General features: G+C 47.9%; 1 long non-coding RNA gene across 1 annotated transcript; it reads left to right on the top strand.

Annotated features, from left to right (window-relative positions):
- The first annotated feature begins 41,547 nt into the window (after window positions 1-41,547).
- Window positions 41,548-50,267, top strand: LOC146870649 (uncharacterized). The gene is made up of 3 exons (XR_014978849.1): window positions 41,548-41,682; window positions 42,138-42,202; window positions 42,353-50,267. It is a non-coding gene; the product is annotated as an uncharacterized LOC146870649 (long non-coding RNA).
- The last annotated feature ends 21,822 nt before the right edge of the window (window positions 50,268-72,089 follow it).

Below are 72,089 nucleotides of genomic sequence, written 5' to 3'. Positions count from 1 at the left end.
AGGTATGCCTCCATGGCTCAAAGTTCTTCCTAAAATTCAATACCAACTGTATTGCTTGCTAATAAAATTGCGTCAAAGCTTAGATCTTACTTGGCAGTAGTTCAAAAAACCATACCTCTTCTTTCATAAGGACATGTTGTGGTTGTCTAAAACAAGAAGTAGACTGCAAAACGTGATAGCTGTAATAAATTTTGGCATGACTGGCGTCTTCAAATATACCTATCCAAAACCAAATAGATGACTACACAAAGAAGGGCAGGGTGAACAAGTTTATTGAGGGTAGGAATGAAAGCTCCTGAATAGTCCTTAAGTTTGAATAATTGGGACTAAGATTAAACAAGTTATGCTACAGGGAATGACTAATATTTCAAATAAAACTATTTATAAAACAGCTGGCTGTCACCATACAAAATGTAATAAAAAAATAAGATGGTATGCTGCAAGGCAAGCAGTGGAAATCAGAGAACTATGAGCCTATCAAAACAGTACTTGACTAAGCAGAAATGAAAAAATATTTGTTAGAAGCCTGGTGGGTATACAAAAGGGCAATCTGTCCTGCTACGGCAACACAGAGAAGAAGTTTGTTAAGAAAAGAGTTTAAGAAGCAAGGAGTCAGGAACTGTAGAAACACAATGATGGATTAATCGGAGGCAAGAAAGACAATGCTAAACATTAGAATAGTACAGTTGCTGGGCTTTTTTAAAACCATGGTTGGTGTTAAGGCTCTGACATTGTTGGTGCTGGGGGGCTGATACAAAGAGGCGCCAATAGAAATCCATGCATGAACAGACTGCTAGAAAAATGGTTGTAAGCTGCTGTCTAACCCATCAAGACAGATATCATTAAAACATCGTTTATGTCTGCTCGCAGAGGTTTAGCACTTTCAATGCAATTTGCGAAAAAGCATTAACACGATTACTGAGCTCTGAAAACCTGTACCAACATGAACATACCCCATTTTTCGGACATGAATTTGCAAAATAAGGTATCTTCTATGTAAGATTTACACATTGCATAGTCTTTGGCCTGTTAATCTAACCACGGAAATTGGAAATGTATCCTATATTTTAGATGGGTTGGATACTAAATTTTAACGATGGTACCCAATTTAGTAATACAAAGGTTTCTTGACAGGAACTTATGGGGTGCTTCGCTATGCATTGACAGCTGCTAGGGAAACAGACTTAAGTTGATGCCTATGCCTTTAAACCGTGTCCCAATGAAAAGTCAATTTAATTGTATTTGTAGAGGTTTAGCACTTTAAGTGTAATCAGGGTAAATGCATAAACACAATCAAGTCAGTTGGTATGCTTATACCAAAGTTACTATACCCCCCAACCCATTTTTTTACAAAAAGGAATTTCAACAATATGCTTTTCACAATGTAAAATATGCTGATTGGATAGCCATTCTTGGCGCCTCATATTAACCTGCCCACTATTCCATTCTTCTATCTATCAATATAACCTCATTTAGGAATGCTTGCAGAGGTTTCACACTTTTAGTGCAATAAGCATAAACGCATGAACACAATAGCATTATCTCGTAAAACTTGTAGCAGTATCTCCGAACACCCTGCACACCCCTCACTTCTCGGCATGAATTTGAATAATAGGCTTTCCTCTATGTAGTATTTGCACGTGGTATATCTTTTCCAGGCCTGTCACCCCAACCTTGCATACTGGCATTTTATTAAAAAAATACTGAATTAACTTTATAGTACATTTTTATGTGCTGCTCAATTAAAAAATAAAAATATCTGTTTAGGATTGGTATGTATTTTTAGATGTGTAGGTACATGACGTATTGTGTATGTCTCTTGCAAGGTATATGTTAAGAATGATTTTTTTTAGGAATTTAAGGATTATTACCGAAACTTTACATAAAGGCTCATTACTAAAAAAAAAAAGGTAAGTTAGTAACATTTTAAATTTGTTTCATAAAGAAGAAATTATATGGTTTGATCATGATGGCCAACAAATATTACAATTTATTTTTAATTTATGTGTTAGGTTATGTATGTCCTTTGCAAACTTTATGTTTTAAATTTACTAAGTATTTCGATACTAAAAGAAATAATAAAGGAAAATTAATCTACTGAGGCAGATGACTGAACAGTTGGTCTTAACTTGATAACTGTACAGCAAACCACCATAAAGAATAGGGGCTAGTAAACTCCCAATATTAGTGTATGTAAAAAATATGGACATAAACTCTCAAAATAACAATGTATTACAACAGTTTATAGAACAAAATAAATCGGAAAAAAAATTGTCTACATCATAATATTTGTCTATGCAAAGCGTAGTAAAAAATTTTAGCTTTTTCAATCATTATTGAAATAACGTGACAAACAGTATAGAGTTGTCAAAATGAAATCAGCCGTAAAAGACTACTTTCTAACTTAAAAGGCAAATGGACAGTCCTGCACATATTTATTCAATGTCAAAACGCACATTCCGCACCCAAAACGGAACCAGTTACAAAGTCTACGAAGAACACCTGAACTCCTCACTCAACTACAGCAGATAGCAATATAGCAGCAAGCAAACTCTACAAATGGATCGCCAAATGTGCCAACACCCTCGCCCCATTCAGAAGACCAAGAGACAACACAAAAAGAAAGCCAAATGGTTCGAAATGGATCTAGGGGAATGTTAGACCTGGCACCATTGGCGTGAGTCTCCCTTCCTTTTTTTCGCTGTGTCTCCTCTGTTTTTGCTGGTTATAGATGCTCTGGGCGCTGTGCCGCTGCCATTCAGTGCCACAGCGCGAATGCTCCCTTTGTAAAGATGACATATGAATTGGTACATCCATGATTGGCTTATTCAGTTTACCTGTTAGTCCCTAGTAGTGTGGCCGGTGTGTGCCCAGGGCTGGTAAACCGAATGCTGCTGGTGGGCCTGCAGCACTGGTTTGTGCCACCTACAGAAGCAGCTTGTAAAGTGTGTCTCAGACCTGCCACTGCAGTGTCTGCGTGCAGTCCAGAACTGCCATCTTGGCTGTGAAGTGCACCCGCTTCCCAGCCCCTAAAACCTTCCCTTGGCATCATGTAAGCCCCCCTTATGATAGGGCGCATTGTATGTGTAAGGTAGGACATGCCCTGTTGTATGTAGCATGTCCTAGTAGTGAATTACACCCAATTTCGTTTTTCACTACTGTAAGGCTACCTGTTCTCCATAGGCCAGAATGGGAGGTCTGGGCTATTACATCCTATAGTCCTAACTGACCCACAGAACATGGTAGAAAAACGAATCTAGTATGCCTGAGCTCAGAATATTAAAATACATCTTTTAGTGAAGGTTATTTTTATATTCTGTGTTTGAAACTACCACTTTTAGAGTATAGGTACTTTCTTGCCTAGGCCTTCCAGTTGCTCTGCTATTATGTGTATTGGCTGTCTGGTTTTGGAGGGACAGGGCAGGCTGAGTCAGACCTGGGTTGAATAGAGCGACCTGCCTAGGTGTGAGGGGAGGGGTAGCTCCTGCACTTGAATAGGGCTGTGCCTGGCAAGGTGAAAGCTGGCTCCACCTCCCACTGTGCGTCTGAGGCAGACCCCCTCTTTCTGAAAGGAAGGATGCAGCCTGATCAACAAAGTGCTCCAGGGCTGGGCAAAACTGGTTCTGGCTGGGTTCAGAGGCTTGGGACCCCTAAGAACAAAGACTTTGGGGGTATAAATATTTGTGCACAAACCCCTACAAGGGGTATTGCTCCTGGATAACAAGAAGAACCTCTGTCCGTGTGGCTACAGGAATCTGCAAGAGAAGGACTGTCCTTGTGCCTTGTGTGCTGTTTCTGGGACTGGCCTGCAGCTGTTACTACTGGACTTCAAGAAGAGGAAAGGAACTTTGATTGGACTTTTATTTCTTTTGCTACAGCAACTACCCAAGGGCTAGGAGAGAGCTAGCCTCCTGCTGGAGTCTCAGGCACATCAGACTCCACCATCAGCCTCCTGTTTCCTCCCAGCGAGGATTACTATCTGCAGGTGAGGCTCCTGTGTGTTCCAGATCCTCTATTTCTACTGTTGAGAAGAGAGCGCTGAAAATCGTCAGCCTCCGTTAGCGAGCCGCTGCAGCTGGTGAGCGTGAGAAAAATCGCCGCTCCGCTGTCGCCGAGCGCTCGCTAACCCCGAAGATCGTCGCAGCACCTGTCTGCGGGCCTGAAAACGCCCGTTATCCGAAGATCGTCGCAGCACCTGTCTGCGGGCCTGAAAACGCCCGCTATCTGAAATCATCGCAACAGGATCATCGCAGCGCGGACGCCGAGCGTTCGCCATGTTCCCCGCATCGAATCCGGATCGTCGCTCCCTCGCGGAGCGCCATCTTTGTCAACGCAGCAAGATCGCACACGCAACAGGCTCGGTGCATCATCCTCCCTTCGCGGTAAGGATTTCATCGCATCACCGGCTTAGCGTGAGGAAGTTTGTCGCTTTGTCCTGCCCGCAACCCAGCGCATCATCCTCCCTCGCGGTAAGGATTCAACGCATCGCTGGTTAGCGTGAGGAAATTTCTCGCTACAGCTCCTTAGCGACATTTTTGTTGCTTTGCTCCAGGAACCAGATACTTTGTGAGTAAAAGGGTCGCAGAGACCCCTGCCTTGAACTAAACATCATTTTGTGCCTCCTGAACTATTTTTCCTTGCAGCATTTCTAAAGTAATTATATTTTTATAGTATTGTGGATTTTTACTGTTATTGGTCTTGTGATTAAGTCTATATAAAAATACCTATTTTTCATAACTACTTGAGTGGTGTCCATTTGTAGTGTTCCTCATTATATTACTGTGTATGGTCATAAATGCTTCACACACTGCCTCTGAGATAAGCCTAGCTGCTCGTGCTACTTTACCACAGGGTTGAGCAGGGGTTGTCAAAGGGTGTAGGCTGCTTACTCTGACTTAGGAAGAAGGGTCCCTACTTGGACAGTGGCCAGCCATTGCCAACTAGAGACCCCCATTTCAAACATTGGTGGTCAGCGGTGAGGATCTGGACTTGCATTTATGATTGCATACAGTAATTATAGTGTACACTACTAGTGAGTGCAGACCATAACATAACCACGTACGTTGTTGAGATTTTTTGATTCTATTTTTGATCGTTATTGCCAGTTATTGCCACAATGGGCAAGCCCAGATCCAATGCCTCTGAGGATCTCTCCTGGGAAGAAGAGAAATTAGACACCTACAATGCCAAGCAGCTCAAATGTTTATGCAAATGCTTCACGGTCCCTATCACAGGTCTCACTAAGAGGGAAGAGTATTACAAGGCGCTGAAGGCCTGGTTAAAAGCCAGGGATGCCCCTAGGAATGAGGAAGGGCCTGTGGAGGGGGGAGAGAATGCAGGAGAGCAGCCGGAAGAAATTGTAGATTTGGTAGGGGATAAAGCAGTTTCCAGCCCGGGCACTAGCGTGTCCTCAAGGGGTCTGTCTCCAGAAGAGATGGAGGACAGGGAGAGAGATAGGCGGCATAATATGGAGATGGCTAAGCTCAAATTGGATGGTCAGAGAGACCTAGAGAATAAGAAGTTAGAAGTTGAGATAATGAAGATGAAATTTGAACATGAGAGAATTTTGGGGGAGTTGGAGATTAAGGCCAAGGGTATTGAGATCTCCCCCTCTGGTGGCAGCATACCAGTAGTGCATACTGAGAGTAGAGTGTATATACCTAAAGAGGTTATTAAGGATTTTCATAAAAGTGAGGATATTGGACAATGGTTTGCCGCTTATGAATTAGCCATGGTGTCCCACCGGGTCCCTGAGAAGGATTGGGGAGCGGGATTGTGGGGACGGTTTGTGAGTGAGGGGAGGGATACCTTGTTGGACCTACCCCCAGAAAGTAGGATGATTTACGCCCACATGAAGGAAGCTTTGATTACCCGCTATGGTTTAACACCTGAAATGTACAGGCAGAGATTTAGAACCTGCAAGAAGATAGAGGGTACCACGTGGGTTGAATATGTGTCTTTTTTTGGCAGAGCAATGGAGCGCTGGGTAAAAGGCAGCAAGTAGAAACTTTTGAGCAACTGTATGACTTGATTGCATGGGAGCATTTTTCTAGTAACTGTTTTCCTGAGGTACGCCAGCATCGGATAGATTGCAAGCTGACTAACCCTAGGAAGCTTGCTGAGGAGGCGGACCGCTGGGTGAGCACCCGGGTGAGCAAGGGTCCAGTGGGAGACTTCGCCAAAGGTGGGCAGGGTCCCCAGCAGAGAGGTGGGGGGGACAGGGGTAAACCAAGGGAGTTCCATCGAGGGCCCCAAGATAATTCCCAAGGGAACCAGGCAGTGGTATCCCAGCCTCCCCCAGATAAGAAGCCAGTGCCTCCAACAGGTAATCCTGTTCCAAGGAGGCCCCCTACTTGTTTTAAGTGTGTCCAGGTGGGCCACAGATACTTTGACCCCCAGTGTCCCCAAAGGGATACTCCTGCACCACCCCGTGCACCGCCCCGCCAGCTTGCTAGTGTAACCCTGGGGGAGGAGGAGATGGGTGCCCAAGGTGGGTGGGACCCTGTAGAATTGACCCTTGTCTCACTAGGAGACTTTGAAATGGTTCCTAAGCCTGCACTGCCTGATAACACTAAAAAATACAGGCAGTGGGTAACCATCAATGGCCATAGAGTGGAGGCTCTGAGGGACACAGGAGCCAGTGTAACTGCTGTCAGCTCCCGGTTGGTGTCCAAAGAGCAGGTTGTACCCCATGCATTCTACCCAGTAGTGTCTGCAGACAACACAGAGAGCCACTGTGAGGTGGCTCAGGTTCCCTTTGAGTGGGGGGGGTCTCAGGAACTCTTCAGGTGGCTGTGAGGCCCGCATGCCTGTGGACTGTCTGTTGGGCAATGATTTGGAGAACTCCCCGTGGGCTACGGTGGAGAAGAGAGCTCACTTGCAAATGTTGGGACTGCCTGAGTGGGCATGTCCTACCACTCAGTCCATGGCAGCCAAAGAGAGTATTGAGAAAGACCTGGAGCCTGAGAATATGGCCCAGGTCCCTGCCTTAGAGGGAGGGGGCAGGGGGCGCGGGAAACCGGCCCCCTTGGTTCCCACGGCCCAGGAGGGAGCAGACCCGGAGGGGGATGCCCTGGAGCCTACCGGGGAGCAGAGTACCGACCTGGGGGACCTGCCTGAGCTGACCCAGTGGCAGCAGGAAGGGGGGCCCACCAGGGAGGAGTTTTGTGAACAGCAGAGAACTTGCCCCTCTCTTGAGGGTATGCGGCAACAGGCTGCAGCCCAGGCAGCAGGTGATGTGTCCGGTTCACATCTGATTTATTGGGAGAAAAGTCTCCTGTATAGCGAGCCTAAGGTTGCTGAACCGGGGTCAGCCCGTGTGCTGGTGGTACCCGAGTGCTTCAGAACCTTCCTACTGGGGTTGGCTCATGACATCCCATTGGCAGGACATCTGGGGCAGACTAAGACCTTTGAAAGGCTGGTCACCCACTTTTATTGGCCCCAGATGCGCAAGAGTTCTGATACGTATTGTAGGACCTGTGAGACTTGCCAGGCAAGTGGGAAGAGTGGGGGGAAGATCAAAGCCCCACTCCAACCCTTCCCAGTTGTTAGCACCCCATTCGAGCGAGTGGGCATCGACATTGTGGGGCCTCTGGACCCCAAGACAGCCATGGGCAACAGGTACATCCTGGTCTTGGTGGACCATGCCACCCGGTACCCTGAAGCCATCCCGCTCAGGACAGTGACGGCCCCCGTGGTGGGACGTGCACTGATGGGGATCTTCTCCCGTGTGGGGTTCCCCAGAGAGGTGGTGAGCGACAGGGGGACCAACTTCATCTCCCAGTATATGAAGTCCCTGTGGAAGGAGTGTGGGGTGACTTACAAGTTCACCACTCCTTACCACCCCCAGGGTAACGGTCTGGTTGAGAGATTCAACCGGACCTTGAAGGGCATGATCATGGGCCTAGAAGAGCCCCTGAGGCGTAAGTGGGACGTCCTCTTGCCATGCCTGTTGTTTGCATACCGTGAAGTGCCACAGAAGTCCTTAGGGTTCAGTCCCTTTGAACTGCTCTATGGCCATCCGGTAAGAGGACCTCTGAGTTTGGTCAAGGAAGGCTGGGAGCAATCTCCCAGGAAACCTCCCCAGGATGTATTTAGCTACATCCTGGCCTTCAGGAACCAAACTCGGCGTTTCAGAAAAATTGCCGAGGCAAATCTGGAAGCCAGCCAGGAGGAGATGAAACGTTGGCACGACCAGAATGCCACTCTGGTCGAATTTCAACCTGGTCAGAAGGTTTGGGTACTGGCCCCAGTGGAGCCTTGTGCGCTCCAAGATAAGTGGACCGGTCCCTTTGAGGTGGTGGAGCGCAAAAGTCAAGTTACCTATTTGGTGGACTTTAAATCTCCCAGGAACCCCCTGCGGGTCCTGCATGTGAATCGCCTGAAGCCCCACTTTGAGAGGTCTGAAGTGGGCATGCTCCTTGCCACAGATGCAGGGATGGAGGAGGAAAGTGAGCCTCTTCCTGACCTCCTGTGTGCAGGAGAAAAGCATGGGTCAGTGGAGGGTGTGGTCCTCTCCACCACACTGACCCCTGAGCAACAGTTAGATTGCCGCCAGCTGTTGGGGCAATTCCCTGATTTATTTTCCCTGGTGCCTGGTGTCACTGACTGGTGCGTCCATGAGGTGGACACCGGGGACAGTCCTCCTGTCAAGCACCAGGCTTACCGAGTGACTGACCGGGTAAGGGCCTACATCAAGGAGAAGGTCTCCAAAATGTTTGCTCTAGGGGTGATTGAGTCCTCTAGCAGCCCCTGGTCCAGCCCCGTGGTCTTGGTACCAAAAGCTGCAGCGCCTGGTGACACTCCAGAACTTAGGTTCTGTGTGGACTATCGAGGTCTCAATTCGGTCACGAGGACAGACGCGCACCCCATCCCCAGAGCTGATGAGCTCATAGATCGGTTAGGGGCTGCCCGGTACATCAGCACGTTTGATCTAACGTCTGGGTACTGGCAAATCGCCTTAACTGATGGGGCAAAGGAGAGGTCAGCATTCTCCACCCCAGACGGGCACTACCAGTTCCGTGTGATGCCCTTTGGAATGAAGAATGCCCCTGCCACCTTCCAGAGGTTGGTCAATCAGGTGTTGGCTGGGCTGGAGGATTTCAGTGCCGCCTACCTGGATGACATTGCAGTATTCAGTTCGTCGTGGGAGGACCACTTACACCACCTCTGGGAAGTGTTGATGGCACTGCGCAGAGCAGGCCTCACAATCAAGGCCAGTAAGTGCCAGATTGGGCAGGGTTCGGTGGTGTACTTAGGATACCAGGTAGGGAGTGGCCAGGTGGCACCTCTACAGCCCAAGATTGAAACTATCCTGGCGTGGGAGCCCCCAAGGACCCAGACCCAGGGGAGGGCCTTCTTAGGACTCACGGGTTATTACAGGAGGTTTGTCAAGGGGTATGGCAGCATCGTTGCCCTCTTGACTGAGCTGACTTCCAAGAAGCAGCCCAAGATTGTGAACTGGACTGACACCTGTCAGAAAGCTTTCGATGCCCTCAAAACTGCCATGTGTACAGCGCCCGTGCTCCTGGCGCCCAACTTTGCTAAGGAATTTATTGTCCAGACAGACGCTTCAGAGCATGGGGTGGGTGCTGTTCTGTCACAGATGAATGAGGAGGGACTAGACCAACCCGTAGCCTTCATCAGTAGGAGGTTACTTCCACGGGAACAGAAGTGGAGTGCAATTGAGCATGAGGCATTTGCTGTGGTCTGGGCACTGAAGAAGCTGAGACCATACCTTTTTGGGACTCACTTCCGGGTTCAGACAGACCACAGGCCCCTCAGATGGTTGATGCAGATGAGGGGTGAGAATCCCAAGTTGTTAAGGTGGTCCATTTCCCTACAGGGTATGGACTTTACGGTGTAACATCGCCCTGGTACAGAACACGCCAATGCTGATGGTCTGTCCAGATTTTTCCGCCTTAGTGAAGAGAACTTCCAAGGGGATGGGTAGTTCTCCCCACATTTCAGCTGGAGGGGACGCGTGTTAGACCTGGCACCATTGGCGTGAGTCTCCCTTCCTTTTTTTCGCTGTGTCTCCTCTGTTTTTGCTGGTTATAGATGCTCTGGGCGCTGTGCCGCTGCCATTCAGTGCCACAGCGCGAATGCTCCCTTTGTAAAGATGACATATGAATTGGTACATCCATGATTGGCTTATTCAGTTTACCTGTTAGTCCCTAGTAGCGTGGCCGGTGTGTGCCCAGGGCTGGTAAACCGAATTCTGCTGGTGGGCCTGCAGCACTGGTTTGTGCCACCCACAGAAGCAGCTTGTAAAGTGTGTCTCAGACCTGCCACTGCAGTGTCTGCGTGCAGTCCAGAACTGCGATCTTGGCTGTGAAGTGCACCCGCTTCCCAGCCCCTAAAACCTTCCCTTGGCATCATGTAAGCCCCCCTTATGATAGGGCGCATTGTATGTGTAAGGTAGGACATGCCCTGTTGTATGTAGCATGTCCTAGTAGTGAATTACACCCAATTTCGTTTTTCACTACTGTAAGGCTACCTGTTCTCCATAGGCCAGAATGGGAGGTCTGGGCTATTACATCCTATAGTCCTAACTGACCCACAGAACATGGTAGAAAAACGAATCTAGTATGCCTGAGCTCAGAATATTAAAATACATCTTTTAGTGAAGGTTATTTTTATATTCTGTGTTTGAAACTACCACTTTTAGAGTATAGGTACTTTCTTGCCTAAGCCTTCCAGTTGCTCTGCTATTATGTGTATTGGCTGTCTGGTTTTGGAGGGACAGGGCAGGCTGAGTCAGACCTGGGTTGAATAGAGCGACCTGCCTAGGTGTGAGGGGAGGGGTAGCTCCTGCACTTGAATAGGGCTGTGCCTGGCAAGGTGAAAGCTGGCTCCACCTCCCACTGTGCGTCTGAGGCAGACCCCCTCTTTCTGAAAGGAAGGATGCAGCCTGATCAACAAAGTGCTCCAGGGCTGGGCAAAACTGGTTCTGGCTGGGTTCAGAGGCTTGGGACCCCTAAGAACAAAGACTTTGGGGGTATAAATATTTGTGCACAAACCCCTACAAGGGGTATTGCTCCTGGATAACAAGAAGAACCTCTGTCCGTGTGGCTACAGGAATCTGCAAGAGAAGGACTGTCCTTGTGCCTTGTGTGCTGTTTCTGGGACTGGCCTGCAGCTGTTACTACTGGACTTCAAGAAGAGGAAAGGAACTTTGATTGGACTTTTATTTCTTTTGCTACAGCAACTACCCAAGGGCTAGGAGAGAGCTAGCCTCCTGCTGGAGTCTCAGGCACATCAGACTCCACCATCAGCCTCCTGTTTCCTCCCAGCGAGGATTACTATCTGCAGGTGAGGCTCCTGTGTGTTCCAGGTCCTCTATTTCTACTGTTGAGAAGAGAGCGCTGAAAATCGTCGCTAACCTCCGTTAGCGAGCCGCTGCAGCTGGTGAGCGTGAGAAAAATCGCCGCTCCGCTGTCGCCGAGCGCTCGCTAACCCTGAAGATCGTCGCAGCACCTGTCTGCGGGCCTGAAAACGCCCGTTATCCGAAGATCGTCGCAGCACCTGTCTGCGGGCCTGAAAACGCCAGCTATCTGAAATCATCGCAACAGGATCATCGCAGCGCGGACGCCGAGCGTTCGCCATTTTCCCCGCATCGAATCCGGATCGTCGCTCCCTCGCGGAGCGCCATCTTTGTCAACGCAGCAAGATCGCACATGCAACAGGCTCGGTGCATCATCCTCCCTTCGCGGCAAGGATTTCATCGCATCACCGGCTTAGCGTGAGGAAGTTTGTCGCTTTGTCCTGCCCGCAACCCAGCGCATCATCCTCCCTCGTGGTAAGGATTCAACGCATCGCTGGTTAGCGTGAGGAAATTTCTCGCTACAGCTCCTTAGCGACATTTTTGTTGCTTTGCTCCAGGAACCAGATACTTTGTGAGTAAAAGGGTCGCAGAGACCCCTGCCTTGAACTAAACATCATTTTGTGCCTCCTGAACTATTTTTCCTTGCAGCATTTCTAAAGTAATTATATTTTTATAGTATTGTGGATTTTTACTGTTATTGGTCTTGTGATTAAGTCTATATAAAATTACCTATTTTTCATAACTACTTGAGTGGTGTCCATTTGTAGTGTTCCTCATTATATTACTGTGTATGGTCATAAATGCTTCACACACTGCCTCTGAGATAAGCCTAGCTGCTCGTGCTACGTTACCACAGGGTTGAGCAGGGGTTGTCAAAGGGTGTAGGCTGCTTACTCTGACTTAGGAAGAAGGGTCCCTACTTGGACAGTGGCCAGCCATTGCCAACTAGAGACCCCCATTTCTAACAGGGAATCTAAGCACTCATGCCGAAGACTGGGGAAGAAGAGAGCAAAACACCAGATTGACACTCCGCATACAAAGCAGCTATCACAGCACACCACTAAGTCAACAATTAACAAATAGACAAAGAAAAACTTCATCCCGGACAGAATCCTCTCCAACGACCAAAACTCCAAGGAAGTCTTCACCATCATACAGGAATTTGCAAAACACAATTGGGAAAAATCTGACGTCCATCACTCCCAAAACCGCTGCAACAAAGTCAGCTCCTTCTTTAAACTCAAGCTCAAAATGCTCTAAGACAACCTTGAGAACCAAGACGACAAAAGCGCCTCAAACCCACACCGCCAATTACGCCATCCACCTGACCCTTCTCACATGGGGACTTCTCACCACAGAAAACACCTTAAAGACATTGAAGAGCATTCAGTCCAGAGCACCTACTGACCCCGGCCAGACGCACACTTTCCACAGAGCCGACACTGCCATCGAACCCAACCTTTGACAAACTATGAACATGCTCCCTTGAGACCGCTACATTCCCTGAGAACTGGAAGAACGCATAAGTCATACCCATACTAAAACAAGCCCGCCGCAGAACCAACAAATTTTAAAAAATGAAGGCCCATGTGTGTGCTCTCTTTCACCGCAAAAATTCATCAAGCATGCCGTCAACACCAAGCTACCACATTTGATAGGGAAAAAAAACATCCTAGACACCTCTCAATCCAGATTACACAACAACAACAGCAACGAGAACAGCCTCATCACTGACACTAATGACATGAGCAGGCTCCTCAACCAAAGCCACACGGCAGACCTCATCCTCCTGGACCTATCAGCAGGCTTCAAAACCATATCGAACCGCTCACTAGTCATCATGCTCCATGACGCCAGCATATAGGAAAAAGCATTCGACTGTATACGATATTTCCTATAAGGAAGAACACAGAGAATACAAATCCTGCCCTTCCTCTCAGAAACAAAAGATATCAGATGCGGAGTACCACAAGAATCCCCACACTCTTCAACGTCTACATAGCCACCATCACGACCATCGTCAGAAACCAAAAACTAAAAATGTTCTTGTACAACAATGACAGCCAGCTCCTCCTCACACTCACCAAGTAAGTTGACATCACCAGGAGCAATTTCAAAGAAGGGATGAAAGCCATCGCAACCTGGATGAGCAACAGTTGGCTGAGACTCAACGCGGAGAATACAGAAGTCATAATATTATGCTGCACCCCCTGCGCATGGGACAACACCTGGTGGCCACCGGCCTTTAGAAAACCACCCACACCAAAAGAACACACACGCAACTTCGGCATCATACTCGACTCTTCACGCACAATGAATTGCCAGATCAACACTGTATCCTCTGAATGGTTCAAAAACCTAGGCATACTGTGCAAAACATTCAAGTGGACCCCACTGACTCCTGAAAAAACCTAACACATGCACTCATCACAAGCAGAATGGACTACGGCAACACTCTGAGCAGGTAATCAAGAAAAAACTCCTCTGCTAACTACAGACTGTCTAGAACGCACAGGCAGACTCATACTAAAAATTTCAAAACACAACCACATTAACAAAAACCTCCATGACATCCACTGGCTCTCCATAGAAAGAAGAATAACCTTCAAGGTGCTCACACATGCCTCCAAAGCCCTCCATAACAACGGACCACAATAGCTGAATGACCAAACCTCCTTCCACCCACACCCCCACAGAAACCTCCGTTCAACTGATCTCGAAATAGCCACCGTCCCTAGTTTCCACAGGACCAGAGCAAATAGAAGATCCTTCTCCTACCTCGTAGACAAGACTTGGAATGAACTCCAAATCCACCATAGTAAAAAACAACACAAATTCAAAAAGGACCTCAAGACCTTGCACTTCGAATAATCACAAAGAAGCTGCTCACAGCCCACCCCCCCCAAAAAAAACAACAACCTCAACGCCTTGAGACTCTAACGGGGGGAGTAGTGCGCTGTACAAAACCCTGATTGAATGAAAGTTAAAAAATAACTTGTGTATTATTAATATCAATTTCATCAAGGCATGAGGAGGCGTAAAACAACCTTGGTCGCAGAAAGACATCAATGTAACGCATGAGTATGCATGGCTGTTTTGCACAAACTGTGCAACACCCTTAGCTCATGCAGAGAAACTATGTTTGAAGCCTCTTTGATACTCACACACGTCAAGAAACTTATAAATTTGAGTAAAACATGTTCAGCACCATAAACACCATGTAGTATGCAAAGATGTATGGACTACAAAAACAAATAAGAACTCTGTGTGAACTCTTAAAGAGTAGGAAGCATTTATCAATGCTAAAAAAAATATACAGTACAATAAGCGACAGCATTGTTGATATTGAGAAATTAATATTTCCAGTTTTTACGTATAACGAGAAAAAATAATTTAGGTGGCACTGTAAAACATAGGTGCTCCTACTTCCTCACGTTCTTTCAATTTAGATGGCCACCGAATTATTTAAAAAATTACATGGAGAAGGGAAGTTGCCATCTTCAATTGCTGTAACATTAACAGTTACACAGCACCAATTGTTTGTATACCGACAAAGTATAAGCAATTAGCCCTGGCAACAGAAAAGCTAAAACGTTTCACAATGAAAAACAGTTGAGTAATCAAAACACAACACTTTATTTAAGTATTGTCTAAAAATGAAACATGAAATTGAGTATTAGAAATTTAGGCAACAAAAGAGTAAAATTGTGCACATTAAGAAAGTAAAAACAAATAGAAACTCACCTTGCAATTGAAGTAAAAAAAATATATCATTCTTTTTACTGAGTGTGGAAATCTGCGCGAGGGTGTGACTGCTGTATCGAGAAGTTAAGTTTCGAGAGGGGTGGGAGGGTAGCGCGGAGGAAGAGAAATAGATGTTAATACATCTGACTGGTAGCGGTAGCCGTCAAGGATCATTTATGGCTCTTTCACCCAGAGGCGTAGCTAGAGCTTGTGGCGCCCGGGGCTATCCCTCAGATTGCCGCCCCCCGGGGGGTTTGCTGGGGAAAAAGGGTGACAAGCACTTGAAAGAGGACCGAGAGACACGTAGTATCGCCGCTAATAGTTATCTCGATCATGCAAGTTACATGCACATACATGACACGGACCAAGGCTACACAGTTGAATACACCGGTGACTTGCAGTACAAAAGAGAACACACAGACTGCATGATCTATCTGGGGACTCAGAAAAACCGCATGTGACATCCATCAGAGAGCTGCGTGAACAATTACCTGGTAATCCCCTCAGCACAATGCAAACATGCACATACATGACACTGTTCAGGGATCCATCATCTACAGCTGACATTAAATGACCATTCATCATGGTCCCCCCATTAAAGCAGTGCACTTTGTAATCTTCACGGTACATGTTCTTAGCAGCAGGTAAATTAACCCTCCGTGCTATCCTTTTCAGGAGTCAACACTTCCACTAGACAAAACTCGGATCTCTCTCTAGGAAGAACATTAATCACCGAAGTTATCATGACATTTTTATTGTTTCTGAAAATTGCTGGAGGCCAGGAAGAAGGCAGCAAGTTTTTTTAACCATAATATACTTGCAAACACAACGCACCCACCCGAAATAGGTACCCAGTGTGGTCACACCGTTCGCACTGCCCTAACCAGCTCAAGGTTCATGTGACCTCAGTGACTGGATCACTGTTGCTCTAGGGTGTGCTGCTTCGTAGGCCTGCCCGCAAGACTGGAGATGAACTTCAGTATGGATTGCGGTGGACAGGCCTTCAAGGTTGACTCACAATTGACACCACTCGGGTACACCTGCTTGTGCTAAGACATCACGCCTTCTAAGGTCTTGTGGGGCCTTCGAAGGTCTAGCATGGGAATATGCTCCCTCAGTCGAGTGGTCTGGTGGACTGGTCATTAAGGCTAAACCCAGTTCCCCAGTTCCAAATTCGACAGCTCTGGCCATAGTGTCACATCCTCTCCCCCACTGAACACCATACTGCCCCACTGAGAGAAACTCGCACTGCCTTCAACTACAACCTAATTGTGCCCGCTATAAAAACTTGGATGTGGCTCAATTCAAATTATGCACTTGATAAGAGTGATATGCTGCCTAAAAAAAAATAAGAAAAAGCAAACACTCATAGGGAATGCAAGATTAAGCAAAGCATGTGAAATGTAAGCAGAAACAACATGGTTACCTTAACGATCTCTCACTCACTATTTAGAAATCAGCGAGTGGTTTTACCAGAAATGTTAAGGACATGACTACAGGGCCCTGAAGGGAACCGTTTCAATGTCCATTGCTTATATCCTTACAAAACGTAAGCAGTATGGTTTAAAAAGACCACATCCATAAACACAGAGCCATGGTACACATTTTGTTTTCCAATCCACCCATCAACCAGGTATTGCAGTCCCTCCAGTAATGGTACACTTTCCCACCTGGGGACAACAATTCTGTTCAAAGAAAGACTAGAAAACAAAAGTAGCGCTTCATTGGCAAACTCTGTAAAGTGAGGCTGATGTATTTGGATGTGAATAAAACCAATCTGGCCTCTTTGCGACCACTCTGTCTTGCTTTATTTAGTTATGTATTTATTTTTCATATTTAAAACCTTCTATTTCTCTCCATCCCGCTGCACTTTGGAATAGAAAAATGTCAGAAAAAGGGCATTTCCCGCAAGAGTGTTTTTCTTTTTTGGATCCATTTCACAGGGAAGCAACTAAATGAAAGAAGGAAAGAGAGATTGTGAACCGTTTCTTCAAGTTACCGTTTTCAGTAAGTGAGTGTAGTGTAGCGTTCTAGTCTTCGCGTGTGCGCGATGACGTAGGACGCGGCGGCCATCTTAGATTTCGGCAGAGAGCGCGGAGCCACGGTGCGGATCGGACGTCTCCCGGCGCTCTCCTTCATGTGTCAGAGCAAGTGTAAATAAATACAGTATATTCACACAATTACTTGTGCTGGAGTCATTACCACCTGGTGGGGCCCTGTAACATTACAACTGGCGACGAGACTGGGACCTGGAGCACAGAACGATAACCAGGCTGAGACAAGAACCCACGTGGGCAGCAAACCAGTAACCGAGGAAGCACAAACCACCAAGCAGGCACAAACAGTAAGGAGAGCGTGGCAGAGGGGAAGGCAGGAATAAAAAAGCACAAAGCACAGTGCACAAGGAAGAAGGGATACAACAGATAGCACGCTGACTAGGACGGAAGGACAGTGGACACACACCCACATCCCAAGCTAGGGATAACGAATAGAGCTTCGGCGCAGGAAGGGCAAAGCCCACAAGGAAAAACTGGAGGCCAAGATAGCGACAGGGTAGCGCAGAGGCCTGCGCCCCTGCTCGACGAAAGCAGACGGACAGCCGAAGGCCCTGGCGGAGCAAGTAGGACATAGACAAGGAGGTGGAGCAGAGGGGCAACAGAGTCCCCCACGCACAATAAGGCAAAGTGCGCCAGGTAGCCCAAGGGGTGAAGAAGGGTCACCGGGAAGAAGAGCAGACATGTGTGCCCAACCGTCCTCACTCACAACACCCATCCCATTCCTGCCAAAACCAGGAGACCCGTCGATGAGTGAGAAGATTGGAGAGAATACTTTATGAACTAGCTGGGAGCCCTAGAAGACGAAAATGGAGAAGCTTTTCCAAGTAAGAGAAAGAAGAGGATATTACTTCACAATCTAGGTCCAGAAGGCATCAGAGTGTTCCAGAACATAGTCCCGATGCCACGACAAGCGGCAGATGTTGATGTATTCCAACATGCCATCGACGACCTGAACAAGCACTATAGACCCGAAGTGTGCACGTCCATAGACCGATACAATTTTCAACAAAGGAAACAAGCAGAGGGAGAGTCGGTAGAAGAGTATGTGGCTGCGCTGAGAAAGTTAGCGGCCACGTGTAAATTCGGAGTGCTGCACGACGAATTCATAAAGGATCAGATAGTAATGCACACAACGAATGCGACGATCCAGAACAAGCTGTGGGTAAATGGTGAGGCGACCTTGAAGGAAGTGATAGCTATGGTGAAGAAGGCGGAGTTGGCAAAGAGATGCCCGGAAGCGGCGAAAAGAGAGACAACGGTCAGACCCATGGTGAACAAGGTCACCGAAGTGGAACCACTGGAAAAGAACAAAGGATCGATGGGAGACCTGAGAAGCCAGGCAAAATGGACGCCCAAGACGGCACCGGCAAAAAAGCCGAGCAATGACAGCAAAAACACGTGCTACCGGTGCGGTAGTCTGTCTCATCCAGCCTACGACAAAAGGTACCCTGCGTTCCGAACAAAATGCATGTTTTGTGGCATAATAGGACATTACGAGAAAGTGTGTCGCAGAAAACAAAAGAGAACAGCGGTCAAGTTCGTAGCGCAGGAAACTGATGGGGACGGTGAAGAGGAAGAAGAAGACGATGGAGTGTTGTGCATTGAAGAACACATACTGGGAATAGACAGCAACCGCTCTAAGAAACACCAGTGTGACTTGGTAATAGGAGGAATACCGATAAAGATGGTAGCGGATTCAGGGTCTCCGTACACCATAATACAAAAGACGGTATGGGAGGAACACTTCAAAGACCAACTAGGGAAGCATCTGGAACCTCCGGATATTCGCCCAGTCACATTTACGGGAGACCCCATCCCCATGGTGGGGTTCAGAAGCTTGAAGCTCGAGTTTAAAGAGCGGACCGTGACATGCAAGCTGTATGTAGCAGAGAAAGGCCCTTCAGTGCTAGGGTGGGTCGACCAGGGAGACCTAGGAATACAACTGAACCCGGGAGGCATCACGCAAGTCTTGATGACAGGTGAAGAACAACGACCAGTTACAGGTGAACTGAAGGAAGAATTCCCCACAGTGTTCGAGGGCAAGGTCGGGAAGTTAACGAAGTTCACACACAAGATAAAACTCCGAGCGGAAGCAAAACCGGTGTGTCACAAAGTAAGGAACATTCCGTTGGCAATCAGTGAGAAAGTACAACTGGAGTTACGCAGACTAGAGGAAAATGGCATCATAGAACCGATCACCAGCGCAGAATGGTTGGCTCCTTTGGTGGTAGCAATGAAACCGAATGGTAAGGTGCGTCTATGTGTGGACTTGAGAGAATTGAACAAGAACATAATAGAAGAGAAATTCCCACTACCGAGAATAGACAAAATGCTGGCAATGACCAAAGGGGTGAAATGGTTCTCGACCATTGACCTCACATCAGCATACCACCAGGTAGTCCTACACCACACAAGCAGGAAACTGATATCGTTCATAACCCCGTTCGGATGCAATCAATTTCGCAGGATGTCGTTCGGGGTAGCTTCAGCAGCGGCGGTATTCCAGAAACTCATGCACAGGCTCTTCAAAGAAGTAGAGGGAGTCCAATACTTTCAAGATGACATCTTGGTAATGGGGAAGAGTAAAGCAGACCATGATGCCAAGCTGTCGACGGTCTTACATGTCTTGGAACGCAATGGGCTCACAGCAGAGTGGGACAAATGTCGGTTCGGGATGACGGCAGTTACTTACCTGGGGCATGAGATCAGTGACCAGGGTATCACACCCAAACAATCCAACATCAAGGCTATATGGGATGCACCATCCCCTAGGACCAAGGAAGAAGTCAGATCATTCCTAGGCATGGCCGAATTCTACAGCAAATTCGTGCCCCACTTTGCTACCAAGACACACCACCTACGTCAACTCCTAAGGGACAAAACAACCTTCAAATGGACTGAAGAGACTCAGGGAGAGTTCCAGAAGATCAAGACAGATATCAGCACAGCGGTCCCCTTGAGCGGTTATGATCAACGAGCCAAGTCTGTGTTGACGACGGATGCGAGCGAAAGAGGCCTGGGTGCGGTCTTGATGCAAGAAACTAAGGAAGGGGAACTAAACACCCTCAGCTTCGCATCCAGAGCCTTATCGGCCACGGAGCAAAATTACAGCGTGATAGAAAAGGAAATGTTGGCAGCAGTATGGGCTATGTAGAAGTTCCGACAATTCTTATGGGGCACAAGATTCAGAATCAGGACCGACCACAAACCTCTGGTCAAAGTCCTCACATCATCAGGACATGCCCATGCGACCCCCCGCATAGCAAAAATGACCTTGAAATTACTGGATTACAGTACGATGACACATTCCAGGGACCCGAAACAATGTAGCCGACTACCTCAGTCGGGTCGTGGCCATGGAGGAAGCTCCGGGGGATGCCGAGGAAGACGACCTCAGAGTGGCATTCACGGAGGATCATGAACGGGTAATAAGTGAACAGGAGTGGAAGGAAGCATACAAGGCTGACACGGACAACGAGGAGGTTAAAAAGTACACCCTGGAGGGTTGGCCCGAAAAGAGACACATCGGGACCTCGCTCAGAAAGTTCTTCGAAGTAAGAGAGGAGTTATCGGTGGGAGACCGTGGGATATTCCTGAGAAGAGGCGAAAAAGTAGTTGCGCCCCACGCGTTGGTGCCGCGTCTACTAGCCATAATACATGAAGGACACCTAGGCATTGTGAAAACAAAGTTTAGGGCGAAGCAGATGTATTGGTGGCCAGCGATGGACAACCAGGTAGAGAGGCATGTGCGGGAGTGTGAGCAATGCCAGAGAGCGGACAAGTCGCAAAGCATGATGCGTCCTCCCTTGGGAAGAATTGACAACCCTAATAACCCGTGGGAAGATTTGTCGATTGATATTTTAGGGCCGATATTGGATAACCAAGGGGTCCAGAAATATGTGGCAGTAATGGTGGACCGGTACTCAAAGTGGCCGGAAGTGGACATACAAGAAGACATGGACACTGATAAAATATTAAAATTTCTAACCACTGTTTTCCTCCGAGAAGGGATTCTCCTCTCCCTTCTAAGTGACAATGGGCCTCAGTTCACATCCGATAAATGGAACGCGTTCATGGGGAGGAATGGGATCAAAGTCAAACATACCTCCGTATACCATCCAGCGGGGAATGGGCTGGCCGAAAGATTTAACAGGGTCATCATGGGCTCGATACAATCCGCGATAGGATCAGGGAAGGATTGGGAGAAAGAATTCATGTGCATGTTATGGGCGTATAGAATAACCCCGACAAGCACAGGATACAGTCCCTCCCAAATTCTCAGAGGCCGAGACCCGTTCACGAGAGACAATGTTGTCTGGAAGGAGCGCACGATAACAAGCAAGTGGTCTCCTGCGGTTGTTCAACATAATCTGGAAAAGGCTCAGAGAATATATACTGAACATTACAACAGGAGGAGGAATGTCAAGGAAGCTGAGTTGGAGCGAGGTGAATGGGTGCGAGTAAAACTAGCTCAGTTAAGGAGAAAGGGTGACAGCAAGTTTAGTGCGCCCATGCAAGTAGAAGAAGTCTACAACCGAGCAGCTTTATTAAGCGATGGGAAAGTCTGGTCCCAAGACAGGATGTCCAAATGCAGCAAGATCTTGGGATGGAGTGTGAAAGAGAATGGACAAACGGGAACCCCCCAGATACCAGGAGAAGAGAACAATCTGGAGAGAGTGAGTTCCGGGGTAATCCGAGGAAGAGGAGAAGATGAAGTAGAGGAAAGGAATGATCCGAGAGTGGAGGAACAGTCGGGAATCACTCTCAGCTCGCCGGGAGGTGAAGTTCCCTGGAGTTGTGAAGGAATGGGAACCAGGAACACCCAAGAAATAGAGGTGCGCCCGTCTATGACTCCGGTGAGGCGAACCCGCATGGGGAGAGCTGTCATAAGGCCGTTGAAGTACAAGGAATTCGAGATGGGTGAAGGGAATCCAGCGAACAGCAAGTAACCCCAAGACTATGGTTTATTTGTATATCTCCCGGCGCTCTCCTTCGTGTGTCAGAGCAAGTGTAAATAAATACAGTATATTCACACAATTACTTGTGCTGGAGTCATTACCACCTGGTGGGGCCCTGTAACATTACAGTGAGGAGCAAGACAGGAAGAGAGGGAATAATAGGAAGAGAGGGGGGGACAGCTGCCAGCACATGAAAAGAAGAGGACATTGCCCGAGACCTATTCCTTCTCTGCCCGTCCCCGAACGTCCACAAAGCAAGCTGATGACGGTAGTTTGCGGCTGTACTGGGGAGCGCATAAAACATGCCAAACATTTTATGTCCGATGACGGTAGTTTGCGGCTGTACTGGGGAGCGCATAAAACATGCCAAACATATTATGTTGGTTGTGCGTGTGCGCGTACTTAGAGGCTTTGCTGGGGAGCGCAGAAATATATGCCAAAGTTTTGTTGGTGCTTACGCGCGTTCGCGTTGAAATACGCAGGCGCAGATGCTTAGGGGGGGTCTGACCCTTCACTCCGAGTGCAGCCCCCACCGAGAAGCAAAACAGCACCCACCATATCGAAAAACAGCAATCAAGCCCACACCATATCAAAAATACCACCAGCACACCCCAGACTTGCCCACGCTGTTAAACAGCAAACCCCTTATTTAGAGCGGTAAACACGTCACAAAACAAAAATAGTACACTACTAACTCAAAAGGCCCCTAGTATCTGGGTAGAAAGAGCAACTTCCCAATTCCAAGCCCACACCGCTCAAAATACCAACAACGCACTCCAGAGGCAGTGTCTCAGCACATCATAAATAACAAAAAAAACACCATATTATGAAACCACGAACCCTGAGCCCCACCGTATCACAGCCCAATCCTATCTGGAGCAGAGACCGCCCAACAAACCCAAGCCTCAGGTGTAACAAGCAGAAAGAGCACACACGCAGCCTCCTCATCAGAACACTATCAAACCCTCATACTGACAAACCCAAGCCAGGAGTGTAACAAGCAGAAAGAGCACACACCAACCCTCCACCATATCAGAACACTATCACACACCTCCTACTGTGAGACACAAGCCAGGAGTGTAACAAGCAAAAAGCTGGACAATGAGAACACCTTTTATTGCAGCGCCACAAAGCAGCAAGATTGCGCACTAAGCAATACTTAAGTCACGTAATTGGCACATTTCACTTTCCATATTTCTGCACTTTTCACATTAAGTTTATGACTTTTATTTGCCTTATTTCTGAATATGCTGTAGTTCATTTTATTTTTTAAGCAAACTCATGAAATTCAACTATTAACCAAAAGAAAGTTTAAAAGCAATTAACAAATATGCATACCCCAATATCGGAGAAAGACGTCTGGGACAGCTGAAGGTTCTCTTAGCAGATAACATAATATATATATATGTGACATGGCACGGAAATAAAATCAAACATTGGACAGGGATCAAAAAGTAAACTTTGTCGATGAACCTCCTGTTACTAAGGACCAGAAAAAACAAGAGGGAGGAATAAACCTGCTGCAAGAGTTAGGAAGGAAAGAAGAACATGTAGAAAAGAGAGAGAAAACCAAATATAACAAGCATTGGCATAGCCAATAGGTCTCGCCTTTGGGACCTATATACCCTTGACCTCCTGGTAGGTCGCTCCCCCCCCCCCCCCCGCTGCAGCTCCGCCTGCACCCCCGCTGTCGCTGCTGCCGCCGCCGGTGAATTCGAGGCCCTCCTCCACCCGCAGGCTTCCACCTGCGCTTCATCCCTGGTGGCCAGTGGTGTCCTAAGGTTTGTTTTCATTGCTGCCTGTTGCCTTGTCCCTGCATCTGTCTGTGCCCCCTGCCCCCCGCTCGCCGCTTTGCTCCATTACTTTGTGCCTGTATCTGTTGTTGCCCCCTGCCCCCCGCTCGCCGCTTTGCTCTGTGCCCCTTTTTATTTTGTACCCCTCGCCAACATCTGTGCCTCCGTTCTTGTACCCCTGTGCTGACTTTGCGCCCTGTGCCTCTTTGTTTTTGTACCCCTTTCGCTCCTCTGTGCCCCGCGCCAGTCTCCCGTCCTCCGTCCCCACTGCTGCCTCCCCTGCGGCCCCGCCCCCTCCGCGCCCATTTGCCACACCCGTCCCTCGCCTCCCGCCTCCCAGCTGCTCTTCCCTCCCCACCTCTCCATATATGGCGGCCGCTGCGCGGTGAGGAGAGCGACCCTTGACCTCCTGGTAGGTCGCTCCACCCCCCGCTGCAGCTCCGCCTGCACCCCCGCTGTCGCTGCTGCCACCGCCGGTGAATTCGAGGCCCTCCTCCACCCGCAGGCTTCCACCTGCGCCTCATCCCTGGTGGCCAGTGGTGGCCTAAGGTTTGTTTTCATTGCTGCCTGTTGCCTTGTGCCTGCATCTGTCTGTGCCCCCTGCCCCCCGCTCGCCGTTTTGCTCCGTTACTTTGTGCCGGTATCTGTTGTTGCCCCCTGCCCCCCGCACGCCTCTTTGCTCTGTGCCCCATTTTATTTTGTACCCCTCACCAACGTCTGTGCCTCCGTTCTTGTACCCCTGTGCTGACTTTGTGCCCTTTGCCCCATTGTTTTTGTACCCCTTTCGCTCCTCTGTTCCCCATGCCGGTCTCCCGTCCTCCGTCCCCGCCACTGCCTCCCCTGCGGCCCCGCGCCCATTCGCCACACCCATCCCTCGCCTCCCGCCTCCCAGCTGCTCCTCCCTCCCCATATATGGCAGCCGCGCCGCTGGCGCACCGAAGGCGTGCCTAAGGCAAACCTGTCTGCGCCCGTCCGCGCCTGGACCGTGCCCAGCGCCAGAACCCCTGGCTCCCGCACCTGCCAGGAAGACCGCCTCCGCTACGACGCCAATACCCTCGTCGCTCTCAACCCAGGAAGGACCCACACCTGCTGCAAGGCCGCCCCGAGGCGCACCAACGGCCCCTTCACCTGCCGGAACTGCAGCTTCTCCTGCCTCAAAAACGCCAAGACACCTGCCACAACGGAACCCAACCAGCTTAGATGCATCCTGCTCAACACCCGCTCCGCACACTAACACGCCGTCGAACTTTGGGACCTCCTCGATACCACATCACCGGACGTCGCCTTCCTGACCAAAACTTGGATGAACGATACCTCCTCACCAGACATCGCCATAGCCATCCCAGTCGGGTACAAGATCACCCGCAGAGACCGCACCAACTTTGCGGAGGAGGAATCGCCATCGTCCATAAAAACACCAGCAAGGTCTCAAGTAACGCCAACGACGCCCTCAGCACCACCGAACACATGCACTTCCAGATCCACACGGACCCCAAGACCACCCTAAGAGGCACCCTCATCTACAGACCGCCAGGACCCCGGCCTCAATTCTGCGACTCCATCGCCGACCTCATCAGCATTCACGCGCTTACCTCCACAGACTACATCCTCCTCGGAGACCTGAACTACCACCTGGAGAACAACAATGACAACAACTCCTCCACCCTGATCGATAATCTCGCCAACCTCGGACTGAAACAGCTCGTCGCCACGCTGAAAAACCCCACCAGCAGAGACAAAAGCAGAAGAGTCAGCTGGTTCACCCCGGAACTCCTCGACACAAAACGCACCTGCCGGAAACTGGAAAACATATGGCACAGCGACAAGACGCCAGACAGCCGCGCAGCCCACAAAGACGCCATCCGCAACCACTACCACCTCATCAGGACCGCCAAAAGGACCTCCTACTCAGACCGCCTTGACAACAACGCACACAACAGCAAGGAGCTCTTCGCCATCGTGAAGGAACTCTCCAACCCCAGCTCCAACGCCAACGCCATTCCCACCCTCGCAAGCCCTGTGCGACTCCCTCGCCGCCATCTTCCACCGGAAAATCACCGACATCCATGACAGCTTCACACCCCGGGCGGCCCCTGCCGACCACACCGCACCGAGCTTACTGCACCCCACCGCCCACGACACCCTGACAACCTGGGCCAACGTGAGCATCGAGGACACAATCAAGACCATGGGAACAATCCACTCCGGATCCCCGTCCGACCCTCTCCCGCACACATCTTCAACAAAGCCAGCAATTCCATCGCACCCCACCTGCACAAAATCATCAACCTCTCCTTCGAGACCGCCACCTTCCCTGAGAACTGGAAGCACGCAGAGATCAACACCCTACTGAAGAAACCCAAGGCGGATCCGAGCGACCTCAAGAACTTCCGGCCCATCTCCCTGCTCCCGTTCCCAGCAAAGGTCATCGAGAAGATAGTAAACACCCAGCTCACCCGTCACCTCGAAGACAACAACATCCTGGACCCGTCCCAATCAGGATTCCGCAGCAATCACAGCACCGAGACCACCCTCATTGCCACCACAGACGACATCAGGATCCTGCTGGACAACGGCGAGACGGCGGCTTTCATCCTCCTGGACCTCTCCGCCGCTTTTGACACCGTCTGCCACCGCACACTACGCTCGCGCCTCCACGACGCAGGGATCCGAGACAAGGCCCTGGACTGGACCACCTCCTTCCTCTCCGGCAGAACTCAGAGAGTCCGTCTCCCCCATACCGATCAGATGCCTCCAAGATCATCGGCGGCGTCCCTCAGGGATCTTCCCTCAGCCCGACGCTGTTCAACGTCTACATGGCTCCACTGGCACACATCGCCCGACAACACGACCTCAACATAATCTCCTACGCCGACGACACTCAGCTGATCCTCTCCCTCACTAAGGACCCCCTCACCGCCAAATCCAACCTCCACCTGGGAATGAAGGCCGTCGCAGACTGGATGGGGGACCGGTGCCTCAAACTGAACACAGACAAGATGGAAATCCTCATCCTCGGGTCCAACCCCTCCGCCTGGGACGACTCCTGGTGGCCCACGTCACTGGGGTCCCCCCGGCACCCACCGACTACGCACGCAAACCTGGGAGTCATCCTCGACTCGAAACTCTCCATGGCCAAACAAGTCAACGCAGTCTCCTCCACCTGCTTCAACACCCTCCGCATGATTCGCAAAATCTACAGATGGATCCCGACAAACACGAGGAAGACTGTCACCCAGGCCCTAGTCAGCAGCAGACTCGACTACAGAAACGCCCTCTACGCCGGAGCCTCGGCCAAGCTCATCAACACACTACAGAGAATCCAGAACGCCTCTGCACGCCTGATTCTCGACGTCCCGCGCCGCGACCACATCCCCCCCCACCTGAGGAACCTGCACTGGCTCCCAGTCGACAAAAGAATCTCTTTCAAGCTCCTGATCCACGCACACAAAGCTCTCCACAAAACCGGCCCAGCCTATCTCAACAGTCGGCTCTCCTTCTACGTTCCCAACAGGAAACTCCGCTCCGCTGACCACGCCCTGGCCACGGTACCACGCATCCGGAGAGCCACTTCCGGAGGCAGATCCTTCTCCCATCGAGCCGCTAGAACCTGGAACACCCTCCCCCTCTACCTGCGACAAACCAAAGACTTGCTGACCTTCAGGAGACAACTCAAGACCTGGCTCTTCGACCAATAACAGCAGCATCCTACCCCCCCCCCCCCCCCCAACGCCTTGAAACCCTCACAGGTATGTAGTGCGCTTTACAAATTATTTATTGATTGATTGATTGATTGATAAGTGTTTAGTTATGCAGCACAATATCCTTGGTGCAAGAACATCAACTGGTGCATGGCTAAACACTTCTAAGGTCCCAAAGGCGAGACCTATTGGCTATGACAATTCTTGTTCATTTAAGATGTGTGCATTATATTTCATATCAGTTACCTGTAGGTGAAAGGCTAACAAAAGAAGTTACAGAAAATGTTTTGGGTTTCAGCCATATATCTAACACTGTCCCCTTTGCAGCAAGTATCACAGGTCCCATACTTTTCGTTTTCTTCCACCGCTGATTAAAACTCAGTTAGCTTTAATGAGCTGAAATTCAATATCGGGTTTTCAATAAACCTCGTAATCCCCTGTGCGTGATCAGTGTTATTAGAATCCCAGCCTCGCTGTAAATTAATTTCTGCTCACTTTGCTAATCCTATTTGCACTTCCAAAGTTGTATGTCTCGGCGTCCTTCCACCTTCACCACAGCGTTAGTCTGCTGAGTCGGCTTGCAATAGTCTACAGGGCCGGACTGGGAACTGAAAGCAGCCCTGGCAAATTTTGCCAGACCAGCCCCCGTTCGGCACCGAGCGATCGCAGCGAGCGAGCCCCACCGCTAATATGAGGGTTTGGGGGGGTTCTCCCCACCAAGAAAATTTTGGAAAATGACAGACCAAAATGGTTAATTTTAAAGCACATTTTTCATTACATATACAATTGTATCAACTTTCAAAGCAGAGTAAATAGTAGATGATGACCTTAAAGACACTGGGGAATCATGCGATGTTGAGGCTGCTGCGTTTTGCGCGTCAATTATGGATTTGCAGCATTTCACAAATGACCCATCAACTGCAGATTTTAACAACAACAAAAAAATTAAGTTCCCATGGAGCTAAAGTTACTAAAAATGCAGAAACGCATTGCAGCACAGTGGAGGGTCCTTTATAAAGTTTGACTGGTCCCCTTTAGGTTCCTTATTTCTGTATTTGGAGTATTAAACTGGTAATAATGAGGTACAATATTTGAAAAAAAGTGTTTACATGTGTTAAAAAGCAAAAATAATAAGCTTATGCTAACACAACATGTGCAGCATTATTTGCCTTTTGTTGCCACATAATTTAGTCAACCTACTGCATAAGTTGGTCCTCCCCTACATATAATTCCATTGGCCCTGGCTATAATATAACAGTTGTAGAGATTGGGTACAAGTAAGGGGACACCACGAGTTCCAGTTTCTTATAAAAAAAGAATGACATTTCCGACTCAAGCTGATGGGGGCAGTGTCCGCTCTCTAAAATTGGTGAGGGGACTCACTCCGTCCACCCAGGTCCTCCCCACACTTGTACTTTGTTTCAGGCAATGCCAGCATGTAAGTCAACGAAGACTAACTAAGCGTCCCATGATTCCAAGATTTGTAAACTTAACAGTGAACAGGGTAAAAGCAATAACTGCTACTTAATACACTAAGAAAGAGAAAAGTGTGGTAGGAAGCCCTATATAAAACAAGCATTGGCATAGACTTTGGGACCTTATAAGTGTTTAGCCATGCAACAGTTAATGTTGTTCCACGAAGGATATTGTGCTGCATAACTAAATACTTATAAGGTCCCAAAAGCGAGACCTATTGGCTATGCCAATGCTTGTTGTGTTGTATTTTGGAGGAAATGAGGGGGGTTGGATGGGCTGCTCTCTGGCGCCCAGGTTAGCCAAATACAGGAAATGTCATCCAGCCACAAAGCCAGCCATGTCCCTACCTCTTCTTGTCAACAAGCCATGAAGCCACACCGCCTCCCTGTTTGTGTGTGTCTTGTTTACGCGCGCCATGGAGAGTGTTGTTTGGCACATGGCTGCCAAGTGCCAACTCGCTAGCCAAGCGGAACTGATTGGGGCCGTTTCTGTTTCCTCACAGCAAAAGAGGAGGCTCTAGCAGGAGGCAGCACCACCACCCCTCACTGAACACACAAGTACGCATTTTAACAGCGCAAACTCCTTTCTTAGAAAGGAGCTTTCTTGTGAAATAAATCCGGACAATTAAAAAAAATATAACTTGTCTGCTTAAAATATATTTTTCAGCACAAGCCCCAAGTTTTATTTTAAGCAGACTTGCTGACCCCAACCTTTGCCCCCGTTACTTACAACAGCATCACACTCACAACCTCACCCCTGGTTCATGAACACGAAAGTGTGGTCTTATTTTGCACTCTTTTATATCTCTACTGGTAATTTATGATTTGCACATTTCTATTTGGTGATATAACTGAGGGGTTTCTCTATATTCAATTACAAGGTTGTCGCTAATGGGTGATGGTGAAGGTTGTTATGCAGAAAGAATGGTTTATGCCTACAAATGTCTTGTGATTGCTCCTTCACAGCCTGGCGAAAGCTCTGTGATAAATGCCAGCGTGAAACACGTGTTGTCTGCTGTTTTCCTCTAAGGATGAGTTGCAAAATCAATTTTGTCAATACTTCAATTACCAACTTTTTCGGCAGTACTGAGTGGAGGGCTACAAGTCTTCACACCTAAAATGTCACACATTTCTAGGTTTGAGGGGCAACGATCAAAGACATCACATGAGGTGCCCGCGCACATCGATTTAGGATTTCAGTGAACAGTCAGGTTAAACTTAAAAACATACATATACATATACATTCATATACAATGCACGTTCATATACATATACATTCATATACAATGCACGTATAAGATGCATGGAGGGTTGGATGGGCAAATAGATAGATGGATTGGGGTGTGGCGGAATACACAATAGGCGCAGAGAAGTTGGCTTCATTTTTAGACCCCCTGCAGAGGAAGTAGTATTTTAGGTAGATAAAGAATGGTGTCTAGTCCCACTGTCTTTTCCACGTCTTGAAATAACAGCTTCTATTGAGTGCTAAAATACATAGCCGCACCAGCACACACAGCTAAGCAAGCATACCTTGATAAATGGGCACACAGGGATTTTTACATGCAGATCAGCAAGCAGACAGAACCTGTGCACACATCTATAAAGACGTACTCTGTTACTGACAGAAAAACACACATACAGAGACACATTGCAACATACAATGTGCATCTAATCACAAGAACAATATTAAAGCATACATGGATTGACAGTTGGACAAATGGAGAGGGGGTTGATGGTGATAACAAATCTACAGGCACCTTATGCAACCATGCAGATGAACATGCCTAGAGATACCGCTGCACACAGACCAACAAACACAGTCAGACAGGCACCTGGACACACAAGCATACATGTACATATGTATACGAGTGAAAAAAAGCAATCAACAGAAAAGTACCTATGTGCAGAGGCAAACATACAGGAGCTTAACCACACACAAAAGCCAACAGATAATCAAGAAGACCTCCATTCATGACGTTTGGGTACTTATTCCCACAAACAGTATATGTACCTACACGCATAATCAGACACACATCATGCACCCATACACGGAGGCCAAGCCAACAAGTATAGAGGAATGTTTGCACACATGCTAACAAGCATAAATGTACCTATGCACACTGAGAGAACAAAATATAGTGGCAACACAACATCCTTAGATAAACACACAAAGGTACACTTTTGCTCACATAAAGCACTAATAAGGGCCCACATACAGGCACCCACGGATGGTGTGATGGAACACAAAGAGCGATACCACGGATGGAAACATGAATAAACAGCTCAATGGATCTATTCAAAATTGGTGCAGGGTTGATGGAAAATGGAATTCAAGGTGGAGAAAAGAGTGGATTTTCAACACCCGTTCACTCTTTGTATAATCACTGGTGAACGTACTTCTACAGGGAAATGGAATGCTTCGGTCTCCATGCCCCACCATGCCTCACACACCCTGAAAGTATCACCTGCTCTAAGGAACAAACCTCGCCGTGCCCGTTCGATCCCAGGCATCGCGGCCTACCGCCCGAGCCGAGACCAGGAGCGCAACTCAACCTGGCCTGAACAACTCAACTCAACCACTCAAGCCAGGCAGGCCGCCACCACCACCTCGCTCCTGCAACCGGCTCGGCCTCCGCCAGGTTGTGACTCGTCCGCCTGGCCCCTGCTCACAGTCGCCAACAGGCTCTGCAGGCCAGGCTGCCCTGCTCACAATAAATCCACACTCAGGGTCCAGGCGCTACTGTGCTGCGCCTGGCCTGCGCAGGACCGGGGATTAAACCAAAAGGTATAGGTCAAGGCCCCCCCTGGGCGGGGGGGGGGCGCTATACCTTTTGTTTAATCCCGGCCCAGAATCATGCAAACAACTGGACGCCGGAGTTCGGACACGGGCAGTCAGGCACTAGAGTGACGGTGACTCTCTGACTCAATAGGTGACTCACGGGAGGGCGGGCGGCAGCAGGCCAGGGAGGAGTAGGACAGGCAGGCAGCAGGGGCTAGAAAAAAATAAATGATGGGCTGCCTGAGGGGGCTAGAAATAATTAATTTTAAGGGGTGCCTCTCTCACCAGGTGTCGTCATCTCAGTCTCTGCTCCTCGACCTGGCCTCAGTCACCGGTCACGCGCACTTTTTATTGTGCGAGCCGAATGCGCATGATCACCATCAGCCGCCTGAAGAGGCCACGCAGACGCGGCGGCAGAGACATCTGCGCACTGCGCGCGACCCACCCACTCTATTAAATGGTGCACAGTGCTCGTATGTCATTATTTATGCTGATTGCAGAGATTGAATAGAGTTGTGCTTTTTTTCCCCTGCACAGAGCAAGGAGAGAAGCATGCAGAGAGTGTGTACTCTACTCATGAACTTACTTCACTGATTTTTTTTCTTCGGGCTAACGCCGTCGGACCAAAAATCGGCCCCAGAAACAAAACCGGCCCCCTGCCAAAAAACCGGCCCCCACCCCATCCAGCCTACCGGGGGATTGCCCGGTGCCCGGTATTGCCAGTCCGGCCCTGATAGTCTACCGCAGCCAGGCCTCCTTCGGGGTGGGCTGGAGCAATGAACTCGCCTGAACAGTGCCCGTGTGACCTGCTGGAGATGCAGATGAAGGATCAGAAACCTCCAGCAAACCACGGGAGCTAAAACGTCAAGGGAACTCTAAAGGGAGAGCCGAGAATAAAACGCTGCCTGTTACGACGCTGCCCTTCAAAAACTTGTGGGGACGGAAGTCTGGATTTATTTTCCTCCCCAATACGAGAGCGGCCATAGTTCAAGAAAGGGGGACACACTTCCCACACCAGTGTGGGCCAGTAAATCTAGTGACTGTAGCTGCCGACCTTGAATCACTGGCGCACAAAGGTTCGAATCCCGACTTCAGTTCAGCAGCATGTGATTTTGGGCGAAATACGTATTCTCTTTGTGCCCAGGAAATAATGTTAACGCAAACCTGTTCTGTTGTAAAACGTTCCAGTGCCCTAGGCTCGCGCTATAAATAAAATTATGCGATGAAAGAAAAATATGGGGGAATAGATCACAGCAGCGATTTTCTACAAAAAAGTAGATTCATATATGCTTGTGCTCAGAAGGAAACACACTCTTAAAAAGCGAAAACTAAATGCTTCAAGTTCGGCTATTTTAAGAAATCCTACTTCTGATGTGGCACAAAAGGGGAAAGTAATCCCACTTCAAGCCACAGACAGCGTTAGGAATAATAAAAGAAATGTGTAAAGAACATAACAGCAACAAGCTTTAAATTGTTTTGGGTAATGTGCACTGTAATTGACTAGCCCTCCAATGCAGAATCTTTCAAAAGCTAGGAAAGCTAAGAGCAGAATACTAAATGATTTAAATAGTGTTTCAGAAATGGTTGTCAGAGGGATGCACAGTGTGGAAAGGCTGCGGGGGAGCTATGAGGAATGCTTCCCCGTCGCCTATCAGAAGGAATATTTTTTGCACTAGGCGGCAAAACAGACATTGCTCTCCAAGAGCAGAAACACGCATGACAGGCGCTGCATTTACTCTCCATAAAAAAGTAATTGTGAGTAATTAAAGGAGATGTGAATCAGGGCATTAAGGGGAAAAGGACCCTGCAATGAGCAGTCTGTTCCACCATCAAATGTGACGTCAATAGGGGCGAGCGACACGCGGCAGTAGAAAGCGATATTGGCTTTCTTCCTCCGTTCGCAGCACTATGTACTGTATTGCAGTGTGTGTACGATTTAAAAGAGCCTGACTGAATAGTGAGGAGTGTGGGAGGGCAGGATGGAGGAAGCAGTGAGGCAGCAGGGAGAGACGGATGAAATGGAAAGCAGATAGTAATCAAGGACAGACAGATTTTGAAGAAGAAAGGGGGTGCGAAGGCGGCCGCGGCCGCGAACGGGAGTGCGTGCGTGCGAAAGTGGAGATCTGTGGTCGAGGAGGGGGAGGGAATTGAAGCGCGGAGAGAGGCACGCAAAGCGTGCGCACGCGCACATGCACTCAAGCTCTAGGCCGGCCATGGCAGCATCTGGTAGCACTTTTTTTTACCCCTTTACTAAAAGTCGAGCAAGCCGTGCATGCGCTGCTCTAGGCTCGACCTATAAAACTAGACTCACACACAAAGGCAAAATGTTCCTATTTGCATAGAAGGAGCCCAGTTGGCACTTTTTGGAAGAAGCACACAACATGGGCATGGGATTAGGCGTAATTGTATATTCAGGAATAGAATTGTCCGCCATGCCCTTCGGTGGGAGTCGGCTGAGCTGACATCGAACCCTACAAGGTATGCACTTCTTATAGCTTGTTATTTACTGAGAATAGTGAGATGTTCGAGAATTGAAATGTAGTGTTTCTTCCTATTGACGTAGTCGAGTCTGCAGGTGATGACGCCCTGGGTGACTGTGCGTCTTGTGTGTGTGGGAAGCCATTTGCAAGCATTCTGAGAATAGAGCAGCAGTACGAGATCACGGTGTTGATTTGTTTGTTCATCAAGAGCTTGTTGTCAAGGATGGTGCAGAGGTTTCTGGCATGATCGAAGATCAGGCCCTCTGTTTTGTTTGTGTTGAGCTGGAGGCAGTTTTCTCGCATCCAGTTTGCTATGTTGGACATGCAGATGGTGAATTTGTTCCTGGTGGTGGTGTTTGTGTCGGTGAGGGAGAGGGAGAGGATGGGCTGTGTGTCATCGGTGTAGGAAATGATGTTGATGTTGTGTGTTCTTATGATGCTGGCAAGAGGTGCCATGTAAACGTTGATCAGGGAGGAGTGTTATGAATGGATGTGTGTGAATGCATGGGTGTGAGTGTGTATGTGGACATTTGGCCCCATGCCCCCTCTCTGCTAAAATTGCAGGCCGCCACTGTTCACAAGTCACCCAAACTGTACAGACCTTTTATTGATACATGTACCTATTTAGCACTGGCATGTAGTGTTTGGATGATAATTAAAATACTCTTATGAGAACATGGCTATTTTCTGAAGTGGTATTAACTGTCAGCCTGTAGTGGCAGTGGTGACATGGTTTACACTCTGAACTATTTACTATGTAGCCAGTATTAGAATTAATACTCAGATAGCCTTATGAGTAGGACAAAAACATCTTTTGACATATATATTCTTTTTGTTTAGTTGAAAGTGATAGGAAACTGTTTGTGGTCAATTAACACTATTAAATACCTTCTATTGCAATTATTTATTGGCAACAACCTCAAGTCAATAAGAGCATAATTGTACTCAGTGGTAGAAAGAGATCAGTATGCAAAAGGAGCAGAACCTTATTATGTAAGAATTGCCATTGGTGGTAAACGACGCGCTGCTGATATTACCCCAGGTCTGATTATTGCCTTCCTGTATAGAGGTAGAGCCTGGGGTTAATGCCTCCAGTCATAATTACTGCCGACCAGGAAACAAGACAGCAGTTTACAGTGCATAGTGTCAGGCTTCTGACACAGTTTGACATCTCGACTTTGAAATTTACTACTGCATGGTAAAGTTACAGCCGGCAGAAAAGTAGTTTGATTACATGGTGAGGTCTGTATTGGACAAAACCCTCATGCATTATTGTGACTATCGTAGGTGGTAATTCCCCTTGGTTGAGGTTGAGTAAAGTGCACATTTCTGTTGTCGGGTTACATTACCTTTTGAAGCACAGAAGAAAGAGGTTTAGTAAGAAGTCCTCTGACTAACGCTGACTAACGCTGACTCCACAGAGGTAATGCTGGGCCTTTCACCCTCGCCAGCCCCTTCGCTCGGTGGAGCCTCCGGTGACGCAGCCATGGGTTTTCTGTTTCCCGCTGTGATGGGATACGCATTGCAGTAAACACTAACAGAAAGTAATCCAGAACAAGCACAGGAAATAGAAGACTTCCATTTGTAAAGTTTGTGAACTTTTTGGAGAAAATCCTATGAAATGGACCAGTGTTTTCACCCATCCTCAACGGCAAAGGAAGTAACGACGCCACGCAAGGGTCACTTTGTGTTCCTTTCCTGGTATACCAGTATGCCTTCATCACGAAGGCAACGTTTTTTTAAAGGGCTTTAATTTTGCCAGATGCGGTCTTCGTTGTTTAATGTTTTGAAAAACTGTCTGTGCCGCTGACACTTATAACACGTGTGTGTAGCATCTACCTGTACTTTTTGCTATTGACAATTTAATGAAAGAACAGAATACAAGCCAATGCTGCGTGTAAATTTACCTACAATTCCCGTGACCTGAATGAAACAAGAACACTGACAACCGATTATTTCGTTGGATTTAATCCTATGAAAATTGTTTTTAGTTCACGTTCAAAAACATTTAAAACTGATACAGTACATATTCATTACACCACATATACAGAACTTAACTTGAAGATGGCAATACTGAAAACATTTAGACACCACTGTGCTCATTCGCCCATAGGGCCAGCATTCATACCGTTCATACTACTCATGCATCCACACTAACATATAACATACGACAGAAATCTACAATTTGATAATCTTTACACATAGGTCATCAAACCACTATTGTACATAATGATGGGGCTTAATGCTGTTTTTTTACAAGATTGACCGTAGAAAAGACAAGGTCTACGCGTTTCGAATCCCTTAGTTGGCAGGGATTCTCATCAGGACCGACATAGGACTGCAAACAAAGCAGAAAAGAAAGATTTTACTAAGCTGACCCACTTTGTAAGTGCACAACCGCATGGTCAACAGGGGAGTCTTACCTTAGTCTAAGGAACGGAGAACTCAGTCACAACTCTGAAGAGAAAAGGAAGGAGAGCCAACTTGGTTACCTATTTCTGTGAAATCAACACTAGATCACCACCTGGTTAGTAATAGACACACCCATACAACATAGAGACAATACAACCACGTAGTCTAGTTATTAATAAAGAGGCTTACGGGTGTGTGGAGTTGTGTCTGGTTAACTGAAGGTGGCTTGTATTCTGTTCTTTCATTATAATTGGTTTGGCTTTGCTGCCATTCGAGCCAGAACCCCCTTTGGTTTTCTAGATTGACAATTTAAGACATATGGGGATAGATCATGTCCTAAGCTTTTGCGGTTGGAACACCTGCAATTCACAAACGAATAGGCTTTACGACTACAAAAAAGTCATGTCACTATATACACAGGAGAAGTTGTAAATGACTTTCTCACTTGCAGTACACCCTTTGTGATTGCGTACACTTCTGCAGAGAGAGGGGATATGAAAGGGACACCCCCCTCCACCTCGAAATCAGAATGGAATATATCAACGGTTTGTGACCGACTCCCTCCAGAGAATAGTATCCCATTTGCTAAGTGGAAGCTAATCTCCGTGACACAGATGCGAAAATGAACGTTTGCAACTTTATATATTTTTTTAAATCTCAGCATTTTTCATGAATGAGAATGCAGGGACAGAGATCTGCTTTCTCTCGCAGGCCTCAATTCTGCATTCTCAGGCAGTGGCAAAAAGTCTCTGGCCCCATAAATGTTAATAGAGCTGGATTTTTTGCAACTGCTTTGAAGGGGAATTTTGCGATGCAATGGATTAATACACCCGTCACAGGGCAACACGAGGGTGGGGTTGCAAAGCAGCCAGTGTGCAAAACACACTGACTGCTTTCTGACCTCCACCTTAATTCATCAGACCCATAGCACTGTGAAGCCATGCCATTCGGAATGTGCGTGACAGGAACGTCACATAACATAAGAAAACGTAAGATAACACTGTAATAAATGTGAACAGGTCAGGTGTGAGTGAACACCCTGTTTAAATGAAGAATCGAAAGACTAGGCTGGGGGTGAAGGGATCAGGGTTTCAGAAGAAGGCACCACTTTGCACTTTTAGCAGAATCTTTGAAAATGATGTGGAAAGGTAGAGGCGACGAACATCCGCACCTGGCATGGGATCGGACATTGGGCTGTCAGAGAAGAGCTCCTCTTCTGGAATCTAATCAATGTCAGACAGTTCATCAGTCACTTGCAACAACAAACAGTATATTAATGTAGCCCCAAAATGTATGGATTTTAGCATTATAGGCTGCAACCGATCAGAGGCGGAGCGCTGGTCTGTTGATTAGGTAAATGTCATGTTTATTTTGAGTGCTTGCTGTAAGTAAGTGTTTGCTTGTCTCTCCTGTAGTGACCATCGCATGCGACTCTGTACGGCCCCCTCTCAAAGAGGGCTGTCCTGTACCCATACCCCAGGGGTCAATCTGTAACAAGCAGGAAGTGGGATAAGGGAGGGGGGTAGGCGGTGAGAGGCACGCAGGCTGACAAATGGTGTGCACTTTCGCGGCCGCTTTGATGTTCTCAGTGGCCGCGTGGCTCACTGAGAACATCAAAGCGGCCGCGAAAGTTATCACGCAGGCTACCAAATGGTGCGTGCGCCCGGCGCACATGAACTGTAGCTGGAGGCCTGAAAAGCCACTAGGCTGCACTTCCAAATCCCGCTTACTAAAACTCTCGGCAGCACTAAAGCGCTGGCTCAGGCGAGACCTAAAAAGCGAGAAAGAATGAAAACCAATGAATATAAAGAAAGAAAAAAAAAAAAAGAAAGACGAGTAGGAGAGAAGACCGGTAGGATCTAAGGAGGGCAGAGTAAGACAAACACGGAAACTAAAGGCGGACAAGCATTTGCAATGCAATAGGTCTCGCATTTACGCAAGTTTGAGATATTGACATTGCAAATTACAATGCCTTTTATTTTTGTTTTCGTTTTTAAAACATAAATAAAAGGCATTGTCATTTATAATGCCAATAGCTTAAACTCACGTAAATGCGAGACCTATTGCATTGAAAATGCTTGTTCTCTTTTACTTTGCCCCTCCGTTCTAGTGCTTGACGTTCTGTTGCTTGACATGTCACCCCCCGCCACGCCCCATTTTCATGGCGGGATATTTAAGGACTCCAGAATGCATCCAAGCAGCTGAATGACACAGTGTAAGTTCTCATAGTTGTTTTCCTTGTAGGCAGAGCGCTGCCATCTTTTGGGAGGTACTTGGCTCCCTCATTTTGCTTGGGGCATATCGGAAGGGTGATTTCCTTTCTTTTAACATGTTTTATGTTTTTACTTTCTCCCACTTATTTGAATCTGTTTTAAGTTACCAGTAGCAACCAGTACTGCAGGGGAGCCTGCGACTGGTTGCAGGGGTTGCTGGACCCCGGTTTTTCTCTTTAACATTGCTCCTCCGTTCTAGTACTTGACGTGCTGTTGCTCAGCAAGCCACCCCCCCCCCCCCAACCATGCCCTCTTTTCATGGCGGGTTATTTGAGAAACTCCAGAACACACTGCAGGAGCGCCAACGGCAAGCCCATCTGCACCCGTCCGTGCCCGGACTGTGCCTAGTGCCCCTGGTGGTTTGGGGACAGTTCCACAAACATTCATCTACTGTAGAGGCCAGCTGCTCATGCTTGACCCAGGTAAGGGTGCTGATTGCCACACTATTGATTGCCATCCTGTATCTGCTGATGCTTTTCACACCTGCCAGAGTTGCGGAACCTATGTAGCTATGGTGGAGTCCCACCCTCCCGCCCCACCTAGCAGGGTTCCAGAAGTTTGTCCTAAATCAAACAGGCTTCAAACCGATGCCAAAATGTCCAGTGAGTCATCGTTCTGTGCGTTGACCAATATTATATCATTGATAAAGCACAGCGCCGAATTCCGACTGTTCATGGAAACTTGCAGTCCTTCTCTGGCCTTTATCACTTAAATCTTGGCTGACCCTGCTTGCAATCCTGAGATGACGGCAGCCCTATCCAAGGGTTTTGCAAAGTACAGATCAGATAGGCTGCTGAAAAGGGGGTGCAGTATAGTGATCGTTCATAGAGCCGACCTAACAATAAGCTGTAGCCCTGCTCCCTCTCTGCACAGTTTCCTTTATCACCAGGCTTTCAAAAACTCAGTCCTTCAAAGGCATAGTCATTTACAGACCACCTAGTCCTAGACAAGATTTTTCCAAGGATATCAGCAGCCTTTTAGAGGAACACATTTTAACTACTGATGTAACGGTTCTATGCAACATTAACTTCCACCTAGAAGCCTATCAGAACAGACACAGCAACTCTTCTGCATACACTGTCTGGACTTGGTTTTCTCAGTTGGTAGATGTCTCCACACTCCAGGCAGGACACACACTGGATGGAATCTTCACCAATAACCCCGCTCTAGACAATGTCAGAGCTCTCCCATTAGTCTGGTCAGACCATAGAGCCATCCATTTTGATATTCGTATCTATCAGCACACCTCCTCAACCAAAGTCGGTCCAACTAGTTTGACGTCCTTGGCCTGGCATACTATTCAACCAGACCTCCTCTCCAAATTTTTAACTAACTCTCAGATAATGCAGACGTTGCTGTTTCTCAATATACCCAGTGGCTCGACACCGCTGCCAACTCCCTGGTACCAGTAAAACGGATTAAATCCAAACAGTCTAGTATTTCGTCCCGTTGTTCACTGCTTACCTCAGGGCCCTTAAAAAAGCTGCAGGAGACAGGAAAAGAAATGGAGAGCTGCCTATAAGGATGCAGAAAAGGTTAAATACAAACTCTGCTTAGCAAAATACAAAAGTCGCATTACCAAGGAAAAGGCCTCCTAATATTATAATAAGATAGAAGAAGCCAAAAATGTAATTAAAGAATTGCTGAAGGCGGTTGTCAAGTTAACTACGAATATCAAAACACATGTTGAAAACAGCCAATCATTCTGCAACCTGCTGGCCAACTTGTTTCTACATAAAGTAGAAGCAGTGTGCCATAGGTTCTCTACATTTGTCTAATGCTAACTCGCAGTCTCATACAAATGTACATGTAATGATAGTATGGATCACCATCAGGCGCATACCGTGCTGGCCTTATAGACTCGTCCACGGTATATCGTCATTTAGACCTCTTGTGATGCTATGGAGTTTAAACACTCATTTTTGTTCTTTAATAAAGAGAAATCTGGAGACATCACAGATATGATGGCAATCCATACTATCATTACATGTACATTTGTATGAGACAGCGAGTTAGCACTAGACAAATGATGAATGAGCTACCATATAATGTATTATAACATCTTATAAGAAATTGCGATTGATGAGTAAAGTGTACACTAGTCCGTCCTAGTGACGTTTAACCTGTCACTATATATGCCAGTCCCGAGGGCGGCAGTGTGCAACCTTTGGGAGGTACCAGTGGGTAGCTGTTGTCAGTGCGCCGCTTATGTCAGAGTTAACATTAAAGACGTCGGTCGTCAGTTGAGGAGCCGGAGCGATACACGCCGAGTGGAGTTGCCACCGGTTGGCTTGATTGTTGTTTGACTGTTTCAACTATACTGACGCTAATAACATTAGATCTCTGTGAGCAATTTTGGATTTAATATAGGAAACCTATGGGCATGAGTAATCACGGTCTGATGATATGCGAACTACTATTGTGGCCACAGTGACGTCACTTTGTAGTTTGGGCAGGCCACGGGACATTATCCAATCATGTAAGGTTTTTGAGCAGACCAGTGGAAATACAAGTTCCGGTGACGTCATTTTGTAGTCTGTAAACAACGTCGGAAGAACGCGCTTCAAGCGTCTGTAATGCAAAACAGATGTGTACTCAGGAGGACTACTATAAAAAGCTGGTTACCTGATCCGTTCGTTACCTCCACCCTCGACTCAGACACCGCCGGAGGCAACAACGGACAGGTATGGGACTACCTTTTGAAATTGAGCTCTATACTTTTCGCACTATGTCCATGATGTTAGGACTAGCCTATATGTTTCCTACAAAAGAGGTTTGAGGTTGATGCCCCGAAGAGTTTTTTGCTTTTGGTCTTTAGTTCTTTGCTTCTTATCTTGCGGGGGCAAAAAGCGGTAGAGTTTCGTTCTGTTTTTCTGTTTTTATGTCTGGGTTCAACAGGGATTGAATCTAGGATGGGACTCCAGGGACAGAACTCAGTAATATTTTGAGACTGCTACTTATGGCGATCAATCTATTTTTACTGAAAGAATACTGTTGTAGAACTCATTTGTGTATAACAAAGTACAGAGAACCAACATGATAAATACAGGAGTGGTAGGGCTGAGTGTCAGGAGAGGGACTGATTATGGTTAGGACCAGTCTCTCTATCATCACTCATTCCTGTTTCATTCCTTTTTAGAGCAGGGCCTCGTATTCCTGAGTGAGGTACCAGGTGAGGTGAGGTCTATTCCCCGATCAAGACGGGTGAGCAATGATCTACGTACTATGATGTAGACTGCTATATAAATATATTGGGCAGAGTGTGATAGCATTATATAGATCACGTAATATAGTAGAGGCTTGAGGGCCCTTTTTCAAGTGAATTGATTGTGAGTATTGACTGTTTTTTCTTAGGTGCCATCTGCATCCCTTGAAGCGGAGGATCTGTAAAGTAAGGTTGTATTCATTCCAACCTAATGAATCAGTTATATTTTTCATTGATTGTTTGACATTTTTTAGGTCACTTTGTATGCTTTTGATGCAGTAGCAAACTATTAATAGAAACAGGTCCTGAAGAAAGCCTCTGGCATTTTTACCCCAATGGCTGAAACATGTAGACCTTAATAGAAAGCAGTCCTTTATGAACACTGCTTTTTGCACTGTTTTTATTTAGAATGTTAGGGGATATATAGAATAAAAATAGTTTCTCTTCTATTTTAATATTGCACACACAATTTTTGCACTGCCCGATTTCACATAGTTACTTGAGAATCCATCTGTGATCACTTTTTGAAGAAACATATTAACTGCTCTTCTCTTGCTTCTGGCTCTCCTTTCTGTAACCTACTTGAGAGAGTTTTCCCAAAGTGATAGCCTCTATGATCAAGAGGTATATTGTTGAATTGGGAGGATTACCAGATGATGATACTGATCACCAAGGTAATTGATGGGAATCCAATCTCTATTTAAGGGTCCCTTTTTTATGTCTTCTGATTCTTCCTAAATACTCCCGCTTTTCACTTTTCTCCTTTTTAAGATTCCAAATACCATTCGGCCTCCAATTCTAGAAAACAATTGCACTGGAAGACAAAGAATCACCTTCGAGGGACTCTGCATCGCTTACAAAGCTCTGCATGGCCTTGTCCCACTCTTTCTACAACATAGCTTTATGTGGTACACCCCAGGGAGGGCCCTACGATCAGCCATGGCAAAAATTTGCAGTGCGTCCGATGTTTAAGCATGCAGCTTGGGGCGGCAAGAGCGTTGTGCTGGGAGCCACAAAAGCTTGGAACTCTCTACCGCTACATATCAAGGAGGCGCCCAATCTATTAGTTTCTGGAAAACATTGAAAACCTGGCTATTTAAGACACTGTAGTTTCATGGGTCCACTCTTTTCACTCTTTGTCATTAAAGCCAGCGCCAGGGCACCTTCAAGTATTCGAGAGCTTTAGAAAACCAGTTAACATAACATAGCCTTTCACATGAGGATTGTACAACTGAGGGACAACGTCCATTTTAATGTCACTCTGGATGTGGCAGAGGATTGGCACAGGGATAGGTCCCTTTCACTTTCTTTGAATTGAACTGAGCACGCAGAGCTTCCGTAGTTTTTCTTGAATGCGAGTACTGCACGCTGGCTCTCTACACTTAACCAGAAGACCCATTCATTAATGGCATCGACCCCACTCTGGTCACGTGACGGGCTGAGCGCTGAGTCGCTCGCGCTGTGTAATCCCAAAAGTGCCTCTCTGTTCCCTATAAAGAATCGATCAGTTTCTCGTTCGGTTATGAATAAAATATACCACTTGCTCTATTGTCTTTTTCATTCGTCGTGCTCACCCCCTCTGAGACGAGGGGGGTCGAGGTGTGTATATTTACATGGAGGGTGCAGCCTCTCCCGACAGCTGCTCCAGCCACTCCCGCCCCCTCGCCCAATCACAGCTGCGCCTTAGGCTCCCCTCCCCCTCTGCACACCCTGCATTGATCGGTCCTCACATCAGCAAGGGCGGGAAGGCACAGCAGGCCCCACTGTACTTCCTCAATGAGAATAATGAAACAGCTGTGCAGGCCTGGCTTAACTGAATGTGCTGACGGCTATATCACAGACCAGCTTGTTTCAATCGACTGTCCAGATGCAAACATCAGCTCACTGCCTGCGTACCGTGATGTACCCACCAATAGTCCACGCACAATGTCGCACAGTGTCAGTGGTTAGGCATGGAAAACGGAGGGTCCACTCACATACTGCACGTGTCCCGTATTGATCATTTTCATTTGTCGCACATGGTTCCCACACTATGTTTGTGTGGTCCATGTTCCACTGCATGTACCAACCCACTGTGATCACGACTCACGTAAAACGTGGTCTATTGCCAAGCAAATGGGTGGCAATGAGAACATGCTGCACATGCGCTCTCCTGTTCTTACTATGCAATAATGTCCACCCTTTAACAATGTGCTGCACATGTGTCTACTGACTGTCACCCATTGTTTCATGGACCACCCGCTGTTCTAATGCAGTTTCTGGGCCAACTCACTATCTGCGTGTGGGGAGTAAAGGCTGATACGTGTGCGATCCTCGTGCCTTCTAAAGAAAGAATATTTACATCACCCCATGAACGCCTGAAAACACTGATTAAAGCCAGTCAGCACCATGGACAGCTCTTCCGCCTGGAATTAGAGAAAAACACCCGAAGGACTACTTTGCTGACTTTTCTGTCTTCAAGACAAAGGTTGACAAATTGGTTAGAAGAATAACACTTAGCGACTGCTCCCAATCATCTTCGCGAACTCTCTCTCTGATATATAAATGTATACATCAGTAAATGTGAATAACGGGGATATGTTTCACCAATGGGTTCTAATTGGTATCCAATAGAGAGCGAAAATTGAGTTGTTCATTTTATCATTCAGTCCATCGAGGGGAAAACATCCCTTTATTCACTGTTTCCTATCTGAAATTTGCTATTATGCATAGTCCCCCAAACCCTTTTCTCCTGCTCACAAGAGAAGTACGGGGTAAAGGAATCTTGGGGTGCTAAACATAAGCAGGCATTCAGTCACACAACCCACACACACATGGAAAGGGGGGGCTCTTGGCCCCCCCCGCCTGCATGGCGGTGCGGCGACCTCCCCCGGACTTCTCGGTGGTGGGTCGTGTCCACTGGGGCGCGCCCTGCCACCGATTGGCTGCCACCGTGACCCGGATGTCGTTAATCGACATCCGGGTCGGAGGGGAGGGGGGCGGGCCACTGTGGGATAAAGAGGCGGGGAGTGCCCAGGTGACCCCCTTGTTGCCTGGACGCTCCCCCACAACGGACGTGCCCCGGCTTTAGGTTTTAGGATCCCGGCAGGGGGGTACACAGGTAGCGCACATTGCAGGAATCAACTGTCGGTGCAACATAACCCCGCATTGGTGGCTGCTAAGATTAGCAAGGAACTGTGCCTGGGTAGGATAGCTGGCCCTTTCCAGAAGGTGCCGGTCCCCGATTTTGTGTGTTCTCCACTAGGTGTAGTACCCAAAAAAGAGAAAGGAGAGTTCAGATTGATCCACAACCTGTCGGCACCTAGAGGTGCGTCACTGAATGATGCGATTGATGAGGGGATTTGTAGTGTAAAGTATGCCTCATTTGACCAGGCAGTCGACTTATTGCGGGCGCTGGGGCCAGGGGCATTGATGGCAAAATCAGATATAGAATCTGCCTTCCGCCTCCTCCCAGTCCATCCTCTGGACCACCATCTCTTAGGTTTCACTTTCGATGGCAAGTTTTATATGGATAAATGTATGCCCATGGGCTGTTCCATCTCATGTGCTTACTTTGAGGCGTTTAGCTCATTTTTGGAATGGGTCATGAGAGAGGTGACGGGCCACCGGCAGGTTATGCATTATCTGGACGATTTCCTTTTCTTAGGTGCGGCAGGATCTCAGGAGTGTGCTTGGGCGTTGCAGGAATTTTGTGTGCTCATGCGGGCTTTTGGGGTCCCGCTAGCGCCGGGGAAGACGGTTGGCCCGTCCACCTGTTTGGAATTCCTTGGTATCGAAATTGATTCAGTGGAGGGATGCTTCAGGTTACCCATGGCCAAGGTATCTAGCTTTAGAGCAGCCCTACGTCAATGCCTACGCAAAGACAAGGTTACATTGCAACAGCTACAGGAGGTGGTGGGGCAATTGAATTTTGCGCTGCGGGTCATCCCAATGGCACGCCCTTTTTCACGCTCTATTGCCCAAGCTATGAAAGGGCTACGGGAGAAACATCACCGCATGAGGTTGTCATCTGAGGTTCGCCAGGATATGCTTATTTGGTTGGCATTCCTGGAGGATTTTAATGGCAGAGTAGTGTGGGCAGGTCCTCCCTCCACATCAGCGGAATTGGGCCTATGGACGGACGCTGCTGGGAGTACGGGCTTTGGCGCCATCCTGGGTACCAGGTGGGTCGCCCAGCGGTGGCCAGCAGAATGGAGGACACGGGGACTGACCACCAATATTGGCTTTCTGGAACTTTTTCCGATATGGGTAGCATTGATGGTCTGGCCGGAACACTTATGCAATCAATCCGTGGTGTTCTGGTCAGATAACATGACGGTTGTGGAATGCATAAACCAGCAGGGGGCACGCTGTCCATTCATACTCCGCTTACTAAAGGAGATTGTGTTGCAATGCTTAAAATGGAATGTGGTTTTCAGAGCCAAGCATGTCCCTGGCATCCTCAAGAATGCAGCTGACTCCCTTTCTCGCTTTAAAATGCAGGTTTTCAGGGAACATCTTCCTGCAGCAGATCCCCAGCCGGCGCAATTCCCGGCAGTACTTTGGCAGATTGGTGCCCCAGATTACAGGACCTCGTGGTTGCTAGCTTAGCCCCCAGGACCAAGACAGCTTACGAAGGGGCGTTTTTGTCTTACCGGGCTTTTTTGGGGCAGGAATGGGAGGTTAGGTGGGCCCAGGAGGATAGCTTTGCAGCTTACCTAGAATCGATGCACAGGGAAGGGCGCTCAGTGGCGACTGCGAACAGACATAGGGCTGCGGTCTTCTTCGCGCAGGGTAAGGGCATGCGAGATCCCACTAACACCTTTTTGGTGCGCAAGGCCTTGAGGGGTTGGCGCCGTTTACAGGGTTACCGGGGCGATAGGAGAAGGCCCATTGGACTGGCACGGCTGACGGCCTTATTGGGGGCGCTGCACAGTGTCTGTAGCTCCCAGTGGGAGGTTATTTTGTTCAAGGCGGCATTCTCCCTGGCCTTCTATGGGGCTTTGAGGGTTGGGGAGTTAGTTGCTGGGTCAAAAGCTGATAGAGTGGGTGGAATACGGTGGGCCGGTGTGGAGATCAGGGAGGACGTTATGAGAGTAACAATTCAGAGATCGAAAACTGATCAGGACTGTCGGGGTCACACCATAGTGCTCCACCGGGCGCGGGCCAACCCTTGCTGCCCGGTTTCTCATGTGGAGGCTTTCTGCAGGCAGCGGGAGGGCACGGCGGGGGACACACTGCTGTGTCACGCCGATGGTACACCATTGACCAGGTACCAGTTTAGGCGGGTCTTGGAGCTAACGGTCAGACTGGCAGGTTTCGATCCAAGGGAATTCGGCACCCACTCATTTAGGATTGGGGCGGCAACTGAGGCAGTGGCGAGGGGTCTCTCAGTGGAGAATGTGAAGAAACTGGGGAGATGGTCATCCGAACGTTACAAGAGTTATGTGCGAATTGACATGTTGTGACAGGATGGTGCTCACGCCTGGTATGTTTCTGTTTTTTTTTTGCAGTTTCTCAAACCTGTCACGCAGGGGAGGAACTCGCCAACGACCGACATCGGCACAGCACGGAGGACACAAGAAATTGGTGACTTGGATTGTGGGCCACTCTTATGTTAGGCGTGCGGAACATGTTTTTCTTTCAGGAGACCGTAGGACGAGTGCAGCGCAAAAGGGGTTTGATATCTCATTTTTCGGGAGGGGGGGTTTATGCCTCAGCCAGTTTCGGAATTTTTTCCAGGGACTCTTAGCTCAGCAGCGGCCCCCCCCGTCAGTGGTGATACTTCACCTGGGGGAGAATGATTTGGCAAAATTGGGGAGGCGCGTGCTTATTGAGGAGATCATTTCCACTGCGGGGTGGGTGGCCAGGGCTTGCCCGGGTTCCACAGTAGTTTGGTCTCAACTTATCCCTCGGTGGCAGTGGCGAGGGGGGGTCTCGGTCAGGGCGTTGAATCACTCGGTACGGAAGGTCAACACACAGTTGGACAAATTATTTCGGACCCCCCAGTTGCAGACGATTCCACATGGGTGTATCTGGGGCGAGCATTTTTACTTGAGGGACGGGGTGCATTTGACTGAGGCAGCGAACGTCTTGTGGTCTAATAATGTCTGGGCCTGGTTGGAGGGATTTGCAAAGTAGGCGCGCTCCTGGTTTAGGTCTAGGTAAAGGGGGAGGCCAGATCGTCGGTTAACAATGCTGGCCTGTGGCGGTAAGGTCATGACCGGTGAGCAACTATTTGAAGGTCTGAGGGGGCGGGCATCATCCTACGGAGGTGCCCGCCCAGGGGGAGGGGCCATTGGCCCCTCCTAGAACTTCAGGGGCAAGGTAACTGGTGCTTCAAAGGGGCGCGGGTTGGGGAGTCACGCTTTCCTTAGGCTGGTAGCCACCCCGCGCGCGCATACTCATGACGTCACCGGATGGCGCAGAGTAAGGGCCCTCCTTTAGTGGGTAAATGAAGTTCACGGCGTGGACCGGGTAATTACCGGGCCCGGCTGCGCATGCGCACACCTGTAGGGGAGGCGCAGCTAGTAGGACCTGACACCGGTTAGCGACCTTGCCATATGGCCCAAAAATGTTAGTATACAAAAATGCAGAGGAGGATGTTAGACTCGGTTAGGAAACAATCTGTATTAGAGTCTTTGTTAAGGATAGTCACTCACACCTGTTGACAATAATGTATCTAATGTCCTGCTGATTTTTGTATAACTGTTTATTATGCAAATTAAAAAATGTATTGTTTTTTAACTTAATAAATACGGCCGGGGGGTCTTGCCACCTCCCGCCTTCCAAAGATACCACGTCTATGTTCTGTGTACGGGGGTGGTGAGGTCATAGGGGGAGGGCGGTAGCCAGTCACTGACCATGTGGAAAGGGGGGGGCTCTTGGCCCCCCCGCCTGCATGGCGGTGCGGCGACCTCCCCCGGACTTCTCGGTGGTGGGGCGTGTCCACTGGGGCGCGCCCTGCCACCGATTGGCTGCCACCGTGACCCGGATGTCGTTAATCGACATCCGGGTCGGAGGGGAGGGGGGCGGGCCACTGTGGGATAAAGAGGCGGGGAGCGCCCAGGTGACCCCCTTGTTGCCTGGACGCTCCCCCACAACGGACGTGCCCCGGCGTTCGGGGCTTCAATTTTTCCCCCACCCACCATCTCTGGAGTACGTGGTTGATGCGTTACTAGTCCGACTAGCGGACATTGGGCGCAGTAAACTGTTCTGAAATGTTAATTTCTGATGAGGTTTTCTTTTAGGACTTTTTCTCCCATTGTAGTGATCAATATTGTATTGTGAAGTTATGTTCTTGATTATGCTTTTTCGTAGGCCTTTTTCTCCCAAGGTAGTGAATGATACTGTATTATGTGTAACTGGTGCAGTCGTGTTTAGGCCTTTCTTTCCCTTGTAGCTTTATGGTGTTATACATGATGTGTGATTTTAGTCAGTGTAGTTGTCCTTTAGAATTTTCTCCCATAGGTCGTCGTATTTATTAGGTATGGGGCATGCGGTAAGGTCATGACCGGTGAGCAACTATTTGAAGGTCTGAGGGGGCGGGCATCATCCTATGGAGGTGCCCGCCCAGGGGGAGGGGTCATTGGCCCCTCCTAGAACTTCAGGGGCAAGGTAACTGGTGCTTCAAAGGGGCGCGGGTTGGGGAGTCACGCTTTCCTTAGGCTGGTAGCCACCCCGCGCGCGCATACTCATGACGTCACCGGATGGCGCAGAGTAAGGGCCCTCCTTTAGTGGGTAAATGAAGTTCACGGCGTGGACCGGGTAATTACCGGGCCCGGTTGCGCATGCGCACACCTGTAGGGGAGGCGCAGCTAGTAGGACCTGACACCGGTTAGCGACCTTGCCATATGGCCCAGAAATGTTAGTATACAAAAATGCAGAGGAGGATGTTAGACTCGGTTAGGAAACAATCTGTATTAGAGTCTTTGTTAAGGATAGTCACTCACACCTGTTGACAATAATGTATCTAATGTCCTGCTTATTTTTGTATAACTGTTTATTATGCAAATTAAAAAATTTATTGTTTTTTAACTTAATAAATACGGCCGGGGGGTCTTGCGACCTCCCGCCTTCCAAAGATACCACGTCTATGTTCTGTGTCCGGGGGTGGTGAGGTCATAGGGGGAGGGCGGTAGCCAGTCACTGACCATGTGCATTAGACATATCTCCCCACTTACAAGTAAAACAGAACCTTGTGCCTGCCACCTTCCCCTCTGCTGCTAATTGAAACCTTTGCGATTGTGACACTGTTTTTTAAAACTTGAATTGCACTTGTTTTCAAAACTAAAATCTGCATTCGTTTCTAAACTCAAAGCTCACCTGTTCCTTGCCGACACTGCCCTCCTAGGTCTCAGCACTTCCGCTTTGCTAACGCGGTCTAGTGCCTAGGGGGAGAACAGCTGCTGCTGAGCAGAGCTGATTGGCTGGTGGGCGGAAGGGGAAAGCTTGATAATAACGCTGGAGCGGACGCGCAGCGCGAGAGAGTGACATGCCATATCTCCCAGGGCGGTCCTCATGGCACGCTAACAGTTGGTGTTAATAAATACTGTTTTAGCTTGTACTGCTTTTTAAAACGATACCCTGCTGCTAATTGAAACCTTTGCGATTGGGACACTGTTTTTTAAAAATTGAATTGCACTTGTTTTTAAAGCTAAAATCTGCACTCGTTTCTAAACTCAAAGCTCACCTGTTCCTCACCGACACTGCCCTCCCAGGTCTCAGCACTTCCGCTTTGCTAACACGGTCTAGTGCCTAGGTGGAGTACAGCTGCTGCTGAGCAGAGCTGATTGGCTGGTGGGCGGTAGGGGGAAAGCTTGATAATCATGCTGGAGCGGACGCACGCAGCGGATGGGCCGATGGCACGCCGAAGGCGCACATAAGGCAAGCCCGTCTGTGCCCGTTCGTGTCCGATCGGGGTCCGGGGCCAGAACCCCTGGTCAGCCTCGGCTCTACTCAGCAGCACAGTTACAGACCCTAGCCTCAGAGAGCTACGCCCTAGACAGAAAATACAGTAGAACTATACAAAAGGACCGGGGGTCTAACAAGGGCACAATAAATGATGTGTCTGCAACCTGAAGGCCTTGAGTTATCCCTGGCGATCCGAGCTGAGCATGATTGCCATCAAATTTTTACAAGTGATAGAGCTAAATTGTCAAGCCCTGTAAGTCATTGTTATCACTTGGTAATCAGCCACATCCTTGAGGATGACCGTTAGAACGTAAGGGCCTCCTCCGTGGCGAGCTCAAATGCTCTCCGTGGATGCCATTCCCCACCAAGGCAAACAATTCATGCCATCAAATATGCAAAATAACATAGAAAAACCATGAAAAAACTATGTAGTGCAGTGCGGTAAAGAATAAAAAGATTATGAGAAAAGATGTTGGAACAGTGTCTCTTTCCTCACACCTATTAAAACCTGAAGGAGTTAGATCAGGCTCTTACTATTACTTCATAGTCGAGCGCTATGACTCCTTCTCAGAGGTCAACATGTTTCAGCCTAAGTGGAAGTGATCCAGGCTTTCATCAGGACCAATTAAAGCTACTGCATAATAATTAAAGAAAAATTCTCAACACTGTAAGAAACCATACAACCTCGCCTGGTGCGAAGCCTTCATATGCAGGATGCAATCATCACCTAGAATGAGATAAACCAATTATCATACATTGTGCTAAGTAGGACATCAGAGATCAACAGGCATACTAATACGTCCTAAATTCCTCAGATGTGTCAGCTTACCCTGATGATTCAAGGTCCAAACCTCACCTCCCAGGAACCTTCCTCGGGTATAGATGAGGCCCCGCTCTACAGTGAAACAGGGGAAAAATAAAAGAAAAAGAGTGGGCGCTTCAGCCAATCTCAGGCTTACACAGCCAAGGAAACCCCATCCAAAGTATAGGGTCCATTAAGGTAAGGTACCTAATTATACTTCCCAGCTTTACCCTCTTCATCATAAGAGCAAAATCCTGTCGGATGTCATAGACCCAATTTAATCGAGCCTACTAATGTTATATGCAGGAAGCGCAATCGCAAACACTCCTCGCTATATATACCTCTTATGTAGTACTCAGTCCTCATTGCTCGCCTATAGGTTGTATTGTATTATGGAATAATGGACTGAGCTACGATCTTAATCCCAAATATGACTTGTTTTACATTGACTCCGTGTCAGAATACAATGCTACTGTACAGTGGCGAAGAAAGTATCACGATTACAAATTGATCGAGCCTGCTAATATTATACGAAGGAAGCGCAGTCGCAAAATCCCCTTCGCTATATGCCTCTTATGTCGTGCTCAATCCTCATGGCTCACCTATAGGTTATATTGTGTTATGGCTTCATGGACTAAGCTACGAACTTAATCAAAAATTTGACTTGTTTTACATTGACTCCGTGTCAGAATACATTGCTACTGTCCAATGGCGAAAAAATTGTCACGATTGCAAATTTGGGACATGTATTCTTAACTATTTCTTCGAGCCTACTGGATACAAGGACCAACTGCTGGAAATACGTGTCCTTGACTCAGAAAATCATCTCCCATGAATTTGCATGCACTAACCTGTCCGTCGGTACCTCAGGACTCCCGCCGAGTTCAGGGAAGGAGGCACCGGAGTATCGAACGGTCAAGATTTATATACACCATGTAGTCAAGAAACTGCATCCGGTTTCGAAAAAACGCGCGCTCCTGTAGGTAACGGAGCGATCGCGTCGAACTACCAAATGACGTCATACGCGTCTCATCTGTAGTTTGAACAAAGGCGCACGCTCAGTGACACTCAGAGCGGCGCCGCTGAACTACAGAGTGACGTCACGCGTGATCGCCCTGTAGTTCTATTCATCATCTCGCGTCAAAGTCTAACGTTAGGTCTTAAAGTGCCTTATTGTCTAAAGGATGTATTAAAGAACGATAGTAATACGCGCATCTCACCCTATTCGCATTTGGAAATGAATTCCAAAGGTTGTTTTAGTCAGCAGTAATGTGTATTGAAACGCCCCTGATTAGCTTGTAATGATAAATCGGGCGTTCTCTGCTTCATATTCGTATTGCATTAGAAGCTCAGCTTCAGCTCTTGTCTGAGGGAACTGTCTATGTGTTAATACGTATAAATCTCCACCAATCATTAGATGTGTGAAAGAGGTGAGAGGTTAGCACTGGGTCAGTGTAATAGTCTTAACAACCTTGAACCTCACCTGAATGAAACTGAAAAAGGGGACGAAAAAACTACGCCTGGTGTGAGCCTTTTCTGCAATTGATGTCACCAAGTGTTCTATATCAAAGTCAAATCAGTGAAGAGTTCAAAGATTCAAATGTGCCTGACTATAAATTAACCCAAGGAATATCGTCATTTAAGCCTAGAGTGTCGCTGTGTAGTCTGTACACCCATTTCTGCTCTTTCACAAATAGGTATCTTGATATGTCGCTGACAGATGAGGGTATAATCGGTTTTTCAAGAACTGTCCATTTAAACTCTTCAGGTCCATGATGTTCATTAAAATGTCTCATGAGTTTAGTGGTAAGTTTCTTGCATCTAAAGGTGCTTTTGTGCTCCAACATCCGTGCCTTTACCTTTCGAGTTGTCATCCCGACATAGTTAGTTTTACACGGACAGGTGATCAAGTAGATCAGATTGCTGCTGTTGCAATTAGTAAAGCAATACTGAATCCAAGGTTTATCAGTACCTATATCGATGGTCGTTGAGTGTGAAGTTTGCGGACAGATTGAACATTCGCCACAAGGATGGTGGCCGGTGGCCGCCGGTAAGCCCCAGAGCGTGCCCAATTGTCTGGGTAAAGGTGTCTTAGGGCGTGTATGGACCAATTTGTCCTTGATGTTAGGCCCTCTTTTAAATGCAAACAAGGGAAAAGGAATCTTGTCTTTACTTGAATTCAGTAGGCGCCAGTGGTGTCTGATACATTTCTGTACTTGATTGGAGAGTGTACTGAAGGTGTGTACGAAAGTAAGTCTTTCTGCAGGAGGTTTTTGCATCGGAAGCTCTAGAAGAGATTCACGATGATTATTAGCCGCTCTCTTGCGGGCGCGTCTGATCAACCCCTGAGGGTAATGTCTTTCCCGAAGATTGGTAGTCAACAACTTAGTATGTGTTTCAAAACCCTCCGTTGTAGAACAGTTTCTCCGCACTCGAAGAAATTGCCCGTAAGGTAAATTATCTCTAAGTGCCTTGGGGTGTTGACTATCATATCTAAGGAGCGAGTTTCTCGCCATCGGTTTTCTGTAAATCTCATTCTCTAGTCCATGAGAAGTTGCAAAAATGGACAGGTCAAGAAATGACAGTCTGGTTTTACTCGCTTCCACTGTAAAATTAAGGAAAGCGTTTTGTGCATTTAGCCATTGATGGAATTCAAAAATGGAGTCAAGGTCTCCACGCCAGACGACCAGGACATCGTCAATGTATCGCTTCCACAAGCGAATCGATGCAAAAAAAGGATTGGTGGGAGCAAGGACGTGTTCCTGTTCAAATGCATGTACATAAAGATTCGCCAGACTAGGCGCAAAGACACTTCCCATACTTGTCCCGGAGGTTTGCAAGTATAAGGAGTCTTCATATTTAAAAAAATTTTCTTTCATGGCTAGGCGTGCCAGTGTCATAATGAAATGAACTGGGGTTATAGAATGTAGATCAGTGCTCTCTAAAATAGACATGATGGTCTCTAGAGTTTCATCCTGAGGAATTGAAGTATAAAGGGACTCTACGTCAAAAGAGACCAAGTAGTCCTTTTCCTCATCAAATTCAATTGTTGGTAATAGTCTTAGTACATCTTTAGTATCCTGAAGATACGTCGGCATCTGTTGTACTATGGGCCTCAAGAAAAAGTCAACAAAAGTTGACAGAGGCTCTAGAATAGAGCCCTGGCCCGAGATGATAGGTCTTCCGGGCGGGGGTCTTTGCTCTTTATGTATCTTAGGGAGGATATAAAAATAGGGAATGACTGGAAATGCAGTTGTTAGAAATTGAGCTTCCTGTGCTGTAATCCATCCCTCGTGGAGCGCCTCTTCAGTACATTCAAGAATAGTTGTCTTTAATCTATTCGTAGGGTCATCATGCAATAGCCTATATGAATTGGAATCCTGTAATTGGCGAAGGCATTCGGTTCTATAGTCATCAGTATTTAAGATGACTATAGCCCCGCCCTTGTCCGCCGGCTTGATGATAATGTCTTCATCCTTGGATAAGGTTTGGAGAGCCAGCTGTTCTGATCGTGGTAGGTTTTTGTAACTGTGGTTACGTTGAGTGCATAAGTCACTGATCTCAGTTTTAACTGTATTCTCAAAAACTAAGACTTGTGGTGGGACCGCATGACTAGGAGGATTGAACGTTGATTTGGTTCTTAAACCAGTGTTCCGTTCGCTCTCCTCTGTTATTGTTGTCTCTTTGCCCTGGAAGAAGTAATGCAGCCTGATTTTACGGAAGAACTTAGCAAGTTCGCATTGTATTTGGAAAGGATCGCCGTCAGATGTTATGACGAAACCCAAACCTCTATTTAGCACCCGTTCTTCATCTTCGGCTAGGGTGCGTCTCCTCAAATTCACTACCAGACTAGGTCCTGTTATGGGCCTGTCTGAGCGGAGTTTCTCCTGGTGTTGCTCCTGGTCCCTGTATGGGGGCCAGTGCTTGGCTCCCAATGGACCTGTGCCTGTGGGTTTCTTCTTTTGCCCCTTAGCCTTGGAGGGCCATAGCCTAAAAAAGACTGGTCCTCATATGTCGCTTGGTAAGGTGTCATGGGAGTAGGGAACATAGGTGTTTGAAAACCCCAAGGAGGTGGTGGTTGCCACCATTGTTGATAATGTGGATTGTACGGACCTCGTTGGTTAAATGGTCGTGAACCTCGCCCTCTACCTCTCATTCTAGGGCGCTGATTTGTGGGTTCCTCAGTATCACTCGAGAGATCCTCAGAGCTGGATCCAGAGTAAGTTGATCCATATCTTTTACCAGTACTCCTAAATTCTGGTGGTGAGTAGTCTTCACTCGTATACGGATATACTTTCTCGTGTTTAAATTTTGCTAAGTCCTTTTTGAACTTTTCAATTTTGGCCATTAATATAGAATCTTTGAACTCTTTATTGTTCTTATTCGATTCTTCCAGGTTCTTTTTAAAAAGAGTTGCTGTCACAGTGGTTTTAAAATACAGTAGACCAACTGAGAAGCGAAGCAATCCTGAGAAATGGAGTGGGCAAAGCTATAACTCTGCACCCAGATCCCCTAAAAAGCACCATACCAGGTAACCCAGCAGGTCTGAAGGTTGCAGTGCTCAATACACGCTCATTACAAAAACACCGCCTCGAGGTCTTCTCACTCCTCCAGGACGGAGACATAGATATCTTGGCACTCACAGAAACCTGGCTGGACGATACCTCGGTGCCAGACATCATCGCAGCCCTCCCAGGGATCTTTGATGCACTTTGGTACAATAGACAAGGAAAGGTGAGAGGAGGGGGTGTGGCCATCCTCTTTAACACTAAAATCATGGTTGCCAAGATAGTGGCAGAAAGCATTGATAATGCAGATATATTAGGGATTAAAATCTCACTGAAGTCCTCCTGCCTCCTACTCCTGGTTGCTTACCGCCCCCCACGATCTACCCCCAGATTTAACGATCTCTTCTCAGAGATTATCACTGACCTCTGCTCACGGTACCAGTGCCTCCTAGTGGTAGGCGATTTCAACTATCACTGGGACATGGTACCAAGAGATACGCTCACTCGCCATTTCGAGACAGCAATGAGCTCGATGGGACTCCATCAACTGGTGGACGGCCCGACCCATATTAAAGGGCACACCCTGGACCTCATCTGGACCTCACAACCACGGGCCGGTCTACTAGACATCAGTCCCTGTGCCTGGTCAGACCACTCGCTAATTAGCTGCTGGGTCCCGCTGGAGAGCCAACTATCGCAACCACCCCGAGGGTGGAGAAGATTGCGAAGCTGAAAAAAAATTGAGGCGGACAACCTAGTAGACACCCTTCGTAGGCTACCCCCGCCGATCTTTAAGAAAGGGAATTTTGACCAAGAGAGTGTAGCCCTCACTAACACCTTATGTAGTGCCATAGATTTTGTGGCACCAGAAAGGAGGGAACGAGTTAGAGACAAGGGCAAAGGAGCCCCCTGGTTTAACGAGACATTGAGGGAACAGAAGCAAAGTCTCCGCCAAGCCGAAAGGCGATGGCGTAAATCATACGATCCCACGGAGCTGACATTCTATAAAATCCTACTCACCTCATACAAATAATCCATTATGACCGGGAAAGCCGAATACTACGAGGCACAAATTATAAACACGGCGAACAAACAGAAAGACACCTTCAGAATACTGAAAGAACTCAGTCAAAAGGCGGAATTAAAATCCACAGCCGCACCCATTGAATGTAATATGTTCTAGACCTTATTCCTCCAGAAAGTCAGGGACATCATCTCTGAGACTGAAAACACCCAGATCAATCAGGACTCCCTAGTCCAAAATCTGGTCCCTTCTCCCACATGCAAACAACTCACCACCTTCCCTAATCTAGATTCCGCATCCCTGGCATTGCTGATGCAACGCACCAAATCGGGCTCCCCCCGCTGACCCCTGCCCCCCGAGTATCTTCCGAATGGCCCTTCCTGGGCTGGAAAGACAGATCCTGAATAACTCCTTGGAGATTGGCTACTTACCCTCCAACCTGAAGGAGGCCAGATTAACTCCCCTGCTAAAGAAACCTGCAGCTGACACAACTATCCCCAAAAATTATAGGCCCATCTCACAGCTCCCCTTCCTAGCAAAAGTGATCGAACAACATGTCCTTAAGATGCTATCGGCCTTCCTGGAGGAACACCAGCTACTCCAAGTCCGACAGGCAGGTTTTAGAGCTCACCACAGCACTGAGCTGGTAATGTTGTCTGTTCTAGACGAGCTCAGAACTTCGGCTGACAATAAAAACTGAGCACCCTGATTTTATTAGACCTATCGGCGGCGTTCGACACGGTCAGCCATACACAACTACTGGGCCAAATCACTGACATGGGCATTTGCGGACAGGCACACCAGCGGCTCTCATCCTTCCTGACTGGCCAGTCCCAGAGGATCCAGTTGGGTGAGCAGGTGTCGGACAGGGGCACCCTCACCTGTGGCGTCCCCCAGGGCTCAGCACTGTCACCGTTCTTCTTTAACATATACCTACAACCTCTGGTGGCGGTTCTAGCCCATATGGACTGCCGAGTTTCCAATTACGTGGATGACACCCAACTCATCCTTCTGATTGATAATGCCGCACACGCCCAAGACCTGGCACAAAACATCCTCAGATTCACAGTAAACTGGATGACTGTCAACTCCCTAAAAATAAACCCAGATAAAACAGAAGTCCTCGTTATACCCACGAAAAACAATCCTTGGAGCAATCGTTTCTGGCCCCAAGAACTGGGTACCTCCCCCACACCAGTACCCATTGTGAAAAGTTTGGGCATTAGGATTGACTCATGTCACCACAGTGGTTGGAACATGCATAGGCCTCCTGAGACAACTGCAGAAACTCGTTCCCCTTCTTTCAACTGCCTCACTACAGACGATTGTATCAGCAACAATTGTCTCCAGACTAGACTATGGCAACACCCTATATATTGGCCTCCCTCAGTATCTTACCAATAAACTGCAGGTGGTACAGAACGAGGCAGTCAGATCGATTTTTAGGCTTCTGAGAAGGACACATGCCACCCCCTGCTGTGCAAGCTACACTTACTCCCGATCAAGCAAAGGGCTAAATTCAAGGGCCTCTGCATTGCACATAAAGCAATCTACGGCCAAGCCCCATTATACATCAAAGAATGCTTTGAGAATTACGTCCCGGGTCGCACTTTACGATCTTCCGAGGCCTGCCGCCCGGTCCCCCCACGAGACAACAGTGTGTCCAAAGGAGGTAGAGCATTCCCCGTCCTACTCCCGCAACTATGGAAACTACTGCCAGATCAGCTACGCAAGGACCTGCACACCCTACTACACCCTACCATTCAGGAAACAGCTTAAAACGATCTTGTTTAGGGAGGCCTTGTACTCTGTCTAACCTCCCCTGCCTGTGATGTTATGTGACCGCCCAAATGCTCCCTGGCCCTCTCTCAAGAAAAGCGCTAAGAGACCTGTCGGTGAATAGGCGCTATATAAGAATAAATCTAACATAACACCTTGATATAAACAATCCCTTCCTGGCGTCCTACCTATCGTCTCACACCACCCTCTGCTCACTCACCACTCTTCAAACAAAAAGTAAACTATCTGTTGCTCTGGAACGCTCTTCATATATCCTCTGTAATCTCCTCCTGCCACGCTAACTAAAAAAAAAAAAAACTCTGCCAGGGTCCTGCCACCCTCACACACCAAATTCTGCACATTTCTTCCCCCTCCCTGACCAAAGCCTGCTCGCCACTGTAACAATGAAAGCAGAGTGCCAGCATTGTGCTGAGAGTAACTCTGTGAGATTTGATGGTCAGAGCGGCATGCATATCTAGAAAGATCTAAGCTGACAGGGAATGTGGTGGTTGGTCGAGGCAGAGCGCCATCCATATGTTCTCTCCTTCCACAGGTCTGCTGAGACCCGAGAGGGGCAGAAGGCACGTGAGATCACTAGTCACCAATCTGCTGCACACATGGGTCTCTGGAGACCCCGGCGAGGCAGGTAAACACGGTGGAAGTGAGCGCTCTACTGATGATGTAATATCAATGAGAAGCAGCTTTTATTTCTGGAAAACAACTTTTGAGTTCACTGTGGTGTTACATTATGTCTGGCACCAAGGTTCAAAGCGTCTCTCATGAGGTAGGTCCAGATCACAAGACCACAGGATGGCCATTCCAGCTGTTCACCACTTGCAGTCCTTGCACCCAAGGTCATCTTTGAACAAGCAGTGTGACCTCTGGTGTGGTCATGTGCTCCCTACAATGTGGTGAACATCCTGAAAACCTGCTCTGAATGCCACCACGTGCTCTGCTTTTCTTCCTAGGAGACGCCGAAGAGTGATGTCTCACTTGCTGCCAGAGGTTCTATTTCACTCCAGCTTCAGCAGTCACTATGAGTGACAGCTCACGCGCTTCAGGAGAAGATGCCATTTTTCCTGGGTGAAAGACATCTCATGAGAACTGTGTCACGGTTATAGATACGGACCAGCCTGATTTCAGGTGATCACTTGATGCTCAGTCAGCCATAATTCCAGTCGAGCTGCAAGAGATATCTTTATGGTTTTGGATGATATTCTTTGCTGGTGATCCTGGGTGCAATGCAGGATCTGTGGCGCAGGCTGCAGATCAGAGCTGCTGTGACAATCTCACATTCAGCATGATGTCAGCGGTCATCATGTTCAGGTTCTAGTTGTGCATTGAGTGTAATTGGTCAGATATCACCACGTGATATGTAATCGCGCACTGATCACAAAGGTCACTGTAATAAATATTGCGCACATCCCAGCGTGAGATGTGCATCATGTCCTGATGACGCATGCCATGTGCAAACTTTAACTCTCACGCCACGATCGATCATTACACTGCTTAGGAGTGACTCTCTAAACTCTTTTTCAGTGAGTAATAATTTTAGGTACCATTATTACTAATTAATTAGCTCCTCCCCTTTGCTTATTTTATTACTTACCCTTTGACGATCAAGTGACCCAAGATGGTTACGCTGTGAGATGTCATCATGACGCGGTGATGGACAGTGCTGTGGATTACTTTTCACATGGCACAGCGTGAAATGTCATCATGCTCTGTTAATGAAGAGTGGCCTGAGCACTATCTTAATTGACATCATGTGAGACGTCATTGTGTGTTGCTAATAACATGTTGTGGTGATGTGTGCTTGGAATGCTACTCTGTCGTGGAATCTCGTGAGACGCCGAGATTCCACGACAGGCAGTTATCTCTGGGCCCCTGTTAAGACGGACTTGTCTTGTCTCCTTTGGGTACAATAAATCCCACTTATTCACGAAAGGCCTGCCTCGACCCTTCTTCACATGTGCCATGGGCAAGTATTGTCATGGCCCAGAGTGAGATGCCATCATGCTCCTGGCAATGCACTTGCCACCGAGGATGTCACTGTAGCCACCACAAAAACAATGCAACCATTTCATCTCAAGCCTCCCTTCTACTTCCGATCAGTGCAGTACCAACCAAAGCCAAGCTCATCCCAGCTAAGCCCATCATGGAAGGAGGCTGCCTCACTGGAACAAACCCATGTACCATTAGGGCAGTTTGGATGGGTGGCCAAGCTTTACCTCTTGCACGATGACGCAGCATGTTCTCTTCTGAGACCACCTATTTAATTCTTATCCAGCTGGATTAAATCCTGGTCAATCCTTTGTTATCACTGAGCAGGAAGTGCAGTCCAGTAGAAACAGATTCTCTTTTGCCTTGATAAATAGCTGAAATGCCCACCACAGTGATGGCAAAGGGCTTCCTGAGACAACCTCTTGCCCCTTCTCTTGGTTTATTGCCAGCTGTGCCCTTCTCAGAGTCCTATCCTGTGGGAATGCTCTGTTCGTCCACGTCGAGAGGACACCACGAATGCTCGGATCTTGCATCGCAAAGCGTTATCAGGTGGTAGTCCAGGTAGTTCGTTTGACGTAAACACAGGCTACAGGTCCCAGAATGCACTGTTGTGTTGAATGAAAGCCAAGGACTGAAAACAGTCCTGACAGGGTGCGTCATGGCAACACTCAAGCCTCTTGTCGATCAATGACATAGCGGTCGTATTAAAGGAACCCACAACGGCTCTTCATAGTCACGTCATTTTCCCTCAAATCCATGTGCAAAATACCCACCCTTGTAATAAAAATTCACGATCAGCTGAATCGTCTCAAACTATAAGTACACCAAAGGAACATCTGGATGCGTCAAGTCCTCAGCACATTGTACTCACTCCGACAACAGCAACAACGATACCATCACCACAATCGTCTAAAAAAACAGTTCAAGATGACCAGTTTTTAGCGGACTTGTCATTTTTCTTCAAAAAAACTCAAAATTCTCCTAAACATACGCCAAATACAAAGTCCAATCTAGAGGACTCCACAGCAATTGGTGTCTGGCCTCAACTTCTTCAAACTTTCCAACAAACAGGTAATGCTTTAAATTACCACTCTGATAAACTGGACGTGCAGATAGACCTTTTGAACACCTTAGCACTGTTCACAGCAGGTATCGACAACAAATTGGACAAATTGAACAACTTAATAATAGGAGCGCAATCCTCCGCAAAGCTTGTTCAGGCGGTTTAATGCTGTTCCCCAATTATAGACTCTCTTTCGTCGCTTCCAGCCTTTCTATCAAAAGTTATAGATGAAGTCAAGCTGCTGAAGGGAAGCAATTCATTAACAACTCTTTGCCCACAATCGCAAATACTGTCAAATACGTCTCAAAAACAAGTTAATCCTTGGATTACAACAAAACAAGGCACCCAGCTGAGAGAGGGAATAGTTCCCCTCCCAAAACAGCTAAATAAGCAGTCATCTTTTGACTGACCCCAAACCGGAATAACGGGCTCCGATCCGACTGAAGCAATGATCAAAAATGCACGATCTCCAAGCGGGCGTACAATCTACGCAGACCATATTGAGCATGAGTTAGCGGTTAGCTCAGCAGCCCAGATAGCCTTGATCTCGGAAGTGCAGCCAGTTCCTTTACCACCTTGCAGCAAGAGAGAGCGCAAACGCCAACGCAAACATAGAAATAAAACAAGGACTAAAACAACAGCTGCCTCGACAATTTTTTTTCCTCTTTTTGCAATAGCTTCTAATAAAAAAGTTTTTAGTGAAACTGATGCATCATCACCCTTAATAAACCCAAGTGCAATTGAACAGAAAGGGGATCTATCTGAAACCGTCACCCAACGGACTCTGGGTAGCAACCAAGACTCAACCAAGCCAGCTACGGGAACAGAGATTGTCGATTTTAGCTCTGTTAAAGAAAAGCTAAGGGTGAAAATTAACGAATCAAGCCTGTCAGAGCCCACATCCGTGGGTATAGCAATAGAAGATCATAGTACAGCTAAAGATAGGCTAAGGGTGAAAAGCAATGATCTAAGCTTGCCAGAGTCTACAGCAATTGCAATTAATTCCAATCCAGTGCCGGCTTCAATTCCACCACGGTCAGACAAGCTAATGACTGAATTAAATTTAACAAAAACAATTTATAATCATAAAACACCCCCGCCTATTAATAGTCAGTCTTTGAGGAAGGCCTCCAAACACCAGCCTCAACAGGAGCAGGATCTCGACGCAGGCCCGTCAACCAATAAAATCAACAAGTTAATTCAAAGCCCACGTAGCAAAAAGGACAAAAGCGATTCAAAACTTTTTCATATTATACTAGCTCCCGACTATAAATCAAAAGGACGGCAAGATACCCTTAATAGATCCAATATAATCAAACTAGTGGAAGGCACCCCGGGGTTCGCAGGCTTGGTAACGGATGACATAAAATATATTGTATTCCTTCCACCAAGAGGCACACAACCATCAGAGGTAACACTGGTAGCATTCAAGTCGGCCTATTGGGCAGGGGTATTTTTGGATCACAAGGCCACCCTGCGGGACTGGGGCATTCGAGTTTACCCATATTCCATCCCAGGGTACCCCCCAGCACTATTAAACCAGCAAACGCCACCTAAAAGAGCTGGAACCCTTCGATCTGTGTCCCACTCTAGACCATACTCGATTCTAAAAAATGCGTCAGGTCCTGAAGTATGCAACAACCTGACTTCAAATGTGGCCTCTAATGACGATTCACACCAAGGCTGGAGTTGGCTCCCAGCTATTTTATCAACAAAAAGATCAGAATGACCACAAGGTTCAGAGTCTATTGGTCAAACATTTGAATCTCTGGAAAATATAAGCCCTCAAACCCCCTCATTGGAAATGGTGCATAACCCGCAAGCAGATTCCACCTTCTCAATTTGCTCCTGGAACATCAGTGGTCTTCAACAGAAAATTATGAACTCAGATACCCACTCCTTCATTTGTAAGCACGCTGTAATAGCCCTGCAGGAAACTTGGGCCTCACAAGGCTGCCCTGTTATTGCCTATATTGATCTATGGAAACCAGCACTGAGGGATAGCCGGTATGGTCACTCAAAAGGTGGCATGTCAATATATATATCAATTAACCTAAAAGGCCCAATAACACAACTAAAACTGGATGAAGACTGGCTGCTTGGGGTCAAAATCAACTCATGGCGGGAACAACGTTCACTCATCTTCCTAAACGTGTATATTAACCCAAATACTCGTACAAAAAAAGCACACCTGGTACGACTAACGGAAATTATGAGTGACTTAGCCGTGGAGTACCCTGATTCAGACTGCATTGTTACTGGGGATTTTAATACCAACTTATTCCAGGGGTAACTAACAGAAACTGAGGGGCCCTTTTTATTCCCCTTGAACGAGGCAGAGTCACAAACCAAACCGGCAAATCAAGCCTACTGCAGCCTGGGACACCTCTGTGTGACGCGTTTCTATAGCGCAGGTTACCTGGTTATCAATGGAAGGTCGGAGGGCGGCATCCCCCCCAATTGGACTTGGACAAATGGAAAGAAACGATCCTATTTGTATTATTCCATCTGTAACTCAGCTTTGCTTCAATGTCTGGTCAGTTTTTGCATTCACCCACGAACTGAAAGTGATCATCGGCCTCAGGTCATAGCTTTCAAAACAAAACCAGTGAAGCATAAATATGCATTCTTAACCAGCAGGGGAATATACTCTGAAAACCTAAAGCGCCTCAGATGGAGCGAAGACATCAGCCCGAAGTTCTTATACGTAAGCATGGAGCTCATAAGAGGTGGAATTGATCAGGATGCCTTCCCGATAGCGACATGGACGATGCTCTGCTCACATTTGATTAACCTTTTCTCAAAAAAACAGCATTCCCCAAGGAGATCTCTCCCACGCCAGTTTGCACTTTCACAACAGTCGAGGCTACTTAAGAAAGCCAGAAACAATGCCTTACGACTACTGGTAAAAGCGCCAGGGAACAGCGAATGTTTAAAACAGTATCAAGTAGCCCAAAAGTTACTCAGGCTGGCGATCACTAAAGACAAACGGATACATGATAACCAATTCTGGTGTAAGCTAGTGTGTGAGAGTAAGAGCCGAAACTCACGAAAATTCTGGGCCCTAATCAACCAGACCAATTCGAGCCCATTGAGCTTTGGATCTGCCAACATCCAAGAATCAGATTGGGTTACCTTCCTTACCGATCATTTTAGTCCTCCAGAATGTTTAGGTGCTATAGGAGGCAGCCCCGCAAGAGTGAAAGCAACAGATTATAATAATAAGCAGAGCAACCTTACAGAGCGCTTATACATCGTCAATGAGGATCTTCAGATGTCACAAGAAAGGGTCGCCACTGCTGTGTCGAGAGCCAGATCAGATGGAGCTCCGGGCCCAAACGGCCTGTCACAGAACTTGTTTAAATCTGATGTGGCTCTCTGGTCAGGCCCATTGACAAATCTCTTTAATTTTGCTCTGAGAACTGCAACAATCCCAGACTCATGGCGGGGTGCAATAATCCAACCTATTTATAAATCAGGTTCCCGTGCCTCCCCCAATAATTATAGACTCATTGCACTGCAGGACATTGAGGCGAAGCATTATGCGGGTCTCCTGTTGGAGGAGCTGAGGCTATGGGCAAATGACCATAAACTGATACCAATTAATCAAACAGGTTTTATTGCCAACTCCGGGACGTTGACTAATTTATTAGCACTATCAACTATCGTCGACAAAGCACTCTCCACATCTAGATCAGTGTTCTGTTGTTTTGTCGACTTTAAAGCAGCGTTTGACAGGGTTCCGAGGGCTGCTTTATGGGTAAAGCTGAGGAAATGGGGGATGCCCGATAAACTTTTGGAGGCAATCATACAACTTCACTCCAGAACCTGGGTCAGGGTGAAGCTGGGGTCCGGCACGCATCTCTCCCGGAAAATCTCGACATCAAGAGGCGTGAAGCAGGGATGTGTGCTGGCCCCCATGCTTTTTAATCTGTTTATAGCGGACTTGTCAACTTCACTGGACGATATTAACAGTCATCCCCCAAAGGTAGGAGGTACGGCATTAAGTAATCTTTTATATGCCGACGACCTGGTCCTCTTTAGCCTCACTAGGGTCGGGCTGCAAAGGCTCCTCGATAAACTGTACATCTACACGTCCATGAACCAACTAGAGGTAAATTTAAAGAAAACACAAGTTGTCCCATTTGGTCGGAAACGGCTTACTATAGGAGGATGGTCATATAATAACATAAGCCTTGTTGTAGGACACTCGTACAAGTACCTAGGTGTCCATTTGGACTCTAGGGGTAATCTTATTAAACACCGTAACGAGATTGCAGTTAAAGCTATGACCCTTGCGGTGTCATTAGTAAAGCTCTCGAAAAATATCTCTGGCCCAACTCTCTTACCACTGTTAGGGCCGATTTTTTGCTCTCAGAACTTCTATCTATCATACGGTATAGAGATATTTAGGTGTAAGCTGAACACTGCCCTAAATCAACACACAACCAAAATTTATAAAAAGGTACTCCATTTGCCAAACTCCGCATCCCCAGCTCAGGTAAGACTAGAGCTGGGGATATTGAATTATGATGTCTCTAACATGGGTACATATTTAAACCTCTGTCATAAATTGAGCAAAGCGGACCCAGGCACATTAGAATCCTTAGTCTGGCTGGAAATCACCCAGAAAAACCCTGGAGGCACGTTTGGCTGTCTTCTCAATGACCATATCCATCAAATGTCGGCGAGTGAGCTATGGGCCCTCAACCCTAGTCGGGCAGCATTTAAATCTGGTATCAAAAAATGTGTGAGAATGAGTTCTCTCATAATGGATAAAGCACTTTTTACCAAACGCAGTCATGCTTGGGCCCTTGTAAATTCATACAGATGTCTAGCCCCTGCAACTTACTTGTCTTGCACATATTCATTGTATCTAAAACGCAGTTTTATGGCAATTAGAATGGGTGACTGGCGTTTCTTGCTAGATTTGCCCCCCTGGCGACGCACGGCGGAAAATATAATCTGCAGAGGGTGTGGCAAGACAGCCGAAACTCTGCTACATGTGGTGCAAACTCAAAGTAGAGTGGAATAGGCTGGGTGTTCGGACATGTAGGCAAGCCATTATAGCGACCCTGAACCCCGAAAATACAGTTTTAAACCTGGGTTTAACAACTTTTATTCAGTAAGCATACCGTACTTTTATGCAAAAAGGGTCTTGCTAATAAAAATTTTAGGGAAGATGAATTGAAATGATTATCATGTTCTGTACTCGGATAGGTCAAAACACTAAATTGTATTCCACAGAACACTGCCTTGTTTTTAATACGTTTGTTGTATTTTTATAGTTAGTGTAATAAAAATGTCTGAACAGTTTTTTTATTTCACTTTTTAAATGCTTGCTATTATGTCATTGAATCAGCGGCCCAAGATGTAGAAAATTTCTACTTCTATTATGGTTGTTGAGCTGCTGCTCGTCTCTCTTTCTTTTTTCTGTATTTTAAAATAGTTGTTTTTTTAATGTGAATTTTGTAATTTCTTTTAAAGATATCTGTGTTATATCTAAATAAAGATTATTACTACTGACTTAACATAGCGGTCCTTTCTGTCATCTCAAAGTGGATCAGCTGCCCTTGCCTGGGAAACAAAGGGGAGGGTTTGGGGGATGGAGCTATTTCACTTACTCTATTGATTCACTCAAATCGAATGACTGTTTCATGAGTGCCCTTCAAAAGCCCTATGATTATGCCCTGCATGGGACCACCTCTAATTAATGTAAGCATAACAGAGGGCTCTTTGCTCAATCCACTTTATTTCAGTGTTCCTTTCCCTCCCCAGCAAGTTATTGATCACTTTCCTCCAAGTCCCTTCACCGGTACCTGGTTTAGGCCTCAGGGCACAGCACGGTTCTTGAATAGCCCCCTTGACTGGAAGCGCTTTACAAGACACACAGATTCCCCAAAATCAATATCCTTGGCACGGTGGCTGTGCAGGGTTTCCACCCAGCTCCACGTCGCTGTCTTGTAGCTTTTATGTGTTATGCCTGTGCGTGTTTGTGCCTGGAGGCTGGCCCTCACGCTGCCAGTGCTGCAGCAACAGAGGCGTGTGCAGCTGCTGCCCTCACTGTGCACGTTTGGAACGCCAGACAAGCCGGTCTTGCTGCTTCTTGTGTGTACCTTGTGTGACAGTGAATGTGCAATGCTGGTGCCTGCCCACAATCGGCTGGCCGACAACGAGTGTGATATTTATCACACCTCAAATCTCCCACACATCAAGAATCGAATTTTAATGGGTGCAATAAATACAACGTTATCACGATTAGTGTCTTAAAAATGGTGCACAACATGGATTTGGTGCTCACCACCCTGACATCCCCAGGGCCCGTTATTTACCAGGCATTTTCCCAGGTTAACTTCGGCGGGTTTGACCTTTCAGAATGTACCTGAGGGGACTTGAGTGGGCTGTAGTGTTACCTTGCAACTCACAACTGTGAAATGTACTGTACAGGACCATGAGTACCACATATCGGAACTGATCGGGCCCACCATAATCAGAGATACCGTGTTCTCTCTGTCAAAGAGAGATACACTGTCATGTGCATGTTGACTATGAGGCACATTTGCACGGTTGCTTCCTATGTTGCATTTGTCTTCAGAGTTTGAGAGAGCTTGTACAGCCTCACTCTCTGCCGTACATGTCTTCATATGTGGATGAAGCAGGCACTTCTGCTATGTTTTACGGGCCTGGTCGGTTAATGGCATGGGTGCTGCCTGTCACTGTCTGCTTTTTGTTTGTTCTGTTTGTGAGAAACGTTTGTACTACTGTTGTGGGCACTTTAACTGATTTCAATGCATGTGTGTGCCTGTATTTGAGACGAGAATTGCTCTAATGCCTGTGTGTAGCTTGATCTGTATGTTCACAAGTGGGTGACTGTGTGAGGTAAAGTTGCTGTTGCACTGCTATCCGTGCTGTACCTCAATGAAAGTCCTCGCACTTAGAAGAGGCTCTTCTAAGTGCGAGGAAGATTTCACTGCAGCCTGTGCACTACCTGTTTTGTATATATGCGTATATGTGTATCTTTATGTGCGAGACGCTTGCTGTGAGTGAAAGAAGCTTGAAGTATTGCTAGCTGTGATATAACTGTTATGGCTGTACCGGATCACTGAAAGAGGGCGAGCCCTGGAGCTGTGCTGCATATAAAGGGAAAACCACACTACGGAAGTGACATCACTGAAGGGGTTTAGCCCTTCCTTTCCAGATATAATCACTCCTGACCATCCACCATCCAATGATAAGGATAGAGCTGGACAGAAGAGTGACCAGCCTGACAGGGCGATACTGTCTGGAAGGAAGCTGCTGTCTGCCCAAAGTGTCGCCCTGCGCGCGAGGCTGGCAGTCGCACTTCCTTCCTAATGCGTTCACAGTAAAGCTTCTATGAGAGGGAAGCTTCCGCCAATGCTGCATAGTGACCACACCGTCATCCGCTCCACTCACCACGCATGCACAGACGTCACCCAAGGATTACACTGACACTTTCATTGTGGGTGAAGAACTGCTGCAGGTTTATTTCATACAACATAAGTATGACGATAAGTGGGTTATCTTACGGGCGATCCAGGGCAAGCAGCCCCTTGCTGCTCCGCCCGCCTGGTGAGCCAGCACGCACGGTGGGTCAATGCCCGGCAGTGCGGCACATATTTTCAGATCATCCACTGGGTCACGTGATCTGTCTACTACTCCCGCCCCTTTTGACAGGGGCGGAGCGTGTTGTGGCACACCCCAGGTTGGTTAGGCCCCCCAACCGCCCGAAGGACTAACGGGGCGCCGTCGCGGTCTTCCCAGAACCTCCTTCGGCTCCCGGACCTTGGCTCGGGCACCCTTACTGTGCCAGACAGGGGAACCCTTACTGTACCGCCTGTCGCAGAGGTACCCTTACTGTACCCTTCTGCCTCCAGATCGCCCTGTAACTCCTCCTGCAATGCAAGAAAAAACATTAAAACATTCCAATAACGCGCTGCCTCCGCCGCGCAGGGTAAGCGGAAAGGGTGGGAATACGCGTGGCCAGGTAGGAGCGGCGCAGGAAGCAGAGGAGGATCTCGGGGAGTGAGGCGCCTAAGAAGGGGGTCTAGCCTCGCACCCCCTATTGGCACGCCTCCTAAAGGCCAACTCATTGGGGGGCTCCCCTCCCTGGGCGCGGGCTCGCTAGCGAGGCGGAGCAGGGGGGGGGAGGCTCCGACGGGCGGCCACTAGAAGGCTGCCCTGCTGATGTCCCTCTGCGTGGGACGCGGGCAGCGGCATAGTGACCACACCGTCATCCGCTCCACTCAACACGCATGCACAGACGTCACCCAAGGATTACACTGACACTTTCATTGTGGGTGAAGAACTGCTGCAGGTTTATTTCATACAACATAAGTATGACGATAAGTGGGTTATCTTACGGGCGATCCAGGGCAAGCAGCCCCTCGCTGCTCCGCCCGCCTGGTGAGCCAGCACGCACGGTGGGTCGATGCCCGGCAGTGCGGCACATATTTTCAGATCATCCACTGGGTCACGTGATCTGTCTACTACTCCCGCCCCTTTTGACAAGGGCGGAGCGTGTTGTGGCACACCCCCGGTTGGTCAGGCCCCCCAACCGCCCGAAGGACTAACGGGGCGCCGTCGCGGTCTTCCCAGAACCTCCTTCGGCTCCCGTACCTTGGCTCGGGCACCCTTACTGTGCCGGACAGGGGTACCCTTACTGTACCGCCTGTCGCAGAGGTACCCTTACTGTACCCTTCTGCCTCCAGATCGCCCTGTAACTCCGCCACAGCTCTGGGGAGGCTTCCGTCGCTGCCAGAGCCCCCCTACCCTCCATAGCTGCTACTGATGCCCTGCCCTTGCTAGCGCCTCTTGCACGTCCAGCAAGAACATGTCCATCCCTACCCTGGACAGGTGTACCCCATCCGGCTCGTAGAACCCCTCCACCTTCTCTTGGATCAATGCATGTCTGATGAAGCCCATGCCCCTGCGCTCCATGAATTTTTGCATGGACCTATTGACCCTTCTGCGCGACCGATCTACTGCTGCCGGAGACCTGGCCCCCCTCCAAGTCCTGCGGGGGACAATCTCCGACCACCACACTTCACATGAACCCAAAACCTGGCTGATGGCTGGCAGGTCCGTTTGCATGGACAGAAGCAGGGCCCTCCTTCCCCTGGAAACAAGGTCATTTCCCCCAAGGTGCAAGATGATGACTGACGGCTGTACCCCCCCCAGCCGCCAAACGCTGTTCAATTGAGCCCCGTGCTTCACTCCATTTCATCCCCGGGGAGCCCAACCACACGAACTGTGTGTTAACAAAACTCTGCGACCAATTCCTGTGCGCTGCCCAGCGTTCCAACCTCGTGATGTAGGAGTATCCCATCAACCAAACCTGGTGACCTGCCAATGAAACGATGAAGCAGCTTTTAGGCAGTTGTATCTTTATTTGCACACAAAATTTTTTCGGGGGATACCCGCTGTAGGACACAGTTTAAGGACGCTCAGATATGTTCATCCGCAAAGGAACACTCAGTATGGAAAACTCAGAAATGTACATGCAGCATCAAGGTCGAACATATCTCTTAAAACAGTCGGACTCCCAGCGCCCCACACCCTTCACGCCCTCTGGGCCCAGGCCGGCTTTGGCAGCTGAGGTGGCAGCGCCAATTCGGAAAGAGTGGGAGGAGAATCTGCGCCCACTCCCAGATAAACCCCCCTTGTCGAGGGCGGCACCCAGAATGCGATCAAACTGAAACCTGGTGAGGGGGGACCCATCCGCATGAATCAGGAAGGGGCCCGGGGCCGCTGGGCGTAAGGCCAGGTATTCCCTGACAGTGTGGACCGGGCAGTA

This window comes from Triturus cristatus, chromosome 1_1 (assembly GCF_964204655.1).
Source record: "Triturus cristatus chromosome 1_1, aTriCri1.1, whole genome shotgun sequence".
NCBI classification, from domain to species: Eukaryota; Metazoa; Chordata; class Amphibia; order Caudata; family Salamandridae; genus Triturus; species Triturus cristatus.
This window is presented reverse-complemented; position numbering and strand designations above follow the sequence as displayed.